The sequence below is a fragment of the Thermobia domestica genome, chromosome 17 (assembly GCF_964235325.1).
Source record: "Thermobia domestica chromosome 17, izTheDome1.hap1.1, whole genome shotgun sequence".
Taxonomy (NCBI): Eukaryota; Metazoa; Arthropoda; class Insecta; order Zygentoma; family Lepismatidae; genus Thermobia; species Thermobia domestica.
This window is the reverse complement of record NC_137470.1, coordinates 162,004,561-162,076,649: the sequence shown is the minus strand read 5'-3', so window position 1 is coordinate 162,076,649 and position 72,089 is coordinate 162,004,561. Positions and strand designations below refer to the sequence as shown.

Here is a 72,089-nt window from a genome sequence, read left to right as displayed (position 1 = left end):
CGCCACTTACACAGTGTGATTCCGCGTATGCACAATTGTACTTCCCGTTCGTTTCAGACCAGTATTTACTCTTCCCTTTGGTTACGCATGCAGAAACCCTCGCATCATCTGACTTTGACCTCGTAATGCGATCGTGTTGCTGCCACAGAGGAAGACATATGCCAACGTGTTTCCTCTCGACGTTTTTCCCATTTTGCGCTTGTTTCAATGGAGACACAACCAACCCGTTTCCATGTTAAATTTTGCAGATGACCCCCGTTGGAGATATTCACGACACGCCACTGGTGTCGCTACTATTTTTATTGCATTCTACACATACGATTTGGTAGTTCTATTGTTTGTTTGACGGCTCTATGTGCACTATTAGCTGAGATAAAGGCCTGTTACGTGTAGTCAGATAAAAGTCTGCAACAACGCCTCTAGCGGCTAAATGGGAAAGTATATGACAAAGTTTGTCCTCTAAAAGTTGCATGACATTTAATGTCCTTTCGAACTATTCTAACAGTTATACAACTTACCATTACAAATTTTGAAATTGCCCTCCGTTGGAGGTATTCACGAGACGCCACTTGTCTCGCTACTATTTTTATTGCATTCTACACATACGATTTGTTAATGCAATTTTTCGTTTGAAGGCTCTACCTGCAGTATTAGCTGCGATATAGGCCTGGCACGTTCTTATTGAATCACCCTATATATATATAATATGCACTATACTCAATTATAGCAAAACGTAGAGGCCTGACATCTGTCTTACATTAGCGATACTATTGGAGAGTGACTGAGAGACAGACACAGTATGTGCTGCGACATTGCAGGCCCGAAAATGCGGTGGAAAGAGCGATGGGGGAGGAAGAGAGACTGTTGTAAAATCCAGCAGGGGAAGTTCAAAGAATTTACCGAACTCAAATGGCAACTTAAAGATGATCCTGGATGAGATAAGGAAGTATTTCGACGTTTGCGTGGTACCTCTACACGCGAAGGTCTTAACCATTTGACGTATAGAAGTAGGCAGGGCCGGGATTGAACAAGCCCTCTCAGGCATGCCTGGGTCTCTTCTATTGGGTTGGACTCTGTCGGCTGCAGACATACCGTGGAATTCGATAGCCTTGTGAGCTTAATCCAAGAATCTGGGTAACGGTGAGCATGGAAGAAATCGATTATAGAAGAAATCGACTATAACTTATCCTTGCAGATTTGTTTCAAGCAAATTACCATTCCACATTGTTCTCTTACCCGAAGGAGGCGGATGATGAAAAAATATGAAAAGAGTTGAGCGAATGAGAATGTTAGACAATGGAAGAACTGCGTGGAAACCCATGGACACTAATTGAAAGACACCTGATCATTTCGGTGTCCAACATGAAAAGTTCCGTGGCCATGTGCGTCACGTGGTAGGTACTAATAAGAAAGAGGATACATGCAGTCACAATGGTGAGTGTCATTGAACGGATCAGAGACTATCAAAACCAGCACTTGCACAGTGTCATGGAATAACATACGGACATGTCTGGGAACAATAGTACAATCTACACTGAAAGTAATCCCTCTCCCTTCATCTCCCCTTTCCACTTCGATGCATGAATATATGACATTATCAGAGAGACATTAGAGCTAGTGGTCTGCGGCCGTTCGGCTTATTTAATGGACCTGTTCCGCTAAGATAAGCACCCGGCCCGTACTTCCACCTTGTTGGATAATTCGTCCACGTGCACGTAGTGTACCGTCAAAATTTGTTCGTTAGCCTTGACTTGCGTTAACTAGGTAACCTTTATTCTGAGAGAGAGATACGCCCACTGCGCTGCCAGAACGAAGTCTTGAGTGCCTACGGTTACCTACAGGTAGAGGTGGTCCTGCTAGCGAGTCACGTAGTCCCATACTCTGCAGGCATGACGTCAGAGCGTTAACGCAGGCTCATCTCCCGCCCATGCTCACCGTTACCCACATTCTTGGGTTAAGCTCAAAAGGCTACCGAATTCCACGGTATGACTGCAGCCGACAGAGTCCAACCCAATACAAGAGACCCAGGCATGCCCGAGAGGGCTTGTTCAATCCCGGCCCTGCCTACTTCTATACGTCATATGGTTAACGCCTTCGCGTGTAGAGGTACCACGCAAACGTCGAAATACTTCCTTATCTCATCCAGGATCATCTTTAAGTCACCATTTGAGTTTGATGATAGCACTTACTTACAGAGTTTCCTCCCTTCTACTAGCATCAGAAACTAGATTCCTGGAATAGGTGCTTTACTCCAGTCACCGTTCAGTTCCCTTGCAGGCAAGAATCTGATATTCTCTACCCGGTAGGATCGTTCGAGCAATACGGGATTTCGTATAATTACGGTAGAGGCACAAGGTACATTACTAATGTAGGCCATCTGCTATAAGCAGGTATGTTTATTTAGGAGCCGTGTGTCCTCAGGTAGGATCGCCCAAGCAATACTTGGCTGCCTACTTTTTGCGTGTACAGGTACCATGTACACGTTGTAGCGAAGCTACGTTCCGAACCCGATGGTGTGGCTCCTTGTTGGCCACCATTTGGGAGGGACTGCCACACCCTCCCTCGGTAAGGCCGTTCAAGCAATACGAAACTTCCTTTAATTATGGTAGAGCTACACCGTATATTACCAAACCAAAGGATGGTGTAGACTGTATTCCTTTAAAGAGAATGGCTATTTGAAGGAAGTGGCTCCGCTGGTAGGGCCGTGAATGCTACTCTCCAACTTAGTCATCGCTACCTCATTTATTCTTGAGGTACAGTGTGCGTTAGAAAAATAAGTATTCCATCCTCCACCCAATAATATGCATAAAACGCTCTTTGAGGACATTACCTATATCATCCTCCTGCTAGGGCGTCGGATAAGCTCCCTGGGCACACCAACTACCCCTCTTTCATACATGTTGGGTTACTACGTGGTCCTATCTCCCGGACCCAAAAGCACGATCTAGATGTCCATTTTGGAAGATGGCCGAAGTCTAATCTCCGCCAGTAGGGGCGGCAGTTTTCACAAAAGCCGATTTTTAGAGAAACCGAAACCAGTTTTCTAAAACATTTATAACTTTTTATAAATTTTTTGTTTTGGTACCAAAACCCGGTTTTTGTTTTAAAACTAGTACGTGGTTCTGGAGAAAATGAAAATGTTTCCATTTTTCGGTTCTTTTGCTAACCGGTTCCGGTTTCATATAAAAACCTGTTTTGTAAACAGTTTTCATTGAAATATTCTTCGGTAATCTGACTCCTCTCTGCAAGGTTTTCAAGCGCTAGCAACGGAGCATAGATACAGATGTTTGAAACATCTTTTAGAGAAGTTATAGCCGTCTATTGTAAAGATCAAACTGTTTTCGCAAGGAATAAACAAACCAAATAATACATTTTAAACTTTTACTTTTGTTAGAAATCATTAAAAAGCTATTAAAACACCTGAAAATTTCTTGAAAATTTGAAACGTAGCTACATAAAAATAGTCTTCCTGAACATTGAAAACATCACAAAGAATATTTTTGTTGAATGTAAACTTTGAAATTTTAACTTAGAATATCTTTGGTACTTTCCATGGATATAACATTAATTCTTTAGGAAACAGATTTAACAATATCTATAATAAACTCCTGACTGTAACATATCCAAAACATTTGGAGAAATTTGTTTAAAATGGAATGGTCATATTTGATTCGATTTTTGAGAAACTAATAAGTATCCTGGCCATGCTTAATATCAGAACTCCCCTTATACTTCGGAGTTTTCTTCAGTAAGGTAGTGCAAGGCATGACTTTCCTAGCATTGGAAGATATCTTAGTACCGATTCTTCGCATTACAAGCTTCCTTGATGAAGAGCTGCGTGATCTTATTTGGGTTGTGTCCATAGTGACAGAAGAAGTGATCTCGCGACTAAGTTGTTGATTTTCACATTGAGATTCCTGAAGATTTGTAACTAAAGCTTCGTCGGAATATCCTTGAAATTTCGTCCTGGAATTTGAAGATTTAGGGCAGTAGGTAGAACAATTATTCATCTCAAATTGTAGGAAATCTTTTAAAACTTCTTCTACATCATCGTCAATTTCACTCAAACACGAATCGGTTATTTCATCCTGGTTTCCCAGGAAAAAATCACGGATTTGCGGACTCAACTCATCTTTGTGGATTTCACCTTGAATAATTGAGTGTTCATCCCGCGGTTGCTTTGCTTCAATTTTTCCATCAAAAAGTGCATCGAAACATAAACCCATTTGATAGTTCAGTAACTTTTCATTTACTTGAGATTTCTTATTTCTCTTATTCTTTGCTTTAACCGCTTTGCAAACAAAATGAAGTTTATTTGATTTTCGACATACTACTTTGGCTTTGGGTTTTATTTCCTCATCACATTCGCTCAACACTTGGTCTTTGTTTTTGTTATCTTCACATGAAGTATTACATGGGGATGCTTTTCTCTTTCGCTTGCTTACTTCTTCCTGCCTTGTTGTGTTTTCTTCTACATTTTCTGTTGAAGATTGTTGTTTTTCAGTCATAAAATCATCAGGACCTAAATACCTTGAATTAGAAAGCAATTTATAACATTCATCTAACGTTAATAGTTTTGTTACGTGGCTGCTTCCTCCTTTCGGTGACGATTCGGAACAATTTTCTTTAACTTTTAATTTCGCCTGTTTACGTTTATTTAATTTCTTGTGTTTCTGAGAAGAGATCTTTTTAACTGTATTACTCCCATTTGTTGAAGTAGCTGCTCTTGGTTTGGATATGTGTTGAGAAGAAAGCTTCTCGGAACGTCTCCGTTGATTTTTGACCTTAGTTCCACCCGGTACAGTTGGCACACAACGAGGTTCGAATTTTGTATTATGTGCAGTGAGTTTATTTGACATCTGACGTAGTTCACGGTGACGAGAAGCATGATATTGATTACGTCTCGTTTTCAGCTTTTTTGTGAAAATACAGTAAGTAGTAAACAATAGTTTTATGTAGTCTGATTCTGTTATCACTCCAATTACATTTTTAGTTGTTTCTGCACTTTTATCTCCGTTGTTCGTCTTACCAAGGGTCGAACTTTTAGTGCTAAGCGAACGAAGTTTAGAAATCTCACGTCCTCTTGGTTTGCCTTTAACTTCTGAAGAAATTGCTCTGGGACTAGTACGTCTCTCGGAGGTCATCGTTCGTTGATTAGATTTCGAGGTCTTATTAGCGAAATTCTGGTGAAATGTTAGTTGCTGAACAGCTGTATTCTTATTGGCAGCTCCAACAACTCCACACGTTGAGAATTTGGACTTTTTTGGAATTATTTTTTGAGTTGAATCCTTGCGCTTAATTAATCCCTTTGAAGATATTCCTCTACAGCTGCGACTGTTAGATGTCAACTTATTTATATGTGGTTTTCTCTCTTCATTTGGTACTTCTTTATCACTTCTTGTATTCGATTTCTGTTTTTGGTTTATCATTTGTTTCCTCGTAGTAGAAACCTTTTGTTGTACTTTTGGCTTTTTATCACTATCCTTTAAGTTCTGATGGAATTCTTTTCTTCCCTGAATCCACGATGTACAGGTCGAGCAGTTACGAGAAGGATCATGTATGTAGATTACATTTCTCTCTGGAATTCTCGAAAGATAAGATACAGAACTAGCATTAACTTTGATAGTTTCCTTTGGGATGACTTCCTTACTTGCCCCTTCGACAGCAGTAGACATTGTGGATGTTGCGTAATATTTTATTAAATTTCCCAGCCTTCTTTTTAAGCGATTAAATCGGCAGACAAACTTGTCATACATTTTCACTAAGTTAACCTCTGACACTCTTTCCATAGTAATGTTTCCGACATAAGATTCTATTGACGAGAGATAGTTCACTAAATATGATCCCTTCTTGTCTTTGGGTGTCATCCTACCAAGAGTTTTCTTAAAAGCAAAAGGTGTTGGTGTGCAATTTCTCCTCCTTAATAACAACTCACAAATGGCTTCTTGCAGATATTGTGTTGTTCTCTCTAGCTCTGTTATTTGTTGTGTATACTTTTCTAGACCTTTCCTTATTTTCTCACTATCATAATGCTTATTAATTGGAGATAACATCTGTCTGAGATCTTTCGTCTTCTTGCCTTTCTGCGAGTGGTTCAAGTTCTTTGTATTACTCGAGGAAGGTTTGTTCAGGTCTGAGGAAGACTTTGTTGAAGGTTTCATTTTAGAACTTCGGAACTTCTCCGCAGAATCTTTATCTACTTTCTGATCTTTCAACTTTGTCTTTCGAAGCATCTTCCAGTTAGTTCACGCTGAAGACTCGTAATCTGTCCCTACGTATGTAGTGCGAAACTAATTTAAATTCCCAAGATTCAATGTCCAGATAAATAATTTACATTTTCTTGAGATTTCATCATATGTAGTATACGCACAAAACCTGAAATAAATATAAAAATGAGTCTGTTAATACATCTTTTGCATTGAAAAAAGCTCCTTTGCTCTTATAATACAAATATAAATAATTTCATATAAAGGCAACCAAGAAAGTTCTGTCGCTTTTTCAACCAACACCTTCGAACATCGATATGTCACCTAAGACGTACCTAGAAGATCAAAAATAGTCCCCATCAGCATCGACGATCTTCTGCCAACGTTCTGGAAGGTCATAGATTCCATCGCGGTAGAACTTGGTGGACCGTGAAACGATGAAGGTGTCAAGTGCATTTTGCATCTCTACTAGGGATTTGAACTGGCGTCTTATAACATGATCGTCCAAGGTATGGGACAGGTGATAATCAGACGGTGCAATGTCCGGGTAGTATGGCGTATGCATCAGTGTTCCCATCAAAGTCGTAGAATGGTGTGCTAGTCATCCTAGCCACATGGACCTTAGCGTTGTCCTATAACAGGAGGACCCGCTTGCGATTCAGAAATACTGGCTCCAGAGTTTTGAGTTTTTCTTGAACACGGCTTAACTACTGACAGCACACAGTTGCATTGATGTTCTGACCAGCTGGTAGAAATTTCCGATCCACGATGCCACGAGCAGTCCAGCAAACACACAGGAAGACGTTCTTCTGTTTAGGCTTTTTGGAATGAGCCATTGGATACTAAGCAATGATGACGGCGCCGTGAAGCTTCGTACAGGACCCACTTCTCATCACATGTCAACAACCTGTCCAGAAATGGTTCCTTCCTCTGATGGGATAGCAAAGAGACATAGGTGTCTTGCGTTGACTCCTGGTTCGGAGTCAAATTATGTGGGACCCATCGACCCAACATGTAGTGCTTTCCAAGTTGATGGAGGTGCTGCCGAATGATTTCTCCATCACACTAAATTGTAGTCCCAGTTCCTCACATGTCTGGCCACTGTACGCCCCAATTGCTGCCTGGAGATCTTCATTTTGTACATGTGTTGTTCTTCCGGTAAGTGGTGCGTCTTCGATTGTTTCGTCACCGTCCTTAAACTGGTTAAACCACCGCTGCACTATCCGCATAGTCACGACACCCGGCATGGTATATCTTTCGCCCCGCTGTAGCTGTGTTTGACCACAGTTTGAACTCGTACAGCATATACGCACTGTTGAGGTCCCATGTTCAATCTGTCCTTACGTAAGTTCACGGTGTAACTGAACCGCCGCAACTAGGTGGTATGTCGGACATACCCACAACAACAACTAACGTTCGCCTTATCTTCATTCGCATCCAACTTAAGGTGTGAGGGCCAATGGAACACAGACCTCCACAAAAAGCGATAGAACTTTCTTAATTACCTTTATACAATGTATATAATGAGTAAGCTATAAGAATTTTCGTAAAATTTAATCGAATCCATGACAAAATAAGCCATTTGCGATTGTCGCCGCGCGTCTTCATGTAACATCGAAGTAGTGATGGTCAGGATTCTTTCTTTATTTAAGAAGCAGCATAGTGTATGCACTCGTGACAATACACTCCCAGGAGTTCTGTCTAGCAACCACGGGCACTGAAATTGATTTCTTTACCCTGAGTGCTCACTGAATTGCGACCACCCCTCCACAGAATAAATTGTGGCAAGCAACCGAGATGATTACATGATCATCCCGACTAGTAGTATTGCAGAGAAAGAACACACTTGAAGCTACATTGTAGACAGCGCACTGCTATAATAGGAGGTGGGCAGAATTTATTCACATTTTAGTAGGTCATGATTGTGGGTACCCGAACAGCAGGTGCATCAATAACCTATACAGCAATACTTGACGGATGCGCCCATTCCTGTGTAGTGAAGGTTTACAAAGAGTTGGAAAAAATGTGGTAACGGTCTCCAAGAGGTGGAACAACAGGGGCTACGTAAAATCAAACTGTGGGCCGAGCGTCATGTCGAACAGATCGCGACAGCCAGATGAACCATCAGTGTTCGGGAATCATGTGACCAATATAATGGTGAAAACACAACACACACATCCCACGCAACTATACAGCGTACACTGGCACGCATGCAGTTCCACAGCAGACGACACAATGGTCAACTGCTTATGATGACTTGTTACCGCCGACTTCGTCGTACTCTGGCACAGGAACATGCTAATTGGAAAAGTGTGATTTTGGTCCAATAAATCATGGTTTGTGCTACTCCTCTCGGACGGGAGTGCACATGTGTGCCCCAACAGCACGATGCTATGGATCGCTCGTGAATGGTGCGTACTGTAAAGGTAGGTGAGAACGGCTTCATGGTTTGAAAATGCTTCTATTTTCGTGGACTGAGGCCGTTGGTGTGTGTGGACCACAACAAGACATCCGTTGTGTACCTTCAGGTGTTAGAGGATCACGTACACCCTACAATGCAGCATTTCTACCCAAACGAAGACGGCATTTTCCACGACCTCAATGCTAGGTGATACCAAGCCAGGATACTACTTCTTTGGCTTAAGGGACATTTCATGGAGTTGCAACATACGAATTGACCCCTTAAGTCACCGGATCTTAATCCTATAGAATTTTTAAGGGATATTGTGGAAAGAGCTCTTCACACCATGATCCCTGCACCAACATCTGTTGACTCCTTGTAAGATGTCATCAGGTATTTATGGTGTCAGATACCTGTGGAAACATATCAGCAACTACCAGAATCCGCGACACGCCGTGTTCAGGCCGTCCTCTGCGCAAAAGGTGGACCAACAAACTATTAGGTAGGTGGTCGCAATTCAGCAAGCACTCAGTGAATTAGGCTATGAGAGAGCTCTGAGGGATTCGGATTCATCTTAGCAGGTTAGCAGAGTTAAATTAGTTACTTCGGGCCTTATGCAGAGTCGTTCAGATGCGTGATTAGTGCAATAATAAAGGGTTCGACTAACATAAGTTGCCTGCAGTAGTCAGGCTTTTAGGGGTAATCAAACGTCAAAACGACTCTGCATAAGGCCTTTCATATCAACATAAGTTTGATTACCCCTATCTTTATACACTATCTCTATTTTTATTTAATATTGGTTGTATTGAAAACTAGTATTTGAAAGTACGATTTACGGACGATTGATTTTACTTTAGAAATATTCCTATATTCTGTGCACCTTTATTTCAATTTGTGCCTGACAGTAGAATACTGAGTAAGAAGCTTCAGTTTTCTTACCAAAGAATGCATTGAGAGTTTTGACTTGAAACCGCGGAGAAATAATCATGGCTTTTTATGTCATTATTTTCCTCTTATGTCATTATTCAGAGTATGAAAACAGTGAAGTACTGGAGAGATTGATATCATAAACATCTGTTAGAGACAGAGTTCGTACACTGATGCTCATCGGTGAAGTCGATAATTAATGGTTTATCCTCGTAGTTCCAGTATCAGTTTCTGCACGGGCACATTTTCTAACTACATCGATTTAAATGAGTCATTTCGTTCATAGCAAAGTAAATCACAAATATGGTCTGAAAATCCGATCTAGTTCTGTAAATCCGATCCGAAAAAATCTAGTTTTTCGAGCCACAGGTTTACCCTGTAGAAGACAGGTAATTAGTGGAAATTTAAGATTATGTACGAATTGGTGGACTAAAAATGAAGGAATATATGAAAATCCCAACAAAATCCATGGATAGGATTTAGTGTATTAGAAACTGATATGGCCTGGAATTGGACGAGACCCTTCTCATACCAGAGATTAACGCTCTACCTCTCCTTTTGATTTAATTCGCCCAAACTGGGACACTTATCTTCACGGTATGCTTATATATTGTAAAACTTTGTCTTATATATGATTCGTATAGAGCAGTTAATAAAAAGAGCGTCCGGAATCGACTCCCACTACCAGTTTTATTATAAAAGTTCCTCTATAAAAGTATTTTTACAAAATACTATACAAATTGATCTCTCTAGAATCAAGGTGAGTTATAGGTGGTCTTTGACCGTAAGGTCGCAGACAGGATCTCCAACAGAGCCCCGTAGCAGGCTAAGAGGAGTGAAATTAAGGAACCAATGCTCCGTAGCAAGCAGAGGCGGGTTAAGTGGCCAACAGAGCCCCGTAGCAGGCTAAGCGGCTGAGGTTAGGATTCCTAGACAGAGCCCCGTAGCAGGCTAAGCCAGGAGATAGGATAGGCGTAGTCCCGCAGCAGACTAGAGGCCTGGGGTTAGGTTACTCCAAGAGTCCCGTAGCAGACTAAAGGAGGGTCACCAGAAAACTGGTGTCGAGTTGCCTTCGTCCATCCATTTTATAGGGTCCTTTGTGTGGCGGTGGCGCTGCTGCTCCGATATCGTCTTCTGCTCCGTGGGAGGAGCCAGAAGCTGTCGTCTGCATGTGATTATAGGTCCCTCTGGTGGGAGATCCTCTTGCCGAACCATGTGGTGGTGTTCGTAAACATTGAAGCGTGGAACTGCTTGTTTACGGCATCACATACGATATTACAATATATACAAGTAATATTAATATTGTACTTTCCCAAAGAGACAGGAACTTAACAGCAGAAAAGTTCATAATACTTAAATAACACCGATCGATGCTCTTTAGTGGGACTTGAGCCTACGATGAACTGCACCTCGTCATCAGAAAACGAACACCCGAAACTACATGGCTAGCACTGAGTCATCTTCTCCATACGAATTTAGTGAAACGTGAACCTTTCAAGATGTAACAAAATTACATACCATGTGTGTCTGTGCATAGACTTTTGGTTTTCGATACACAATAGATTAAAAATCCATTTATTTTATAAAGCATTCCAGAGGGAAATTAATTATAGGAAGTGGTAAGGACTGTACTCTACTGTTTCCACATTCACTTGGCATAAACAGAATATAAAGTTTTGAAACCGTAATCAGCTTGCACAGTTACAAAAATTAGAACTAACGATCACTTGGTTACCAAGAGGCCAGCCAGATTTCAACCGTGAATTTGCCTACATTTTTACTGTTTCATCCAAGTTTTATCATAACGTCAAATTAATGATTTACATTTATTGTTCATTAACATCAGTTTCTGCTCATTTGCTTTGACATTATGTTAATCTACACTAAATGGTTTAATCGGTAAGGCATATACCTACCTCTTGAGCAGCTCTGGTTTAAACATCGCATACAAAAATATTGTATCTACAGGAAAGTATCTCTAGCGCCATGAATCTACCCGGATTCGATTCCCGGCGGGAGCTCATGTGGTTCGGATTCCACGTTAATCAGTAGGTCAACGTCTCATATAGCCTAGCTGCTGAAAGGGACGCTAAACTAAAATCAACTCAACAACTTAACGAAATAAGTGAAAGTCCATTGGCTCGTAGTGCTCAGTGAATATTATAAAGTCATTGCTCTCATCGGAAGTCAAACCTCGGATCATGCATAACAAAGAACCAGAGACTAATCACACGGCTAATGCAGGTAATGTAATTTTTAGTTTATTCGTAATTTCTATTTTGAATAATCAAATGGTATTAATACAAGCATAAACTTACTATTCTGTTTACGATACACCTTACGTCGGTTCTAACCTCTCTGTTCATTAAATTACTGGCTGTTAACTTAGGAAATTATTAAATAATATTAAAACTACTACTTTACGATTAATATATTATAATACATGGCACATACTTTAAATGTAGTTTTTTAAAAAAATAACATAAATACTTCCACTTACCAATCCGAAACGTAGCACTAGCACGATGAAAAAAATATATATATTTGTTACCAAGACAATAATCACATTCTTGTGGTACAATAATTACATTGTTGGTTTGTCAAAATTAAAACTTTAATTTATATTATATACATTGTTGAAAATTAACATATCTCCCGCATTAGTAATTTCGCTAATGTGTAACTCGCTCGATGTTGAATTATTGCGAAGCGACAATTTTCTCTACATCCCAGAGACTATAAACGATACACTTATTTTTTGAAGCCGTTTTAAGGCATATCCGTCTAAGGCAAAGCCGACTCTTTCCATTCGGTATATTTTTCTTTTTTTGAATGCTTTCTAAGATTTGGTATTGTAAAAATCAACAAATAGAAGACTGCCCAGATGCAAGGAAGAAAAAAAGAGGTAATCGTTGATTTACAGATAAATTTTGGCTCGAAAGGAATATTAAAATACAAATAAACAATCGAACAACACACTTCGCCCCAAGGATCTTATAAAATAGACGCTCTGCCTATACAACACAATCGTGAAGCCATAGTCACAGTTCCGCCACTCTGCCCGCTCCGTGCCAATAAGATCGCAATGTTTTGAGCCAACATACATGGCGGAAACGAGACTAGCCAATCAGACTCGGTTGTTGTGCCGATGCTCAATTGTTTTTTGGGCTTCATTGAGGCAATAGGACGAAGATACATATGGACAGATTCTCTATTTTATAACATCCTTGCTTTACCCACATCGCGCACATTTCTTTACGCTTGATCTTTGCAGAGATGTCCATTGTAGCACTAAAATAATTCTCTCAGCCGAATATTTTCTAGCAATTTCGCGTACACGTTTGTTGAAGAAAAATTGTGGCCATACACGTAATTTATATTAAAAAATATATATCTTTAATCAGAAGTATTAATAAATGAAACAGATGTGAATTTGTTTCAGACAAAATTATCGAAAATGACCAATATTAGTGTCGAGTGCATAGATTTCGGGGTCGCTAAGATGAACAGTGACACTTCCGATCCCGTTTACATCCCAATTCAGCCCCGCAACTTGGAGGAGGAGGGAGACATATAAAAATGATTTTAAAAAAGTGACCGATATCAGTATGACACTTCTGATGCCGTTTAAATCCAAATTCAGTCATGCAACATGGTGCAGGAAGAGGGTGAGAAATACAAAAATGATTGATATTAGAGAACGCTTTAGTAATAGTAAAAAGTGACTAACTGACGGAACACATTACTACTTTTATCTTAATTTAACCCATTGATGCAGGTAATTGATGCTAGTTTTTCATAAAATCTTATTTAACCCTTATCCGGGCAAGCGGGGAATCCCAGGCCCAGCCTATTTTTTTTTTTTCGAATTTCTCAATAACCATAAATATTTCGACGACATAAAATTCTGAATTCTTCTATCTTTAGTCGAAGTCATGAACATATCGAGTTGGCAAGGCTAATAGAGTTGGTAAGGCCCCAGTTGCCGTCTACGTTACAAAAATATCTTGCCCAGACAAGGGTTAAGTTGCAGAGAAGATTCACAGATAATGATCCTCTTGTAACAGGTATGATGTGCTCGCGTCCTGAATCAAATTATTTTCTGGACTTAGAGAAACTTCGCCCATTAGTGAAACATTATGGCTGTGATCAGTGGCATATTTATGATTTCCTTTCGGGGGACCTTTACCAACTTTATTCCTGGAAATGTGAAAATTCTGCAAAATATTTCATTTACTTTAAAATAGTAAATCAAATTTCGGGGAAGGTTAAGCCCGGAAGCCCCCATTAAATACGCCACTGTGTGTGATAAAACTAGTGTGGAAGCTAAATTAATAATAGAATAGACAAAACAATAGAAAGCTTTAAAAAATAGAACGATATTACAGTTGATGACATATTCAAATTCGTGGATATCTTTGAGAAATATAAACTTGATTTTACGAAGTGCATGAATTCGATATTATTTCAATTGTTACAACAGCTTCAAATGCGGATATGAATTTCTTATAAACATAATTGACTAACAGAATCGATCATCAGCGTCTTACATGGAACGTCCGTAAAGTGTTGCACGCCGATTTCAACGAAATTTGGCAAGTAGATAATAGACACAAAATAAAATGACCCGTATTTTTTGTTTCTGTGGAAAACGGTTTCAAGGGGCGTAAGTCTCTCTCGAAGTATTTTCAAAAAAGCTCAAAATCTCCAAAAGAACATGATAAATTTGCAGAAAAAGGGATATACACATACTAGATAGAAAATTAAGGATTACGAGTTTTTCTTTTGTATGAGAAAACGATTGCAGGGGGAACAACGGCCCCCATTTAAATATCTCCAAAAATAATGACAAAGGCCCAAATCGACAAAAGGGTACAAGCGATTCCGAGGAAACTATGCATGCAGGTACTAGACTTAAAAGTAAGAAATACGAATTTTTTTCTTTTTTGCAGAAAAACTGTTTGAAGGGGCCTAAGCCCCTCCCGAAATATTTTCAATAAAGCTCGAAATCTCAAAAAGAACATGAGCAATTTGCAGAAAAAGGCGTATACTCATACTAGATATACAAGTAAAATATACGTATTTGCTATTTTCTGCGGAAAAGCTGTTGGAAGGAGAGCCACATCCCCACCAAATTCATCCAAATAGTTTAGAAAGGTCACAATCCACAAATGATCACAAACAATTCGGATGAAAGTATAAATGCATATGCAATGAAGAAATACATATTGCAAGTACTATCCACCACTTTATAACACAGAGCAACAGTTTCTTAAGAACAATATCTTACGCAACAAATGTGTCACAATAATGATATTCTAAAAGAAATGCTCTAAACAAAGTGATCTCTTACACCAACCACAACGAATCACAACAACCTGTCCACAAATGTTACATGTTGGGATGTGATTCGTGGAAAAGGAGAACTCTGCTGGGGTCTGAAATTGTGACGGCTTGTATGTTGTATAGCCAATGTGATACCACGCGTATTTTATGACATCTATGTATCTTGGAGAGGGAAATTGATTATGTGTCAGAGATTGTAGTTTGATTATGTTATCCCGTAGATCAGTGGTGTAACTAAAGGCTTCGGAGCCTTCCCGCAGACAGTGTGGAACGGGGCCCCTTCTCTACGTCCCACTTCACGATTTTAGGGCCCCCTGATGGCTTGAGGCCCCCATGCAATGCGGGGTCTGCGGGGCCCTTATTTACGCCGCTGCCGTAGATGCAAACTAATATCAAACTGTTGTAAGATAACAGTGTCCGAAAAGCGGAGCACAAATGTTTTCCACAAGCGAAAAAGATACACATCTAGTGGTTGCAGCTTCCAAGTTACACCTTGAGGTATTGTAAGTAGCACTTCTGTTCCGGTTCAATGCAGCATAGATTATTTTCACAATGTCCACTCCAAGCGTCCAATAGAATAACTGTTTGAGGCTGTGTTGTAGGAAAATGCACGTGCTCTAGCCAACGACGGTAAAACTCCTTTGTGAGTTTTCCTGTTTTTGAGTCAGCAAGATATACGTTAGGGGGCGAAACACAGTATTGTGCACGCGTGGGCTGAACTCACCAGTTGGCTCCTTCAGAACAATGAGTAATGGTGCCAGCAAAGCACCATCGGCAGAGATAGTCGGTTGTATTGTATAACTGTGTGTTGTCGCACTCACGGATTGGACAACTGTTTCCACTTTCTTCATTCCCTGAGCAGCCAAGGTTCGACCGCCATGCATTTCTAGTTGGAAACCACTTTGATCGGAGTTGTACACATTACCTGGGCCGAATTGGATAATATGGTGTTTTACATTGTCAATAAAGGCATTTACGGTTCTCAATATGTCCTTTTACCTTCAGGCGTATGTGTCGTAGGTATAAATTTCGTCACCTTTCGCGATACGATTTTGTGTGTTATTTTAAACTCCCACAGCCAGGTATTTGATGCCTTAAATAATGGAAGGTGAAATCTACTGCTGGCCTGCAGAGCCCATCGTCGTAGATCAACATCGTGTACTGGAAAGTGTGCCTCACGAGCGTCTTGGAATTGCTAAAGAACGTATTGAGATACCTGCGATATCTTATCCTTCCGTGTTCCCCCACCAATGACTTGCTTTTCCCAGCTTTCTAGCTGCTGCCTTGAGGTTACCTTTCTAAATTTTGCTTGTACGGATCGAAGGGATAGTGTTTTTTTAATACCACTTCTCCAGTACTTGACAGCCTTTTGTTTGTATGAAAAGGTGATAACTGCTTGACCATGTGCCGCCATCGTACTCTTCTGCGTCGTCATACACAGGAGAATATTTTGCGGTAACCTCTTTCCTGTGTCCTTCGCAAATGCTAATGTTAATATTTCTTCTGTGTCCAACGTAACCATACCGTCCATCCAGTATTCCAGCAAGCATTGCAATATGCGTGCTGAATCCCTTTCCTGCGCTGTTATTGTCGACTCTGGTCGATGTATAACTTCAAAAGCAACAAACAATAAATGCAGAATGTTAGTGGAATTCATGGTGGATTTCATTTCTTTAACACGCTGACGGAACAACGAATTTATATCGTACACATATGAGTGTCTGACGCAATGTCTTTAACTTCTTGATTATATATTGTGTACACATGGTAGATACTGCTATCTCATTTTGCACGTGTGGCTTATTATCTTGAAGTATTCATTTGTAGCATTCATGTATCATTATCAAAAGCAAAAAAGTTGTTGCACAAGCCAAGGGCTAGATAAGTATAATTGCGCATCGCCTTGTCAATTATCGGTCATAAGTTTTGTACACACAGATAAAGTTACTATCGCTCGAACTTATCATATGCAGCGATGAGCATGACCACCTCGTAGGCTTACTACTGCAAGACAACATTATACATATTTCATAATACAGTTTGATATCTTCTGCTGCCCAATTATATGCACTCAACCTTTGAAACGGTTCTTCAGAATAGACATTTCTCGCATTGTTTGTTCCGTAAATGACACTTTAACAGTTTCCTGTCTGTGAGACGTAAGATATTCGTATGTCGTTTCAGAAGTTGTTCCTTTTACGTGTAGTTTCTTCATGTGGGTGACATATACATTGGCTTCTAATCGAAAGATATGCGGGTCCCAGAAATATATGTTGGGCATGTGAAATATATGCTGGAAACTTCTGCAAAGTGTTTGTGAGGTTTTGGAGATTTAGAGATTTTTTTTAAATACTTTGGAAGGGGCTTAACCTCCTTCAAAAAGTTTTTCCGCACACAAGAAAAATACGTATTTCTTACCTTCAAGTCTAGTATCTGCATGCATAGTTTTCTCGCAATCGCTTGCACCCTTTTGTCGAATTTGGCCTTTGTCATTAGTTTTGGAGATATTTAAATGGGGGCCGTTGTTCCTTCTGCAACCGTTTTTTTACACAAAAAAAACGTATTCCTTAAATTTCTATCTTGTACGTGTATACGACTTTTTTCTGCAAATTGATCACGTTCTTTTGGAGATTTCGAGCTTTTTTTGAAAATACTTCGGGAGGGGATTAGACCCCATCAAACCGTTTTTCCGCAGAAACGAAAAAATACGGGTAACTTTGTTTTGTGTTTCGTATCTACCTGCAAAATTTCGTTGAAATCGGTGTGCCACCCTTTACGGATGTTCCATGTTAGTTACTTAACTGTTTCGGCTGTTGAACAAGACATCACCAAGACTCTGCATGTAGAAGACATAATCAGCAAGTCCCATGCTGTTTATTTGAATCTATGTACTGCTTTGCACTGACATCACATCTCCACGTAAGTAAATGTCCAATCTTTTTTCTGAAGTTAACCTTTTTATCCAATTTAAATATTTGTATTTTTTTTAATTTTTAGCATATAACTCTATCTACAATTGATTTCGTTGTTATCGTTGTTATCATACATTTTTTTTCGAAATTCGAATTTAGATAGGCTGCAAAAGTTGCATTTCAATTCTCTAAAATAACTTTTAGCCGGGGCGCAAGGGGCCTTAAATTTGAGATTTTGTAAGTCAAATTTCATTTACTGTATAATTATTTGGCAAATCCTCACTGGAATTAGAATGTAATTTATATTGTGGATATGTGGTAAAAGATGCATCCTGTGCCAATAGATAACGACAAGAATTTTTAATTCTCTGAAATTATTTTAGGCGGGACGCAATGGCCCTGAAATTTGGGAATAATAAGAAGAAAAACGATGAACTCAAAGCCTTTTGCTAGTTTGACAAAGAAGCTTTTTGCTATTAAGTAACATCCTTTTTCTGATATCCTATAATGAACTTGTTGGCAGTATTAAGTCACTAGTATAGTCAATAGTTTGATAGGTGGAGATAAGAGGGTAAAGAACGAAATCAGGGAGCGCGCTCGTGCAGATGCTAAAGTCTTGCGCAACTGTTTGGCAGCCTATCGATTGTGATCAGTGTGTTGTATGTACGAGTGCGCGGGACACGTGTCTGGTTCGGGGCTGTGTTGCTGCGTTAGTGATCTGATCAGTTTTGTGCATTTGTAGTTACTGGTGGGTTCATTATCTACTACTGTGTTAGTGCCTATCATCTGGTGGTTTTGTTTTGTGCTCTAAAGAAGAAACATGGCTAAATCAACCAGGAGGAATGTGTCAAGAGCAGAAGAGATGTTTTGTAGAGCCAAGGATCTCAATTTGAGAATGCCTCCAACTTATAAAGACGTTATGGCATGTTATTTATTTACGCGTCAGCAGCTGAAGAGGGGCGGAAGTAAAGAACCAGCAGAGACTATGATTTCCAGAAAGGTAGCAGAAAAGGTTGAGGACATTTGGTAAACGTGCTTCGATTCCTGTTGTTTCGCTCCGCCGTATATCAATAATGATCAATAGTTAACGCAAAAAGCTGAAAAATATTTTTAAGATGGGCAGGACACTCAAAGTGCCTGAATTGGAAGGAGCGTTTTTATCAGACCAAAGGGCAAGTAGAAAAATAGTAATCGTTGGTATTAATGTTACCTGGACAAAGAAACTGAAGAAAAGAGAGGAAAGGAAAGCCAAAAAGCGATCTTACGGTGAAGCATTCAACCAACCCAGTACCAGTTTCATTACACTGGACAACAAATTTTAACTTTTTTCATGCTTCGGAAAAGAAAAGTACATTCTCTTATGCAAATGAGGATGCTAAATACGAAAATAAAAATAAAAATGATGAATTGGTTCGAGTTTAAGTGTAATCGATATAAACGTGTGTTATGTAGTGTTGACACTTAGACCCTTGAATTTTTATTTGGTCTTTCACTTAAGTAACTATTGCTTCAATTCTGTTCATCCGATTATCTTGGTTCATATGTCATTCTCTTCAGAATAAACCAAACTTGCAAATGGTACTATGCGCACGTGTACATGATGTACAAAAAGAGGGAAATTTAAGATAAAATTGGGAATTTCCCGTCCAAAAATCCCTTTTTTCAAATGTAGCACCCCCTGGTACGGCACCGACTAAAGACACCCAAATATAATACATCTTTAAAAGTACTGTAGTTTATAAGTAATACATGTGCCAAGTTTCATTGTAATACTTACAATAGTTGTGACGGAAAAAAATATTTCTCAGTTCTGCTAGACAACACCAAATTTCATATAGGAAAAAGTGAGATAACTATAAAATCAAGTGAATCCGAACAGTATTATTTATTTGAGTATCATGACTTATACGTCATTCTCTTCGGAATAAAACAGACTTTCAAATGTTATCATGATAATGTGTATGTGTGTGTGTGTTGTACGAAAAAAGGGGAAATTGGGGTAAAGTTGGGAATTTTCCATCCAATAACAATCGGCAAGAGCAGAGTTGCTCCAGTAGCCCTGATATCGTTTCTCCATCATTGATATAATTTGGTAGAAATGTTTCACATGTTCATCAATGACTGCTCCGCAATTTTCTGGGAAGAAATCTATGTGGGAGTGCAACATATGCATTTTTAGTGATAGTTTACACCCTATTGTTTGGTAGAAGGTATTAGGCACCTCTACTTCCTTATAGTTCTGAGGCCGCTCGTTTCCCAAATCATTCGTCACCACTTTTCGAAAAGAATCTCATGCAATTCTCTCCTCATTTTCTAATACTGCATCAAATTCAGGATCATTGAGGAGTTAGCGAATTTGAGTGCCAGTAAAGGTTCTTACCTGATTTTAGTTTCAGCGATTTGTGGAAGTTTACGCAAAATATATTTGAAGAATAGTTCTGATGCGTCTATGAATAGCCACCATTCATCGACATTATCGTCTACTCATAAGACCAGTTAGGCCTACATTGTTTCAACGTAATATGTCACTTTCCACTGAAAATACTGTTTAGGAATTCTGACGTGTTCAAAACACGAACACTTTTAGATCTTCAGAATAAGCTCCCCACTTCTTGAGTTTGGATGCCAGCAGTTCTGCGCCATTTTGACAACCCCAGGTAACTTAATTCAGGTTGAGTATCATATGGTGAATAGATAATGATATTTTGGTTTTGTGAAGTTAGGATCGGTGGAAGACAATGAATCTGCAGCAGAATTCGACAATGTGGGTCCACATTGTTCGTCTTTTGCTCTTCATCTGGTGAAACACTGGAGTAAGGTACGGGAAGTTGTGGAACCTTTAGTTCTTCAGAGTGTTGCACAGTGACAAACATTTCAAGGAATATTTGGATAAGTAGCAGTCCACTTTTTTTCTTTTTGGATAGACCTTTAATTGCAAGAACTATGCAAAATAGCAGTTTGAAGTCGGTTCGCAGTCTGTCGGTTCTCTCCATATCATTGGAACACCAATGGCACGCATGGCCTTTTTCCGTGTAGCCAGTCCCGCAAATTTGTAGAACAAGTATTACAACATATATGTGGTGCTCACTTCTTGTCCACATCTCCCACCTTACAGCCAAAGTACAAGTGATAGGCTTTCTTTATGATAGGAGTGAAATTCCACTTTTCGCTTCACTTCGTTAAAAACAACAATTTGCTCTTCACTGCAAACACATTTACGCGACATGTTTCTGCTTAGTATAGTCATAGAACGATAAATAATAATAATAATAATAATAATAATAATAATAATAATAATAATAATAATAACAGTACCCACCTACCCAATATCTCACCACGACTACATCCGAGATGGCAAATTATAACTACAAAAGAACGTTACACAACATGTTTTCTCTGGCAAACTCTTCAATACAAACTAAACCGTGAAGTGGTTGATATTTCTTTGTTAGTGATGAAGTGCGAGCAATATGGTTAGCCAGAGACTACGCAGAATTTATTTCGGGAGGGCTCCTAAGCTTTTCGGGGGTCCAAATACAATTTGAAGCTAAATTATATTAAAATTTGTAAAATTGCACCTGAAATTAGACTAAATTTACACAGAAGTCGGGGTGTCAAGATCCGCAGGTCCCACCCCTGCATGTGTCCCTGAGGATAGCATTTTAAATAACCATCAAACAATGGAAGTTTGTTGAAATAAGTAGACAGCTCCTGTTGCCAAGAACCCTTAATTTGCCCAGCAGAGCACATCGGGTGATATCGTATTTGTTTGAAACCCGAACCCATCTTCAAAAACTAATTTCATATTTGTTATCAACACCCTAAAATTAGTAAGAATTGGTTAGTTTTATCTCCGAAGCATGTTCAGTGTTGACCAGTGTTATCGAGTTTTCAGACTCTTCGTCATCTTCGGAAACAAGAAAGGAAGGCAATAAAGAACACGCTGAAGCTGGAGGATATCCTAATTTTAGTTGGAAGTATCCTTTGAAGAAGACAAGGAAGCAATCACAGATTGGATGCACGCAAATTAGAAAATCGCCCCAACATTAGCAAAAGTGAAGGAAAAAGCTGGGGTGACTGAAAGAAAAATTGCAGCAATTGCTACTGCAGTTTTTTTTAGATTTTAATATTGTGAGTCCAGAGCAGCTGCAAAACATAATTGATAAAAGTGAAATACAAAGAGAGATTGCGAAAAATCGTAAAAGTGTAAGAACTAAAGAGACTGTTAACAAAGTGAAACCTCTTTCCATCTATTTTGATGGGAAGAGAGACCAAACACTCGTGATGTCCGGAAGTCACAGAGATATGAAGATGGAAGAACATTATTATATTCTTGAATAACAGGGTAACAAATTTCTCGGCCATACCTCTTTGACCGGATTAGCATCAGAAAAGAATATTGCTAGTTCCATATGCCGCGAATTACAAGAAAATAACGTGGACCTATCAGATGTGGTAGCTATTGGCTGCGATGGCACTAATAGTAATGTTGGGTCAAAGGAAGAAGTGATTATCCTACTCGAAAATCATTTAGGGAGGTCCTTGCAATGGCGCATATATTTATTGCATTTCATTGAACTGCCACTTCGTCACTTGCTAAAAGAAATCGATGGTGTAATTACTGGTCCGTACACTTTCTCTGGTCCTATTTGTAGGTCATTGGTGAATTATAAAACAAATCCAGTGTGCAGCTTCGAAAAGATTTCTTCAGAACTTATTACATTCCGAAATGTGCGTGATCTCAGTTATGATAAAAGGTACTTGTATGAAATATGCCGATTTGTCATAAGAGAAGACTGTGATAAAAGCCTAGCAGATAAGAAACGTGGAAAACTTGCGCATGCTTGCTGGTAAACAACGGCATGGAGACTTCTGCATCTGTATATATCAACGAAAAATCCTTCAGAGGAGTTCAAGACTCTCACAAAGTTTGTGATAAAAGTATATGCACCAGTGTGGTTCAACATGAAACTGAAGTCCCTTGTCAAATACGGAGGTAAACATTTGTTCTTGACCATAAGACTATCGCAATATTTGCAAGAACCATACAAGACTTCTGTCAATAAAGTAATTTCCAGAAATGCATTTTATGCAAATCCTGAAAACATTCTCATTGCCATGATAGATGACGAGAGATCAGCTACACGAATCCTTTTTGTCGATAAAATACTCCAATCCAGAAAACAACGTAAACCTTCCGAAATTCGTTCCCTCCAAGTGCCAGTGTTAAACTTCGAGGCTAATAATTACACAGAAATGATAAACTGGAATGAGTGTAACGTAACAGAACCGTTAATATTGACTCATGTGCCAGATGACAAATTGCAAGAAATTTGTTATTCAAAAAATACACGTGTCGATTTCTCTGATTTCTCTGAATTTCCATGTTATACGCAAGCAGTGGAAAAAGTAGCAAAAATTGTTAGTGGAACTTCTTCGCCAGTATGTAGGGTACGAGAGAGCGATTTCTTTATTCGTTCCAAAATTGACTCGAGAAAATACATGCCTACTTTTGAAACAAAGTCGCAATATTTTGCAGAAAGACGTGAACGAACCTTATGAAACATTCAATCTAATGTTGGCGGGTGGGTGGGATGGAACTCGACGGCAGTCACCTCCTCGTTGTGAGTTCTGGATTGATGTAGCCTGTAACATAAAATATGGACTTAGGTAGCTTTAGAAATCTCTCTGGACACGACAATGAATCTTAACACCAAATAACAGTCTACTTCAAGCAAAGAGCTGCCTAATAATTACACAAATACACAATAAAGTCTATTTATTTACAAAATCCATCAAACTTAAGGCTCATTGCGTCCCGGCAAAAAATATTTTCGAGAATTGAAATTTTCCTTGGTAAAGTACTATGATATGAAGCACCTTTTGTCTCATATCCAAAATCAAATTTGAAAAAAAAAAAGTCTCTTTTTACTCATTCACAAAATCTAACAAACTTAAGACCCATTGCGCCCCGGTTAAAAATTATTTTAGAGAATTGAAATTTTCCATGGTAAAGTATTACGATATGATGCAACTTTTGTCCCTATCCAAAGTCGAATTTCTAAAAAAAAAAAGTTTTTTTGGTCTCTTTTCACTCCACCCTAGTGAATACGGTTTAAAGCAGCAACGTCACTAGAATTTTCATTTTCGGTGGACGGAACAATTTTACTGAGGCAGCGTGAAGTATATACTTATTTTATCATACTATAATATTTTCAATCACAAGTCACGAAATTAAATTATGAATACACATGATGTCCGCATTTAAGAGCGGGCTAGAATATTTTAGGGTAGGTGCACGCCCCTTACTCAACCCTAACAGAATCCTTTTCTTGAAGAGAGTCCATATATTATTGAAAAATGGCAACTTATGTGTATTTTTGTGAGAAGAAATATCTTTCATAAATTCTCTTTCCTGATCCTGCAAAATAATTGCTAAAAATTTAAGAAATTTTTCGGAATGAATGTCTAAGGAAATGATCTATCCTTCATATTCATGATGTAAGATGTTGTATTTACTGAAACACTCACACACATTTATATATATCCTACTGCGCCTCTGCCTATTCTTGCGCACTTCCTCAGCACCACCAAGACTCAGATTCAGACGACACCACTGCTCGAACCCCGGTCTGCCGTTTGGCAGTTTCGTAGGGTACCAGTATGTTACAAGTCATCGTCCCCATGCCGTAAGCGTCCACGAACCACTGGTGACATGGGCAACAAGCGGACATATCGCCAAGAATTGGCGGCTCCGCAGTGACAATCCGCGGTGGCTCCACTTCCGTTTTGAAAATTATAACCCCAGTGGCAGGGACGCGACGAAACGCCAATCAACCACAAAATTATTCCCCCAAAATATGTTAAATCGCCAATATGCGTGATCTCTTTGAATTAAGGTGAGTCTAAAAATACTATAGGAAAAGAAAAAAGTACCCCGAGATGGGCGAGAACCACCAACTTTACGATTACTAGGCACGTGTTTCTCCGACATCGCCACGGAGGCGATGTAGAAAATCTGGCTTGTAGAGGAGTAAATCGTTGAGATCTTTTTAATTTGGCTAACAAGGGTGCTCCTTTAACCGTATATATTCGACGGTAATCGACTGGGATTAGAAGAAATGCATTCGCCTTGTAATTTTATAACAAAATGACGCTCGTCTATTTACTTTTTTCATAGTTCTCCCACATTCACTTTCTAAAGATCGGCGGAAGTTGCCGTCTAAATTTATACAGTTATACACACTCATTTCAAGATTTTTCACTTTGTGGTGTAGAGGCAGGGGTTATTCTTAACCCCCGGAGCTCACTTTAGGAAAAATTCGTCAAGAAAACATAATATAATAATAATAATAACCGCATGCATATGAATGGCGATAGTTCGTGTTGGTCCCTTCGCTATTCTCCGCGATGAATGGAAGGAGCACGGACCAAAATGAAGTCCTCTCTGCTACGCGGTGGTAACTTCAACATCCTGACTCTAGATATCTGATTGACTCGACGAAACCCTGCCGCCTAGGTACACTAGCGGCAATCCCTCGGCGCGTAACTATACCGCTGACCGACACTTACCGGCAAGTGGGCCACTAGGTGTTGGCGACGTTTACGGCACGAGGGTGTAAAGCCGAAAATTTAAACTGTTAGTTATGGAGGGCACGCATTTGCCAAACATATTTTGCTTTAAAATATCTCGAAACCTAACCAATATTCTTGCACGTATTAATATAATATAAGGAATTACAAAATCACATCTGCTAATTCTCTTCTTCCTAGGCTGAGCAACTTGAGGAACGTTTCCAGACATTTTCCTCGTTGAGGAAGATCTATAAGGGTTGGATTTTTAGTAATGGCAACAACGGTATATCTTGAGAAGTAGAGTACTTACAAGGTTCGAAGTTTTGCATGCCCTCGATGTGATCACCAGCATTGAGAATCTCGCTTTCCCAGCGATGTGGAAGCTGCTGGATGCCGTTGGAGATGTCTAATCTCTGGATAGTGCGGATGGAGCGATTGGCCGCCCGGAGATCATCAACTGTACTGAAGCATGTCCCACGAAGTGGTTCTTTCATATTCGAGAAGAGGTCGTAGTCTCAGGGGCTTAAATATGGAGAACACGGGGGATGATACGCACCTCCCAGCCCAACGATGCAACAAATCAGTGACAGCACATGCTGAATGTGCCCTTGCATTGTCATGTAAAATGATGGGTGGGTTCGTCAGTAAATAGCATTATTTTCGTCTTACAGATGATCGCAGATTGTTTTGCAAAAAATCACAATAGTACTCTGCACTAACTCTGTGTCCTTGGGGGACGGTATGGTTCATGATTGCACCATCCCAGTCGTATGCAATGATGAGCATAGCTTTCACATTGGTTCGGGTATTCCGAACTCTTGTTTTTCTCGGTGACCCAGGATGACACCACTCGTTCGATTGCCATTTCAGCTGCGATTCATACACTCTAGCCCAGGTCTCATTAATAGCAATGATGTGCCGTAAGAAGACCTAACCTTCACGAATACACCGCTCCAAGTGTGTTCAAGCGGCGTCATATCGCTGCCACTTGTGTTGTTGAGTCAGATCATGTGTAACCCACCTTAAGACGATTTTACGCAATGCCAGGTTTTTCTTCAGAATTTTCAGCACAGTCAAATGCGCTAGTCCTGCATCGTTGACCAATTGACGAATAATGGCGTTCCGATCCACTAGCATTGACGCGTTCACGTTCTGCACATCTTCACTTACAGGAGGATGGCCGGAGCGAGGCATCTCTGTGACAGTTTGTCGTCCGTCACTAAAGGATTTGAACCACCTTACTACTGTACAATATGGTAATGCAGTTGCACCGCAAACATCTTGCAATACTTCGTAGCATTGTTTTGCATTCCTATCTCTGGCGCATTCAATTTCCAACCAGCTTCTCCGATCTTGGTTCGTAAACATGACTGTATTCCGTGAGAACTCAGTAGTCCACGAGCACTCACTCAGAATTACCTTTTAACTGCTGACGCTGCGCGCGCATGGAGAAGAGAGCAGGTGAGTTCATGTGCTCTGAGGGAGGGTCGGTATCTAACCTACCGCTGATATGAATTATAATGGATTGCTTTGCTCCCTAGTATATGGATAGCATTGTTGCAATTACTAAAAATCCAACCCTTGTATTTGAACTGTTTTTGAGTTGAAGAAGGAAACGATGAGCAACTGAACTGATGATCACCTTACAGCACCATACAGACCTTAGCATCTGAGTCTTACATGGAGCTCCTTCGTGGTTAAGCGGTTAGCGTGCACACCTTTTGCGTAGGGGACCCTGGTCCGATGCCTGGCGCGAGCCCATGAGGTTCAGATTCCAAGTTAATCAGTAGGTCCATGTCTCATATAGCCTCGCTGCTAAAAGGGACGTTAATCACAAAATCAACTCAACTCAACTGAATCTTACATGAAAGATTTTCAGCTAATTAAAAATGTTTGTGCAACATCAAGTAAGTGGCCGGCGTGGGTCATTGCTTACCATATTGGATTTCTATCAAGGTAGCCGGTGTTCCAATTCTTGCAGGTTCCAAATTCTTAATACCAATTTCAATTTCAATCCATAATCAGTGTGATGTGAAAGATCCTCTCCTGTGGAGAAGTAGACCGATACGATTGATTGATTGAGGTTTAATAGGGACTTCAGAATCGCGGCTATTTGTCCCCGTCACGAAGAAACTAATTCGAGAAAAAGTTGAATTGAAATACGTTCATGGAAAGAAACAGCCAAGTTGCCAGAATTTCATTTCGGAGAGGGACAAGGAGATATAAATCTTTCAAGATTGCTGCTTTAGGAACTTCCTTTATAGTCTATATAGATCTGCATGTTGTGACTGGGAAACACACACACCTAAATTCAGTCATTTCGATTTATTAAGTATCTACCCTAGTAGCAGAGACAACCTGCAAACCGCTTGAATTGCAAGTTGGCCAAGACTGCATCCAGCTTGATTTCAAACCGTGCAAGCATGCTGCAAGCTGGATTCCAGTAACGAAGTTACATGGAGGCAACCTTGTATGTAGTGCTTCATTCAAGTTTGGCGCAAGCGTTTTACAAGTTAAGTCAAGTCAATATCCAATGAAGGACCAGTGATGCTATGACGCTCTGCGAAGGGTCTAAAACGTCGCTTCCAAGTACAACAAAAGGCAAATTGTATGAAAGCATGCGTTTCAAGTGCAAACGTAGAAAGCCCAAAGCTAACACGCGCCAACTGGCCAAAAGATTTCTTGCTACTAGGGTATTAGTAAAGGAAAAAATGAACCTCTTATTTCTGTTTCAAATATAGGCATACAATTATTAAAAATACAATGAAAGGCATACAATGAATAGAGTTCATCAGTCCATTTATAGTAGCAATTTTCTTTGTCCGCTAGCGGCGGTAACATTAATCACTTTCTCAGCATTAGGTAACAGGTGGGAATGCATTAATAGGAGTGCAAGTACTGTAAGTCTTTCCCCACAGATTCTGTTTCGGAGACAGGATTATGATTATTTTCATTCCTGAAAACGATCCCTCCACCGACGCGGTTGGAACAGACAAGCAAGTTAAGATATTGAGTAGATTACTGATTGTTGGAAAGAAGGTTGGATTACAGGGATCGAACACTTCCATAATTTTGACACGTTTATTTAGGTCATGGTACTGTTTCGCACACCACTCTTTAGGCTTGAGGACGCAATCTAAAACAAAATTGGTCATTTAGTTCTGAATTTTTATGAGATCGTTTAGTTTTCATTCCTCGCCATGTCTCGGTAAAAGTAGTTCTAGAGAGCATAACACTTTCTTCTTGTCACAAAACCTCTTTTTCAAAACCGCAAATTAAATTACCTAAGTATGGTACAAAGACTGTTCTTCCGAGGAATTGCTTAGTGGATTTGATATTTTAGTTTGTATATTCGTCATTCTTGGGGGATGAATTTCACTGTCAAGACTTCTGCTAGTTTAGAACAATTTTGGAAAATATAACAAAAAGAATTTCAGATAGAGGAAACCTCGTGGCACTTGAAAACTAAACCGTCATCTTCTTTAAACAATCGACGCTACATTTTAACTTTTCGATCATTTTAATTTATGCCTAATGATGTTGAGTGATTAGGTATAAATTATTATCTTCATTCAACTGAAAATATTACAAATTTAGCATCATCGTGATCCTGAAACCAATTTCCTCTTTCTCTAATTCATATTACTTAAAAACTTCCATCATAAACATGATCTTCATTCGAATTATAGCAAAAATTAACTGTCTCATCCTCCCCATAAACTCACACTTACTCACAGATTTCGGATTTACTTTCCCAAATTTGGCAGGGTAAACGTTATACCTAGAGTAGTTGATTTATTTAGGGTAACCGCACCAAGAAACAAAACTGTGTTTATTTCTAATAAGGTGCGTATTTACGCCAGAGTAACAGCTTAATCTAGTGTGGAGAAGCTTATTCTATGGATATTAAATTCCACTCTACTTCGTAATACTAAATTTGAGAGTAGATTTTATCAGTGTTATTATTTTGTATTTTATTTCCATTCTTCTCCCTTCCCTCAGTTTTATTTTAAACTTTTTCCTTGACCAAAATTTCCTGGGTGACATGTCCCACCCGTCCCTCCTAAGCTACGTCCCTGAATAGAGAGAAAAATTTTGAAACGTAGAATATTTTCTTTAATTTTTCCAGGTCTAATTTATATATATATAATTGAAAATCACTATATTTGTGACTATAAATCTCCTGAACCGCCCCACCGATCTCGATTAAATTTGTAACATGGATGAGACTCAAGACTGGGCTGGTTTTAGGCTATTCACTTTGATGGTAGAACTAAGGGGAGGGGTGTGGGAGGGGGAAAATAAAACTTAATACCACTTGAACCACTCGACCGATCATGATCAGATTTTCAACATAGATTAGGTGTAGACCTCGGATCGTTTTTATGATTTAAATTTGACGGAGCAACGTAGGGGAGGAGAAGGAGGGGGAGATATATACAAATGAATTTATATAAGACTGAAAGTGACTATTTTTGTAACTTAATAACTCTTGAACTATTCGACCGACCTCAATCAAATTTTCAAGATACACGAGGTTTGGATCTGGATACATTTTTGTAATTCCACTTTAACGGTAGATCCTAGGGAAGGGGAGGAGGTCGTATATATAAAATCTAATAAAACCTAATAACTTTTGAACCAACCAATAATCTCGATCAAATTTTCAACATATATGAGGGTCGGACCTTGAGTGTTATCTGTTATTTCACTTTGTCGTGCCAACCTAGGGGAGAGGGAGGGGATATATGTAAAAAAAAGTTAAAATGAAAATGACTGCATTTGTGATTTCATCACTCTTGAAGAACCCGACCAATCTCAATCAAATTTTCAACATACATGAGCATAGGACCAGGGATTGCTTTAAGCTATTCACTTTTGACGACGCAACGTAGAGTTGGGGCAGGGGGGCAGAAAATTTAAAAATGATCAAAAATGACCGATATTAGTGTTGAATCCATAGTTTTCGGGGTCGATTAGAGAAACAGTGACACTTCTGATGCTGTTTCAATCCAAGTTCAGCCCTGATCGTTGGGAAGGGAAGGGTAAACGTAGGAGAGGAGATAAACATTTTAAAATGATCGAAAATGACTAATATTATTGTCGAATCCCTAGTTTTAGGAATAGCTGAGATTAACAGTGATATTCTGATGCCGTGTGCCGCAGCATGGAGGAAGGGAGGGGAGCTATATATAATAATAATTATAATCGAAAATGACCAATATTATGTCTAATCCATAGTTCTCGGGATCATTCAGATTAACAGTAACATTTCCGATCCTTTTTAAATCCAAAATCAGCCCCGCCACTTACGTTAGGGGGAGAAAGACATATATATATAAAATAATCGAAAATGACCAGTGTCGAATTTATAGTTTTCTGGGTCACTTAGATGAACAGTAATACTTACGATCCCGTTTAAATTCAAATTCAACCCCGCAACTTGGGAGAGGGGGAGGAAGAGATAGTTAAACATGGTCGAAAATTACCGATATTAGTGCTGAATCCACATTTTTGGGATGGCTGAGATAACGGTGACACTGCCGATGTCATGGCCCGCAACATGGAGGAGGGGAATATATAATGATCGAAAATGACCAATATTAGTGTCGAATCAATGGTTTATGGGGTCGCCGAAATGATCAATGATCTTTCCGATGCTGCTTAAATCGATGCCATTAAAAACGAAAGAAGCATATTTCATGGGTACTAAACACATGACATACGGAGTTGTGCATTTAAATTTTCATTTCAATCCGGCGAAGCGGGTAATATATGCTAGTGAAATAATAAATTATACCAACGTATTATATTATTGATATATGGTAGTAATCGGACAACACGCTCCAAATAATAGGGGCGAGTTTCATGTGCATTTCTTCGAGCAATAATACCACAACGAAAGCCTGATTAAGTGCTCGAGAAGTTCACCGACTGTCGTCATGTGGTTGAAATGTTAGGTGTAAGATGGGGTGCATCTTTCCAGGAATTTGTGATACCAGCAAAAACACTACCTAATGCAGTTATAGCTGTCAGGAGGAAATTGCTTTTACTGCTGACCGTACATGGAACACGCAATAACTCTATTTCTTCACAAATAAATTAACATAAAAGTTACCACATTGATTCCCCAAGAGATATTGAATGAAGTTAATTTTGGCTACCTTAATACAAATCCCTCAGTTACACCAAGCTGTCTAATTTTATTTAGGTCTAATTGTGAAGGGTACTCACTTTATGAGAAACTTCACTAATGTGGTTCGATTGGACCGTCAGCTCTGTGATTATTGGCTGAAATTCAAGTTTTTATTAGCGGTGGACACAAAACCTGGGTTTAGAAATACGAAACCGGTTTTTGAAAACTTTCAAGAGAAAGTTTTTAAATACCCTTTTCGATTTACTCTGAACAATCGGTTTCTATTTTGAAACCTGATCGTTTTTCTATCAAACCGGTTTTTGGGAAAACCGAAATGTCTATTTTTGGTTTTCGGTTCTTCCACAAAATAATATCCGGTTTTCATATTTAAAAAACAGGTTTCACAAATTCTTAGTTTTTGTCGAAATAAACTTCAACGAAGCACAGTCAACGGAATTGAATTCCACTCCTCCGTGTAAACTCTCCAAAAACAAGCAAGAGCGTGCAACTGCAGATGTTGGAAACACCTTCTCAGCAAGCCAGAGCCATATCTGGTATCAAGATCCAACTAACTTCACAAAGAAAAAACAAAACAAATAATACATTTTAAATTTTAATTTTGTATAGGATCATTGTAAGTTATTTATATAGATGAACATTTCTTCAAAATTTGAAGCATACAAACGAAAATTTTTGTTGAATGTAAAATTTAGAAATTTTAACATATAATAGGACGTATTCGATACTTTTCATGCAATATAATATTTTACTTTTTAGAAAATAGAATTTATAATTTCTATAATAGACTTCTGATTGTAACATATCCAAAAGATTTGGAGGAAATTATTCATAAAAGAATGCCAGTATTTGATTTTTTTGGAAAGTTAATCAGTATCTTGTACATTCTTGATGTGAAAACAACCCTTACGCTTCGGAGTTTTCTTCGGTAAAGTAACATCAGACTTGACTTTCTTAGCATTGAAAAATACTTTGTTATTTCTTCCTTGCATTACAAGTTTCCCTGATGAAGTGCTGCGTAATCTAATCCGGGCTGTGTTCCTAGCAACAGAAGAACAGACCTTACGATTCAGTTGTTGATTTCCACATTGAGATTCCTGAAGATATGTGATTAAAGCTTCGTCGGTACTCCCTTCAAATTTGATCCTGGAGTTTGAAGATTTAAAGCAGTAGGTAGAACAACTACCCATCTCGAATCGTCGCAATTCTTGAAAAACTTCTTCGAAATATTCCTCAAATTCACTGAAACGCAAATCAGTTCTTTCATTTTGGTCTTCTAGGATAAAATCACGGATTGGGGGTCTCAACTCATCTTTTTCAGTTTCATCTTCACTAAATGAATGTTTATCCTGCAGTTGCTTTACTTCAATTTTTCCTTCGAAAAGCGCATCCAAATACTGACTAATTAGATATTTCAATATTTTGTCCTCATTTACTTGAGTTTTCTTATTTCTCTTGTTCTTCTTCGCTTTACTGGTTTTGAGCTTTGGTCTTTTGGTCTTTTGTTTTATTTCCTCACCGCATCCATCCAACTCTTGGATTTTGTTTTTGTTATCTTCACATGAAATATTACATGGCGATACTTCCCTCTTTCGCTTCCTTGATGATTCCTCCGTTGCTGTAATTTCGTTTTCATTTACTGCTGTAGATTGTTGTTTTTCAATCACAAAATCATCAGGACCTAAATACCTTGAATTAGAAAGCAATTTATAACATTCTTCTAGCGTTAATAGGTTTGTTACGTGGCTGCTTCCTCCTTTCGGTGACGATTCGGAACCATTTTCTTTAACTTTTAATTTCGCTTGTTTACGTTTATTTAATTTGTTGTGTTTCTGAGAAGAGATCTTTTTAACTGTATTACTCCCATTTGTTGAAGTAGCTGCTCTTGGTTTGGATTTTTGACGAGAAGAAAGCTTCTCGGAACGTCTCTGTTGACTTTTGACCTTAGTTCCACTCGGTACAGTTGGCACACAACGAGGTTTGAATTTTGTATTATGTTGAGTGAGTTTATTTGACATCTGACGTAGTTCACGGTGACGAGAAGCATAATCATGATTACGTCTCGTTTTCAGCTTTTTTGTGAAAATACAGTAAGTAGTAAACAATAGTTTTATGTAGTCTGATTCTGTTATCACTCCGATTACATTTTTACTTGTTTCTGCACTTTTATTTTCGTTTTTCGTCTTACCAAGGGTCGAACTTTTAGCGCTAAGCGAACGAAGTTTAGAAATCTCACGTCCTCTTGGTTTGCCGTTAACTTCTGAAGAAATTGCTCTGGGACTAGTACGTCTCTCGGAGTACATCGTTCGTCGATTAAATTTTGAGGTGTTATCAGAGAAATTCCGATGAAGTGTTAGTTGCTGAACAGATGTGTTCTTCTTGGCAGCTCCAACGACTCCACACGTTGAGAATTTGGACTTTTTTGGAATTATTTTTCGAGGGGAATCCTTGCACTTCATTAATCTCTTTGAAGACATTCCTCTGCAGCTGCGATTTTTAGATGTCAAATTATTTATATGTGGTTTTCTCGCTTCACTTGGTAATTCTTTAACACTTCTTGTATTCGGTTTCTGTTTTTGGTTCATCATTTGTTTCCTCGTAGTAGAACTCTTTTCTTGGACTTTTGGCTTTTTACCACCATCCTTTAAGTTCTGATGGAATTCTTTTCTTCCCTGAATCCACGATGTACAGGTCGAGCAGTTACGAGAAGGATCATGTATGTAGATTACATTTCTCTCTGGAATTCTCGAAAGATAGGAAAGAGAACTAGCATTAGCTTTGATAGTTTCCTTCGGGATGTCTTCCTTACTTGCTCCTTCGAAAGCAGTAGACATTGTGGATGTTGCGTAATATGTTATTAAATTTCCCAGCCTTCTTTTTAAGCGATTAAATCGGCAGACAAACTTGTCATACATTTTCACTAAGTCAACTGCTGATTCTCTTTCCATAGTGTTGTTTCCAAAATAAGATTCTATTGACGAGATAAAGTTCAAAAAAATTAACCCCATTTGGTTTCTAGATTTTATCTTACCAACAGGTTTCTTAAAAGCAAAAGGTGTTGGTGTGGAGTTTCTCTTACTTAATAACAACTCACAAATGGCTTCTTGCAGATATTGTGTTGTTTTCTCTAGCTCTGTTATTTGTTGTGTATACTTTTCTAGACCTTTCCTTATTTTCTCACTATCATAATGCTTAATAATTGATGGAGATAACATCTGTCTGAGATCTGTCGACTTTTTACCTTTCTGCGAGTGGTTCAAGTTCTTTGTATTAGTCGAGGAAGGTTTGTTCAAGTTTGAGGAAGGCTTTGTTGAAGGTTTCATCTTAGAACTTCGGAACTTCTCCGCAGAAACTTTATCTACTTTCTGATCTTTCAACTTTGTCTTTCGAAGCATCTTATAGTGACTTCACGCTGAAAGACTCGTTATCTGTCCTTACGTATGTAGTGTACCAATATTTAAATTTCCAATATTCAATGTTCAGATAAATAGTTTACATTTTCTTAGGATTTCATCATATGTAATATACACACAGAACCTGAAACAAATATAAAAGTGTGTCTTTTATTAGAACATTTGCATTGAAAATTCTCCTTTTCTTTTATAATACCAATATAAATAGCCTTATACAATATACATAGAGAGTAAAACATAAGGATTTTCGTAAACTTCAATCGAATTCATAATGGAATAAGCTCTTTGCGGTTTTCCCGTATCTCTTCATGTAACATCAAAGTAGTGACGGTCAGAAGTATTTATTTAAATAATACAGTAGCAGCATAATATGTGCATTCGTGACAATACACTTTTAGCAGCTTTGTGTCTAGTAATCACGGGTACTGATGTCGATTTTTATATTTATTAGGTTATAAAACAGCTCTGAGGGATTCGAATTCAACTTAGAGGGTTGGTAGAGTGAAATAAGTTACTTCATACAAATATCAATTATTGGTTTGATTAGCCTTTTGAACATACACTATGTTTCATTTAATTTTATATTTGTTATATTCAAAACTCGTATTTTAAAGGACAACTTGCGGGCGATTGACGTCACTTTTAAAATCGTATCTTCTGTGCACCTTCCTTTTGATATGAGTCTGAGAGTGGAGTACTGATTTTTTTTTTTTTTTTTTTTTTACCGAAGGATGCGCTGAGAGTTCCGATTTGGAACCACAGGATAATAATCATGCACTTTTGCCATTAAGATTTATTATTATTATTATTATTATTATTATTATTATTATTATTATTATTATTATTATTATTATTATTATTATTATTATTTCAGAGTATCATAAGTGTGAAATACTGGGGAGATCGATAGAGTAACATAAAAATCTCTTATAGATTGAGTTCGTACGCTCATGCTTCTTGACGCTTATTTTTCCCAGGATTATGTTGGGAGCATGTCTGTTAAATATGCACTATAGAGGATCTCTTGCGCACACATTGCACATTACATTACATTTACATTTCTGGATGGCATATGTGTGAATTCCATTAGGCTGATATAAGCCTTCATTTCAGACTTTCTCGTGTTCAAGTTGAGTAGTTTTGGAGTTTCACGTCCCTTTCACCAGCGAAACTATATGAGACTGGACCTACTAATTAACGTGGAATCCGAACCACATGAACTCCCGCCGGGAATCGAACCCAGATCTCCCACTCCAAAGGCGCATACGCTAACTGTTTAGCCACAAAAGAGCTCTTTCTCATATTCGAAATTATACGTGTTGCAATATAGATTTTCCACATTTTTGGGCAGCCATAGCTGAAAACTAATCACTTTTCCGTATAGGCTCATATGAACTTTGTTCCTTATCTGAGTGTCAGGAATCGCTTCCCAAACGCTTTAGGTATTATGTTGAAACATCTGATACAATGTGTTATTTGTTGTAGGAACACAAGCTGGTTTTTTACATCAGCTCTGTGATATCTGATGTTTTTGCTTTTCGAAAAATTACACCCACCTAGAATAATTATGAATCCAGCTTTAAAATTAAAATAAAATTTCTAGTTTTCAGAGTCTTCTCCCATTATGCCTTATGCAAGACAGATAATTAATGGAAATTTAAGATTATGTACAAATTAGTGGCGTAAGATTGTAGAAGAATATATGAAAACCCCAAGAAAATCCACGGATAGTATACCAGAAACTAGTATAAACTATATTGATTTAATTTGATTTAACACCTTTTGATTTAATTCTCCCCAACTTGTCTTGACGGCCAGCTAATAAATATTTATTTTTCAATATTGTACTTCCTCCAACAAGACAGGGTCTTAAGCACAGAAATTTTCAGAATACCTTAAAAAAAAAAAAAAAAAAAAACTTCAGAATACATAAATCTTTTAGTGAGACTTGAGCCCACGATTAATTGCACTTCGTTATCCGAAACCGAACGCCCGAGGCTACAGGTCTACCCCTGAGCCCCCCTCTCCATACGAATTTAGTGAAACGTGAACCTTTAACAGTGAATAAAATTATGTCTCATGATGTGTGTCTGAGCATGGGATTTTGGCTTTGATACACTATAGATTATAAATCCATTTATTTTATAAAGTATTCCAGAGGGAAATAATTAATTATAGGAAGCGCGAATGACTGTACTGTACTGGTTCGATGTTCATTTAATATAAACAAAAAAGTCAACTCTTGAAACGTATCACTTGGTTAAAAGCAGGCCAGATTTCGACTGTGAGTTTGTTTCCGCTTTTCATTGTTTTATCCAATTTTATCATATCGTCAAATTAATAACTTACATTTATTATTCACTAGCTGAATATACCCATTCTTCGCATGGGGTCAGATAAAATATCTATGTAAACAAACTGAACACCAAAAAAATTGTTCTACTGCTTATATATATCCCGATAAACGCCCCCCGAGAACCCCTGGTTCGAATTTAAGAAAAACGCCTTAGGTCCCCAGATGGGGGCTGTATTTGGAAGTCAATGCCTATGGAAGTATCACTATTCATCTCACCGACCGCGAAAACTATGGATTTGACACTAATATCGGTATTTTGGATTATTTTTACATGTCTCAGTATCCCCCCCGATGACCTCCGTCCCTCAGCCGAATGGCCTTGAATGAATTCGGAGTTTCACCATTGAACTCAGCGACCGCGAAAACTGTGAATTCAACACTAATATCTGTCATTTTCTACTACTTTTACATGTCCCGGTAAATGCCCCCTGAGAACCCCCTGGTTCAAATTTAAAAAAAAACGCTTCGCCTTGGCCTGGACCAAGGTACCCGTGACCAAAATTTGTTAACTCTCAGCTCACATCCCAGGTCGGTCCAGGTAAACGCCCCCTGAGACCCCCTGGTTTGAAATTTGAAAAAAAAAAAAAAAACGCTTCGTCTTGATCTGGGGACGCTACCAAGGTACACCTGACATTGGTAATTCTCGGTCCACTCGTCTGGTCCCCAGGCCGCACACGGACAGACAGACAAACAAACACACAAATAATCTCTTTATTTTATTTATATTAGATAGATGAATAAATCCATTCTTCGCATGGGGGCTATATTGGGAAGTCAACGCCTGTGGGAGTATCACAATTCATTTCAGCGACCGCGAAAACTATGGATTTGACACTAACACCGGTCATTTTGGGCTATTTTTTTACATGTCTCATTATGCCCCCGATGAACCCCGGCCCGCGTATGGTATCTGAATTTGTAAGTCATTGCTAATGGAAGTGTCACCATTGATCTCAGCGACCGCGAAAACTATGGATTGGTCACTAATATCGGTCATTTTGGATTACTTTTACATGTCTCAGCACCCCATCCCCCGCTGATCCCGGCCCGCAGCCGAGTAGCTGAATTTGAAAGTTAATGTAATCGGAGTTTCACCATTGATCTCAGCGACCGCGAAAACCATGAATTCAACACTAATATCGGTCATTTTTTACTACTTTTACATGTCCCGGTAAACGCCCCCTGGTTCTAATTTTGACAAAAACGCTTCGCCTTGGCCTGGGGCCTGACCCTAGGTATCCGTGATCAATATTTGATAACTCTCGGTCAACTTGTCTGGTCCCCAGGCCGATCCCGGTAAACGCCCCCTCCTGAGACCTCCAGGCCCGAAATTTAAAAAAAAACGCTTCGTCTTGATCTGGAGACTAGACTAAGGTACCCCTAACCAAAATTTGGTAACTCTCGGTTCACTCGTCTGGTCCCCAGGCCGCATACAGCAGACAGGCAAACACACAAACAAACTCTTTATTTTATTTATACTACTTGAATATACCCATGCTTCGCACGGGGGCTGTATTTGGAAGTCAACGCCTGTGGGAGTATCACCATTGATCTCAGCGACCGCGAAATCATAGGATTTAATACTAATTTCGGTCATTTTGGGCTATTTTTTTTACATGTCTAGGTATCCCCCCTGCTCTCTCTCGGCCCGCATTCAATTGTAACTAAATTTGCAAGTCATCGCTAATGGAAGTGTCACCATTGATTTCAGCGAACGCGAAAAGTATGGATTTGACACTAATATCGGTCATTTTGTATTACATTTAAATATCTCGGTATCTCACCCCCACGCTGACCCCCGACCCAGAGCCGAATAGCGTGAATTTGGAAGTTAATGCGATCGGAGTTTCACCATTGATTTCAGATACCGCGAAAACTATGAATTCGACACTAATATCGGTTATTTCCTACTACTTTTACATGTCTCGGTAAACGCCTCCCTGAGACCCTCCAGTTTCGAATTTTGACAAAGCCGTTTAACTCTTGTCTGGAGCCTGGACCAAGGTATTCGTGGCTAAAATTTGGTAACTCTCGGTCAATTTGTCTGGTTCCCAAGCCTGTTCCGGTAAATGCTTCCCTGAGAACCCCCTGGTTCGAAATTTGAAAAACGGGCTTCGTCTTGATCTGGATCTTGGGCCAAGGTACCCCTGACCTAAATTTCGTAACTCTCGGTCCACTCGTCTGGTCCCCAGGCCGCACACAGACAGACAGACAAACAAACACACAAACAAACTCTATTTTATTTATTTATGAAATGAAATGAAATCTTTGTTTTACGTCCCACGGTTATGCCGATTAGGCTAAAGGAGACGGTGACGATGACTAATGAATGAAATGGTGGAATGAAGAAAGTGGGAGGAAACGGGAGAACCCCGAGAAAACCCACGCACACGGTGTTTGTCCACCACAAAGTTATTTCATTTATATTAGATTAAAATTACTACTTTACTTGCTTTGACGTTAGATTCATCATCATCATCATCATAGGTATTCTGCCTTTATTGGCAGGTCACTTGCCGCAGCTGAGAAGCTTCCATGCTCCACGGTCCTCCGCTAACTTCTTCGCGTATGATCTTTCTGTTTTTAAATCATCCATTAATTGTAGTCTCCTTCACCCCATCCCTCTCTTTCTTGACACCATACCCTCTAGGACGTCCCTCATGATACAATCTCTTCTTAGGCAATGTCCCAACCAGTTTCTCTTCCTCTTCCTAATAATATCTAAAAGTGTTCTTTTCTCACCCACCATTTCTAACACTCTCTCATTCGTTTTGCGCTCGACCCAACTAATTCTTTCCATTCTTCTCCACACCCACATTTCGAAGGCTTCCAGTCGATTTTCATCAGCTTTACGTAATGTCCACGTTTCCGCCCCATACAGTATAACACTCCACACGAAGCATTTTATGAGTCTTTTTCTCAACTCTTTCTTCAAGGTCCCACAAAACAGACTTTTCTTCCTCCTAAAGGCTTCTCTCGCCATTCCTATCCTTGCTTTTATTTCACGTTCGCACTTCATGTTATTGCTAAGAATACTACCCAGATATCGAAAACTATTCACTTGTTCTATTTTCTCCCCTCCTACTTTTATATTTGACACAGACCCCTTCGTTCCAATCACCATAGCTTTTGTCTTTCTAACATTTATTTTTATCCCATATTCTTCAAAGCCCTTTCTCATTTTTTCTAACATTTTCTTGATTTTCTTTTCAGATTCTGCAACAAGCGCCATATCATCTGCAAATCGTTAGATTAAGCTACAATAAATCGATAGATGAGTGAGCCGCTGTGGTTTAATCTGTAAGGCACTTACCTACCTTTTCCAGAGCTTGGGTTTAATTCCAATAGGAGAGGAAATTTACCTTGTTCTACCCTGTTTCCAAAGCAGATCAAAATTTATACAATCAGTGCGTGGTGCTATGTATGACAACGCTTGTGTGTGTTGAAACCCAAAAAGAATGTAGGCTCATTTTCACTCAGTGCATGGTAATCATATGATGTCCTAAATTGAGGATATCATTACTTTTGCCATTTTTAAGGGAAATCCATTAGCATGCTACGACTACAAAGAGAGAGGGAGAGAGAGCAATCCAATTGTAAGTACATCTCTGATTGAGGTTCACAACATTTTACGTTGAAGAGTTAATCTCGATATCTTAAGACTTTAAAACAAACTTCCTATTACAGTCATTTTCAAATGGAGGATATTTCTACCCTCAGAGAAAACCACACAGACATACTGGACGATCAGGAAACCGGCGTAAGAAAGAAAAGGGAAAAATTTAGGGAAATGTCTGTGTGCGTGTAATGGTATCATCAACGAGTGGTACACATTTAAAAACATCTAATTCATCATTAATATTCTGATTTGTTTGCCACCACAGTTTTTCACAATGTCGTGTTTCTCTGTCTACTGCTCTGTTTTACAGAGAGTGGAACAAGCAGACGACGACAGGATACCTCTAAAAACGAGAAAAATTGAGATCACTATCTTGCTAGTATCTCTCGATTGTATATCGCGTACAAAAATATCATATCGGCTGTAAAGTATCTATAGTGTCTCTATATCGACCCTAAACTATAACATTTTGTAATGGACAAAATCGTGCCTGTGAGCTTTATTGTGGTTCTCAAATTTTCTCCCATATTCTCATTTCGCCTTACCTTTTGTAATCATTCGTCTGCTAGAGCATACAGGGCATAACGTGGGACCTAAAGAAGTAGACATTCCATATGATCATTTCAAAAATAATACAGACAATGAGAAAAGAACAGGAAGAAAGTTTATCTGGAGCTACACTTGAAGGATCCATCCTTGCATTTGCCTGGAAAAGTAAGAAAAAATCCAAGGAAGAACTCGGTCGAATTCACTACCACTCGAATCTCGGACGTCCCTATTGCAAGGCATTGAATGTCCTTTCGAGAGATTGAAATTAATTTACCATTCTCAGTCAGAATAATCGTATAAACGAAATGACCTTCCTCAGTAGTTTGCTTGGTATGTAAACTAAATAAATGAAAGTGTGTTGGCTCGTAGTGCTCAGTAAATATTGTAAAGTCATTGCTCTCATCGGAAGTTAAACTCAGGATTTTGTATAACAAAGAACCAGAGACAAGTCATACGGCTAATGTCCGTAGTTTAATTCTATTGTATTCCTAATTTCTGTTTATAATAATCAATTGATATTAATACAAACATTAAACTACTACTCTGTTTAGGTTACAACTTACCTGAGCTCTATACAATGCATGAGCATACAGGCTATTGACTTACGAAATTATTAAATAATACTAAAACTACAACTTTACGATTAGTATATTATTATATATAGCACATACGTATTTTAAATATATTTTCCAAAAAATAATATATAAATACTTGTACTTACCAAATCAAAACCTGACATCAGCACGATGAAAACAAAAATTTATTTGTTACCAAGACAATAATTATTGTGGTACAATAGTTACATTGTTGGATTGTCGAAATTAATACTTTAATTTATGCTATATAGGTACATTGTTGGAATTTTACATACTACCCACACTGAAATACGAAATAAAAGTTATGCAAAATTTTCTTTCTGATTTATTTATTTGATATTTATGTCAGGAAGTCTGCTAATATTAATTCAATCGATGTTGAACTATTCCAAAGCAACCATTGTCTGTCCATCCCAATAACTGTAAAGGTCACACTTATTTTTTGAAGCCATTTTAACTCATATGTAAAGTCGAGTGTTTTCATTCGGCACAATTTCCCATTGCTTGGGATTCTTGAATAAGATATCGTGAAATTCAACAGAAAACTCCTTAGAAAAGTTATAGATGTCTATATTAATATAGTAAGTTTCACGTTTTCAGGTATTTTCATTAAATTACATACATCTGTCGCTGTAACGCAAGAATCATTATGGGCAGTCCAATAATTATTTAGGTTATTAGAACGGTTTAGCTTACTGTAAAACCACATACACTTTGAAATTGCCGGCAGAAATTAAGGTAGAATCACATGGGAGGCTTTGATCCTGGCCATCCTCAATTTATGCCATTAAATAGAACTACAAGGATCACCCAAAGTGTAGGATTTCGTAGGATGTAGCAAGATACTATTTACCACAGTTCTATGAACAGCAAGAAGAAACAATCACCAATAGCGTTATTAGGTAAGAATCTAAATGGAAAAAAACAATGAAGGCACAGAAAACAATCCGCATCTAAGAAAGAGAAATGAATCAAATAGCTCTACTACTAATAGTGATCAAATTTGAATCTGAGAGGAGAAATAGTTAGTACCTCTGAACTTATGAAAAAGTGGACTCATTCAGCGATGAAAAATTTCCTTCACCGGGACAATGCTCTGTGACACACTTTTTGGTACTTCCATGGATAAAGTTGTAGAATTATACTAAAAATTGCTAACTTATCCTCCATATCAATACATTTGGTTCTGTCCGATATTTTTCTCTTCAATGACCTGGAGACCTGGCTTGGAAGAGATTCACCTTTGATGAGAAGATTGTGTTCGAGACAAAATCATATTTTGCAGCATTTGTCAAATCTTTTTCCTTTCGAGCGCCGTTAGAAGAGAAAAAAGTCATAAAAAAATCAAATTCGAGATTTGTACGGATTTACAAGCTTCATAGCCCCTATATACCCAAATGTGATCACTCTTCTAGACGTAACCGTTTACCAAATTTAAAGCTTATGTTTCGTATAAGATTACGTAGGGGCGTTTTTCATTTTTTCTTCCCACCCCAAAATTAAAGGTAGTTTAGTGAAGGGTGAATGTTGGAAATTGTAATTTTCTTGGAAACGGCTCTAATGATTTTGTTTTAAGTTTCATATATCAAGATTTTATTAACATTTTCATATTGTGGTATAAGTCATTTCTCTGGCAAAAATCCAATGGTAGTAGTTTACTCCAAGGTGTGAATTCTTCTAGAGCGATCGTATATATAAAAAGAACCGACTCAAGCGATTTTATTCGTATTTGATAAATGAGTCTTTCTTTAGTAAACTAATAATATGATATAACTCATTTGTTACAAGAATACTCAGAATTTATAATTTAGTATTGAGGGTGTTTCTCCAGGCCATTTTCTCAAAAGAAAGTCAGATATTTTTGTCCATATTTTATAATGAAATATATCATTATTAACTTCATAATATTTCATAAATCAAATTATTGTAAAGAAATACAAGGAGTAGTTTACATTTGGAGTGAGTATTTTTTCTGGTGATTTTCTCAAAAACGACTGAAGCGAATTTGTTCTAACTAACTCTATGGCCTATACAACCCGGAGTTTGAAGTTTGAATGCCGGATTCACAAAAACTATCCACTGACTTCTATTCTTAGCCAACTGGATCCACTTTCTACTTTGTATTCCTATTTCTTTAAGACCCAACTTAATATTATCCCTCCATCTGCGCCTAGGTATTCCTAATGATAGTTTTTCGATTGGATTTCCAATTAAAACTTTTAAAGAATTCCTAGTTTCTTCCATTTTGGCAACATGATCTGTCCACTTGAGCATCCTAGACTTGATGATTCTAACAATGTGTGGTGTACGGTGCATATTATGCAGTTCCTCGTTATAAAGTAAATGCCGTTTCCCACTCTCGTTCCTCTTGAGTCCAAGTATACCTCTCAGAAATTTATTCTCACACACTTTCAGTCTGCGTTCTTCCCTCAGAGTAAGCGACCATGTTTCGCAACCATACAGGACAACATGCATTATTATTGTTTTATATATGTATTTTAAACTTCACTTTCGTCGACGGCATTCGGCAAATGATTTTTTGAACTGTGCAATAAGACGAATTTCCTCGATTCAGTTATATTTCATTTCTTTGAGGATGTGGTTTTTGTCTGTTAATATTAATCGTAGTGTAAAGACCTGATAAAAGCATGAGGGAGTGCGAAAACTGTATTGTAAAGGAGAGACAAATTCAAAGTACAAAAGGAGCTGCAATTGGAAACTTTTAAAGGAAAAGCATTATTCAAAATAATGAATTATGGGTAGCAGTAGAGACGTTGGTAAAGGTAGGAAAGAAACTTAAATTTAAGAAACAATCTCACCGTGGATTAGTTGTCCATCGTCGAGGTACTTCTCTCAGGTTGATCTTGAAGAATAGTGTCGAGGATTTGTAGAACGAGGAACGTTGCGATTCTCATCAATTGGTCTCGTTATAAATTTCAATCAAAAGGACCTCGATCATGCTTTTTAAATTGCTTTTAATCTGACTGTTCCTCTGATGTCATAGACATGTAGACAGAAGACTAACCGTGTGAAATTACGTCATACAGAGGTAGTCAATTACCCAAAATCGAAAGAGACAAAGTCCTATCACAATCTGCCAATGACCCAACAAAAACAGACCAAGCTTAGGAACCAAGCTGCTGGCGTTGCTGGATGTTACCCTTCTCAACTCAGGAACAGCTATTCACAGACGTCAAAATTCTCGTTTACGACGACCAATACTTGTTTGTAGACGTGAAGAGTGACAGGCGAACGATCGAATAGAACATTGTCTGGATGTTGACCTATGACTGCGAGGGCCAGTAAGATGCAAATTCATTGAGAAAGCGCCTTACCACACCACAATTACATTTTAAAGCAGGATGAGCGAGACTTTGTAAAAGTTGACGAAGCATAGCGAAAGGTAAAGGAAGGGGCGAAAGGTTAGAAAACTGCTACTACAGTTTATTACAAAAGTTTATTACAATTACAAGGATTTCCTTGTAGATAGCAAACATTGAATAAGAAGACGACTTTTTTTTTTCTCGAAGTTACAATGTTGATGGCTGCAAATGACATCAAGGGCGAATGGTCGTTGTTACTGTATATGCAGGCCTTGAGCTTCAATATCAAAGATGTACGATTTTGTTGGGCGCACGGTGATACCCAAATGCTTCACAAACGATTATTAAAGATTGACGGGTCCTTTAACCTAATCTCGTTACACTAAATATTTGAAAGTGTTGACTTTTTCGAAACTATTATATGATATTTTAACGCATCCATAGTTTGTAGTATTACGATCCTGGCGAACTTCCATGTACGAAGTGCTAACCAAAATATCCGAGAATATTTTTTACCGGGCAAACCAGTACCAGTACGACATTCTGCCGCTAGATTTCTCGAGATACATGTATTAGCTACTGCACCACAAACTTACGTCATTTTTGGCACATTCAGTTGTGAGTACGTTTTTCACTGCTTCTGCGATTTATCAAATGACTGACGTTACGGAGCAATGAATTTGTATCAAGTCCTGTGTCAAATTGAAGAAAACTGCAGTCAAAACCCACCGCATGCTGAAAGAGGCATTTGATGAAAATACACTGTGTCAAGCAAGAACATTTGAGTGGTTCAAGCATTTCAAAGAAGCCCGCAAATCTGTGGAAGATGACAAACATTCTTGTCTACCATCAACATGCACAACACCGGAAATGATCATGAAATTGCGTGATGTGATTCGCGAAGAAAAAAAGGCAGACAATGCAAGATATTTGTAACAGACTCCGACTGTCGTACGGTAGGTATCTACGAATTCTGTCCGATAGACTGAACATGAGACGAATTGCAGCCAAGTTTGGCCCTCGCCTTCTCAGCATCGTCCAAAAAAAAAAAAAAACTCAGTATTCAGACGTGCACTTAGCTGGAACAAAGAGTTCGAGAGTGTCCACACTTCCTATCCAGAGTTATCATAAGTGATGAATCTGGCCTATGGTTATGACCGGGAAACGAAGCAGCAACAATCACATTGGAAGATACATCTTCTCCAAGGCCGGGAAGAGCTTGACAAGTGCTCAGCAACATCAAGTCGATGCTGAACATCTTTTTCGACATTCAAGGAATTGTGCATAAGGTGTTTGTTCCGTCTGATCAGAATGTGAACGGGAAGTTTTACTGCGGGGTTTTGAAGAGACTGAGGGAAGGTGTTAGGTGCAAACGGCCAGAGCTGTGGGAAACGAAAGACTGGTTGCTGCACCATGATAACGCACCCGCGCACACCATGCTCGTTGTGAGGGAATTCCTGGCCAAAAACAGCATGACAAAGTTCCCCGTTCTCCCTACTCCTCTGTCCTAGCCCCGTGCGACTTCTACCTGTTCCTGAAGATGAAACTCGCGACGTTTTGACTCCAATGAAGACATCCAAGTGGAATCGCAACGGGTCCTGAACACCCTTCACCCTGCTGACTTCCAGAAGTGCTTCCAAAAGAGGGAACAACGCTAGAATCGTTGATTATATCAGAGCCCTGCAAACCCAGGTCCGAAGACGACCCAGCCCGGCTGGACCTGTATTCTGTGCCAGGTCTGACTCGGCCCGATTATCGACCCGGGCGGAGAACGAGCAGGGCTGTAAACGGCCGGGCAGAGACCGAGCAGGGCGTAACCGGCCTGAGAACAACTAAGTCTGATAAGTCAATTCGATGCTTCAATATTCAATGGAAAATGGGAGATGTGTCGTCATAACATTGCAATGTCTATTTGTCCTTCTTGAATGGGAAAATCGTGTGAAATGTTACCCAAGGTTTGCTTTCTACATCCCTATTCTATCTATCTATTTCTTATTGGTTCTTGCTCTGATCATAATATAATAATATATAATGTTTATTAAATAATACAGCTCATGAACGTAAAAATTTTATACTACACTCATTAGTGCGTTACGAGTAACAGAGAAGATAGATAAAACTGTTACACCGTATGTAGTACTTTTAATACAACTGCTAATACCACTATTACTACGGTGTATTACGACTACGAATACTAGTGCTACTTTTAGTATTACTGCCACTGCTATTACTCTTACTACTACTCATACTACTATAGTAATATGAAAGCGAATACTACAACTGCTATTACTAGTAATACTAAAACAAATTAAATGAAATTAACTTTTACGTCCCACGATTATTCCGGCTAATCTAAAAAAGGCGGTGATAAGTAGAAATGAATGAAAATGGTGGAGTGAAGAAAGTGGAAGGAAACGGGAGAACCCACGCACACGGTGTGTGCACACCACAAAGCTCACTTGGCACGAGCTGGGATCGTACCAATGATCCCATGCACTAGAGGTGAATGCTCTACCACTGAACCACCGCGGCCTTATACTAAAACAGTACAACTACTAATATTACTACTACTACGAAGCATCTGTTCAAATTCTACGTAGACCGGCCATAATAACTAGGATTTCTCATATTTCTTTTTTTTTATTTATTTATTTTTGGTAATTAGAAGGTAAATTCTGTTCCACCGGACATGTCAATTCTGACGCAAAGTCATAGCAGGTTAGCAGTATTAACAGTGGTCATAAGTAGTAATAGTAGATGTAGTAGGAGTAGTAGTAGTAATAGTAGTAGTAGTAGTAGTAGTAGCAGCAGCAGTAATAGAAGTAGTAGTAGTTAAAGTGGTAGTGGTAGTAACATAAGTGGTGGTAGTATAATAGTAGTAGTAGTAGTAGTTTGCAGTCTTGTATAAAGAGTTCTTTTTCCAAACAAATTACGATTGACGTAAGCTGGCAGTATAGCACCCGATCCATCTTTTGCAGTGTCCGATCCGTTCTGGCCCGCCTCAGCCCAGTCCGAAATACTTAAAACGGGCCGGGCAAATTCCGGCCGGGTCTGGCAATACATGCCGGAGGGGACTACTTTGAAGGTGATGGAGGACATTAGAACGTAATTATAGTTCTCTGACTTTTACAATGACATTCTCGGATATTTTGGGTAGCACCTCGTATTTAATTTTCTCTGGATTTACTTCTAAATCTATGTCCCAGTAAATGTTTATCAAGACCTCTGCATATCTTTCGATTATTCTTCTATCATCCTCCATCAGATTCACATCATCAGCATATGATATAATCTGATGAATACCATTTAGTTCCAGGCTCTGGTTGTTATCTTGGAATTTCCTTATAGTGAACTAACCACAGAAGAAAGTTGAATAATAACACTAGTTAACAAAGGTTTTGTTACATAAAAGGAAATACCTGTTCTTAAAGGAACTTTTAGCGCTGAATTCGAATATGCACTCGGTTTTTCTCCATCACGTACGATTTTCCCGTAACAGAGGGATTTTCGGGAAAATCCCTCAAAAATTTCCCTTTTCGTTTATTTTACACCCCAAGATCTTGTCCCCTTGCATATACTAACATAGAAATTATACCTAAGTATACTTTGATTCATATTTAACAAACCCTCCAAGTTTCGTAATAATCGCTTTATTCTTTCTAGAGAAATAAATATGCATTCTCTAAATATGCAAGAAATGTTGCATTCTCTAACAAGACCCCAACAATAGTCCCCCATCATTGAAGGATCTCATCGTCCCTGGTACCTTTTCTCCATTGCCATTATATCTTGGTGGAATCTTTCCCCCTGTTCGTCGCTGAGAGCACCTAGGTTAGCAGGAAAGAAGCTGAGGTGGGAGTGCAAAAAGTGGATTTTTAAAGACATCCTACAACCCAACTCTTTGTATTTCTGTATCATGTCCTGTACGATTTCTGTGTAACTCTCAGCTTTTTTATTGCCCAGAAAGTTGCGCACAACACACTTAAATGCTGTCCAGGCAGCTAGCTCAGCACTGTTTAACTTGCTGTCAAAGCTATCATCAAGCATTAATTTCCTAATTTGGGGACCAATAAACACTCCCGCTGAAATCTTAGCATCACTCAGGTTAGGGAACTTATCTCGCAAATACTTGAAACCTTCACTAGATGTGTCCATGGCTTTGACAAAGTTTTTCATAAGTCCTAACTTGATATGAAGTGGCGGTAGTAATATCTTATTAGGACCTACCAAAGGAGCGTATTTGACGTTGCATTCTCCAGGTACGTAATTCACTCTAGGTTCCCATTCCTTCACTTCATAATGTTTGTCATCAGCTCGGCTATCCCATAAACATAAAAAACATTGGTACTTCGTGTAACCGCACTGCAGTCCTAATAAAATACCAACTACCTTGAGATCACAACATATTTGCCAACAATGGTCCTTGTAATTTATAAGATTTAGCAAAGTTGACATTGTGTCATAGGATTCCTTAATCTTCACTGAGTGCGCAAGTGGTATAGAAGGTTTTTTATTTCCATTATGTAAAAGGACAGCTTTAAGGCTGACCTTTGACGCGTCGATAAATAACCTCCATTCTTCTGGAACGTGAGGAATTCCTAGCTCCGCCATCAACCCATTTATATCCGTACATACGCCCACATTATCTTGCATTGAGAAATAGCTTGAAAATTGAACATGCCTTTTCCTGTACACTGATATGTTCGTTTCTGCATCCAATAAGTTCCACTGCTGGAGCCTTGATCCCAGATATTCCGCCTCTTGTTTTGTCAGGTGCAAATCACGGACTAGGTCATTAAGTTCACATTGCCGGATGAAATGTGGCTCGCGAACACAGTCAGGGATGAACGTTGGATCCTTGGATGTACATGTTGATGTCGATGGTTCATCAAGGTCATGATCATCATCAGAGTCTTTTGGCCATATCTCTTCCCAGTTGGTAGGGGGCTCGGGAAGTGGAAGTTCATCCCCGTGCGGAATAGGTCTAATTGCGGATTTAACGTTGGGATAACTTATTGTGTATTTGCTTTTTTTAGAATGTCCCTTAACTACTGTGAGACAAAAATAACAATCATCCAGATGGTTGGTGGGTTCTCTCCACACCATTGGTACAGCAAATTTCATGAACCTCCGTTTCCCTTTGGCCCATGCAAGTAAAATGACGTAGCACGACGCACAAATTATGTTGGGTGCCCAAGTTTTGTCCTGATCTCCCACACGACATCCGAAATATATATAATATGCTAGTTTCACCGATGGCGTAATGGATCTACACTGTCCTTTAACTACAGACTGGTCACACACATAACAAAAACTATTTGGTGAGTTAACACACGAACGCCGTCCTCTTGACGCCATTGTACTGATCACAAACTAAACTTCTGGTCTTAGTTGGGTATAATGCCGTTAAGATCAAACATGAAAGCACTCTTAGCAGCAAAGATAACTTTGAAAGTGAAGTAGTGTTAAACCACACGTCAATATAAAAATGTACAAAACTCCCTCACCAGGTGTCAAGAACACAAGAAAGAAAGAAATGCGCGGGGGGAGGGGGAAACGATACCGTAGTGGAAAATTCAGACTGCATTAGTTCATTGTTGTCAACAATGAGTCTGTATTCCATTCTTTCTTTCTTTTGCATTCTGTTACATTTGAAAACAAATATTGATAACCATTTCATGAACAAAACGAAAAAACTTGGAGAATTGTATATATATGTATTAAGATATACATATACTGTACGTTTAAAAAAAATATACACGTTGGAAGTATTTAAATACATTCTATCTTTATACACGTTTCTAATTTACAGAGAGTAATACAAGTGTGTTGTTGACTATTGTAAATATTCATTTTTATGTCTGTATTTGTAGTAATAAAGCAAATCGTTTTTACCCCAACTCAGGAGATCTGAAAGCATTACTACCAGGTGCAATAAACAGTGCACACAGTATACATACAAATATATTTATTTCTCTAGAAAGAACAAAGCGATTTTTACGAAACTTTTAGGGTTTATTAAATATAAATCAAGGTATACTTAGGTATAATTTCTATGTTACTATATGTAAGGGGACAGGAGCTAGGGGAATAAAATATCTGAAAAGGGAAATTTTTGAGGGAATTTCCCGAAAATCCCTCTGTTACGGGAAAACTGTACGTGATGGAGAGAAACCGAGTGCATATTCGAATTCAGCGCAAAAAAGTTCCTTTAAGATCAGGTGATTTTTCTCATGTAACAAACAAAAAGTTTAAATTTGTTAACTAGTGTAATTGAAGGAACACATCTTATTTCAGGCCACTCTCGACATGAAAGCTCGTGGACAGAAATTTTCCTTGGGATTCATTCAAACACATATTAATTAATCTAACTAACTTTTTTGGTATTCCAAATTTTGTAATAATGTCCTATGCAATGTTTCTTTCCTAACGGAGTCGTATTAGTTTTCGAAATCAATAAATAATTGATGTTCCAGGGTATTGTATTTCCATTTCTTTTCGAGTATTTGTCCAATGGTAAATACCTAATCGACAGTTGATCGAATTCGCCTAAATCCGCGCTGATAATGTCCAAGGATTTCAACTGTATATGGGGTCAATCTTGTCAATAGAATGTTTGAGAGGATTTTATAGGATGTTGATGACAGAAGAGAAATTCCTTGATGAAAAATGAAATGAAATCTTTAAGTTTTACGTCCCACGATTATGTCGGCTAGACTAAAGGTGATGCTGATGATAAGAAATGGATAAAATGATGGAATTAAGAAAGTGGGAAGAAACGGGAGAACGTCGAGTAAACCCAACCACACGGTGTTAGTCCACCACAAAGTTCACTGACACCAGGAATTTGGATCTAACCAGGGACCACATGCATCAGAGGTGAACGCTCTATCATTGAGCCACCGCGGCCCAAATTCCTTAATAAGTATTACAATTAGTTTTATCGACTTTCTTGTGAATTGGAACAATGATTGATACTTGCCACTTTTATTGCAATTCTTCCTTGTTCCATATAAGGAAAATGTGTCTGTGTATTTTGTTCTGAAATTTTTCCCCTCCAGCCAAAATTGACTCAGTCGGAAGTTTGTCTACACTTGGAGATTTGTGTTTCATTAATTTTTATATAACGATTTATATTTCAGTTCGGTTAGGCTCTGAAATATACGATTCTTTTGTGTGTATTTCCCTTTCTCTATGGAAATGGCCCTCAAAAAATGTTCGTCCCATTGCGGACGAGTGAGGCATACACCATACCACTATGGTTATATGCTTCATGCATTCGGTAAGGATTCATGGCTGCCGAAAGCCGAACCCAGAGAAAAACCACACACACACGGTGTTTGTCCACCAGAAAGTTCACTTGGCGCGAGCTGGGATCGAACCAAGATACCTATGCGCCAGAGGTGATCGCTCCACCGCTGAGTCACCGGGGCCCCTATTCCGAGTGTGTTTAGCAAAATTGGTAAAAGGAAAGAGGCAAAAAATCTAATATAAATAAAATAAGGAGTTTGTTTGTCTGTGTGTCTGTCTACGTGCGGCTTGGAGACCAGATGAGTGGACCAAGAGTTACAAAATTTTGGCCACATGTATCTTGGTCCAGGACCCAGACCAAGACGAAGCGTTTTTTTTAATTCGAACCAGAGGGTTTCTGGGGGGGAGTTTACCGGAACATGTAAAAGCAGTAGAAAATTACCGATATTAGTGTCGAATTCATAGTTTTCGTGGTCGCTGAGATCAATGGTGAAACTTCGTTTGCAAATTAACTTCCAAATTCACCCCATTCGGCTTCGGGCTGGAGGTTATAAAAATAATCCAAAATGACCGATATTAGTGTCAAATTCATAGTTTACTTGGTCACTGAGATCAGTGGTGACACTTTCATTAGCGATGACTTTTAAATTCAGCTACCATTTTATGTGGGGCAGGGGTCATCTGCGGGGGAGGGTTACCCAGACATGTAAAAATAATCCAAAATGATCGATATTAGGGTCAAATCTTGAATGGTGATACTCCCACAGGCATTGACTTCAAAATACAGCCCCCATCGGCTGGGGGCCAGAGGAGTCTTTTTTCTTTTAATTCGAACCAGGATGACTCAGGGAGCGTTTACGTGGATATGTAAAAGTAGTGGAAAATGGCCGATATTTTTTCTTTTGTTGTTCAGTTTGTTTACATAGATATTTTATCTGACCCGTGCGAAGAATGGGTATTTCAGCTAGTATTAGAATAATTATGATTTAATTATCAAAATGTAAATTATTAAAATAAAAGATGATAACAACGCATAGGTACTAAAAGGAGCTTACTGGATTGATTGTTTTCACAATTCTAAGATTGCATCCTATAATTAAATAGATTATATTCATTGCTAAAGTTCAAATTAGGTAATTTTTTTTCTTTTCACTATGGAAGTGTAATTTCAAAATTATTTCCACCCTAAAGGTTCGCTATACACCAAGAACACGTTAGAAATCTCCAATGGACCCTTGAGGCTGTGAGCACCTATGTAGTCGAGGCTTATGCCCCATTTTATTTAGTGAAGTGTAGAACTTACCATGCTACAGCTCCAAATGCATTAAGCATTCATTCAGAGTACTCTGCGAGATAGAATATAAAAATAAAACTTATAGTGTTTCTGTAAGTTTTATTTTTAATGTCCACCTAACACAGGTTGGTTCGTGTTTTCATTTTATTTACCTAATAAAAAATTAGCTAAATCACTCTTCTTCTCTTGTAAATTTTGCTAATTGTTAGTAATTCTGGACTCTTTCTGCAGCAGTTAATCCCAACTTTAATCAAGTTTCGCCGAAGTATGCCCTCTACGAAACTAGACTCAATAATTACGTTTAAAAACAAAAATTATTTCAACAATTATAGCCTGGTTCATTCTAAGCTCTTATTATGTTAGTGCCTTCTTAGTACGAGCTTAAACTTTAAACACATATTAAACTTGCACTCTAAAATCCATAGGTATATACTCATATATGTCTTGTCTCGATGCCACTATGCTCTATTAATTTTAACAGTACTTATCTGTACGTTTTCTTCCTTGTACACATTCGCCTGTCTTAATAACTTTAAAAGAAAAATGTTTTCATTTATCCCTGCAAGCACAACAAGTTATTTTGTTTTTATGACTAGCAGTATTGCCAACTACGTGAATACTGTCGCTAAACACAGTGTAAGAAGACACTAGAAATATTAATTTTAGTGGAAATAATGCTAGTTTAGTCACTAGACAACATTTAAAAGATGCCAAATTTCTTTTCTAACAATGATAAATGAACAAATTGTTTTTGATAAAATTTCCTTACAAATTTCTAGATCAAGTAACAAAGTGCTACATTGGTAACACTGAGAACAAGAGAAAAACAACAATCGCTCCACGCTTCCACGTGAGTGTATAAAGTTTTAACAGGGGCGCGGTAGAGCGTTCACCTCCGGTGCTTGGTGTCCGTGGTTCGATCCCACCTCGCGCCGTGTGGACTTTGTGGTGGACAAACGCCGTGCTTGTGGGTTTTCTCGGGGCTCTCCCGTTTCCTCCTACTTTCTTCATTCCACCATTTCACTCATTATCACCGTCTCCTTTAGCCTAACCGGCATAACCGTGGGACGTTAAACTTAAAAATTTCATTTCATTTTTTCATTTTTCAAAGTTTTAACATACAAGTATTAGGAATTAATTCGTGCGGGTGGACAAGAGATGGCGCAACGAACGGAGCGTCCCACAGTTCCGTGTATCCACACATGTGTTGCAAACCCCTGTCATCGCGTATCGTTCGTAGTATAGGGCAGTGAATTAAAGCGTCAACAACACCAGTTTGTAGTTAAGTGAACATGGCGCAATTTGTGCCTGATAAAGTGTTTTTGCGGGGTGTCCTGCTGCATTACTTTAACATGCAGAAAAGTGCAACTGAAAGTCATCGTATTTTCGTAGAAGTGTATGGTGACCATGCTCTAGCTGAGCGAACGTGTCAGAAGTGGTTTGCACGGTTTAGAAGTGGTGATTTCGACTTGGCAGACCAAGAGCGAGCTGGACAGCCAAAAAATTTCAAGACGAAGAATTGACAGCATTGCTCGAGCAGGATTCGTGTCAAACGCAGGAACAACTTGCAGCAGCATTAGGCGTTGATCAAACAACAGTCTCCAAACGCTTGAAAGCCATGGGAATGATTCAAAAGATGTCACATTGGGTTCCACATGAATTGAAAGACAGAGACGTTGAAAGACGAAAAAACATTTGCGAATTGCTGCTTCAACGACAGAGCAGAAAGGGGTTTCTGCATCGAATTATTACGGGTGATGAGAAGTGGATCCATTACGAGAACCCTAAACGAAAAAAGGCCTGGGTGAAACCAGGTGAACCAGGTCCATCACAACCAAAACGAGATATTCACTGTGCAAAGGTTATGCTGTGCATATGGTGGGATATGAAAGGTGTGGTGTACTATGAGCTGCTGCAACCGGGTGAAACTATGAATGGAGAACGTTATCGACGACAATTAATGCGTTTGAAGCAAGCTCTGGCCAGAACACGACCAGAATGGGAGAACAGACATGATAAACTTATTGTTCAACATGATAACGCTCGCCCACATGTCGCAAAACCGGTCAAAACCTATTTAGAAAATGTCGGATGGGAAGTTTTACCCCACCCGCCGTATTCACCAGACGTTGCTCCTTCGGACTACTACTTGTTCGATTGCATGAACAACGATTTGATTGGACAGCGGTTTACTTCTTCAGAAGATATCGAAACATGGGTCTCTGACTGGATCGCTTCCAAGGATGAGGACTTCTTTCGCCACGGAATCCGTACATTGCCTGACAGATGGGCGAAAGTGGTGGCTAGCGATGGACAATATTTTTCTTAAGGTATTTATGTATGTTGTGTTTGTACTACAGCTTCAATGTGTGCGTACCAACCGCACGAATTAATTCCTAGACCAAATACATAAACTCAAACATTGCCCCAATGATCAAAATCCGTCAAAACTAATGAAAACAAGGCAGTAGATCATTTTGACATGCTATAGTTGCTCAAATTTTTAAATTCACGGCGGACATAATGTAAAAACAAAAATCGACATATTTCCTTATGTTAACCATTAGAAGGCAATTCATTTGTACACTTTAAAGTATGTCCAAATTTGAATACATGTATTTTTGAGTCGTTTTGACTCGTTTCGGGCTCTGTGTGTAGTTATGGAGGGGGAACGGAAAGATATTTTTTTTTTAAGAATTAGATTTCCTCCTTTGCATTATACCACTTTCATTATAACCATCCTTTTCTCTGCTTCATCATTTTTTAGCCGTGGAATGATAAATACCCTCTGTGATTTCCTATACGAGTTTCATTCACTTTATTTATCTCCAACAGTTTTAATATTAGTGGTATTGGACGTTTTATCTGATTCAGGCACCATGAATTTGGCAACCATTGTAAAACCGGTAACCCATACGAAAAATATTTTGCCACAATGCTATTTAGTGTTTAAAGGTCTACCGAACAAAGTGTCTCACGACCCATGTTTCTATTTAAAATTTCGAAGTTGGGCCCTGGGCCCCCATGAAAAGCGTCCCTGGAGGGCACCGAGACAACATCATTCAACGTGCCCCATGCTGTTTCCTGATTCACTTTTTGTTCTGTTTATTTATCTCCAACCGTTTTCATATTAGTGGTATTGGACGTTTTATCTGATAGAGGCAATATGTCTTGGCAGCCATTTTGAAAACGGTGACCGATATGAAAAATCTTTTGCCACAGTGCGCTTTAGTTTTTAAAGATTTATCGAACGAGATATCACTCGCCCCATGTTTCTATTAAACTTTTGAAGTTGGGTCCTGGGCCCCCATGAAGGGTGGCCCAGAGGGGCACCTCGACAATACCATTCGACGTGCCTCATAGCACTTCCTATTCAGGTTATTGTTTGGTTTATATATCTTCAACCATTTTCGAGATATTTTCGTGGAAAGATTAAAATGGGCCACCCTGTATATATATATACAAGGTGTTCGTGATAAATTTGACAATTGGTTTGACTCCATATAAATATGGCGCGGTGGCTCAGTGGTAGAGCGTTCACCTCCGGTGCTTGGGGTCCCTAGTTCGATCCCAGCTCGCGCCGTGTGGACTTTGTGGTGGACAAACACCGTGCTCGTGGGTTTTCTCGGGGTTCTCCCGTTTCCTCCCACTTTCCTCATTCCACCATTTCACTCATCTCTCATCCTCACCGTCTCCTTTAGCCTAACCGGCATAATCGTGGGACGTAAAACTTAAAAGATTTTCCATATAAATATGCGTTCACGAAAGGCGTTGCTTGCGTTCTCACATATTTCTTCTCTTTGGTTTCAGATACAGCTGTGAAGTACAGAACTGCAATGAACCCGTGGAGGCCACCAGAATATTGGAAAAGAGTTGCGTGCATCATGATGATTCGCGCCGGACACCCAAATTATGCAATCACGACAGCCGCTAAGTGCCCCTTAAACACTGTGAAAGCGATAGTAAGTGAAATTCAGAAGTGCAACGGGGAGAACGAAGCCGTGGCTGCGATGGCTGATTGCCGCCGCACACAGGAATTCATGCAACGATTTCAGGAGAATGTGAAGGACGATCCAGTTATCGGGCTCTAGCGCGAAAAATGTGTGTTGTCCCGTCAACCATGGAGGTGGCTTTGAACAAGGACCTTGAGAGCAAGACTCTGCTCCCTGTCATACTGCTGGGGAGACCCTGAAGTTGTTGTTTGACAATTTTTTACGGCTTTACCGGTCCCGACATCTGGCTCCCAAACTCCCCTGATTGCAATCCTATGGATTATTATGTGTAGGGTGTGGTTAAGCAACTAACCAACCGGACTGCCTGCACCACGAAGACCCAGCTGGTCGACCGGATTCAAGAGGCATTTGCAGCTCTCCCTCGGGATACCGTAAAGAATGCCTGCTCCAGATTTCGGAGCCGCCTCGAGGCTGTTGCGGACGCGAACGGTGTTTTTTTGTGTGTGTGTGTGTGTGTTTTTTTTTTTGCTTTGTCTGATTCTCTTTATTCTGTACACTTTCCATGAAATTAATACAATTTGGTTTGGAGAAGCTATTCCCTGTTTATTACTTCTACCCAGAAGTGTCAAATTTATCCCAAACACCCTGTATCTCTTTCTCTCTCTCTTCTATCTATCTATCCATCTATCTATCTATCCATCTATCTATCTATCCATCTATCTATCTATCTACCTATCTATCTATCTATATATCTATCTATCTATATTACCCGCTTCGCTGGGTTCAAAATGAAAATTTAAATGCACAACTCCGTATCTCATGTGTGTAGTACCCGTGAAATATGTTGTTTTCGTTTTAAATGGCATCGATTTAAACAGCATCGGAAAGATCATTGGTCATCTCGGCGACACAGAAAACCATGGATTCGACACCCATATATATATATATATATATATATATATATATATATATATATATATATATATATATATATATATATATATATATATATATATATATATATATATATACCCCCATGTTGCGGGCCATGGCATCGGAAGTGTCACTGTTCATCTCATCGACCCCCAAAAATGTGAATTCAGCACTAATATCGGCCATTTTCGATCATTTTTAAATATCCCTTCCTCCCCTCCCCTAAGCTGCAGGGTGGAATTTGTAAAAAATGAAATGAAATCTTTAAGTTTAACGTCCCACGATTATGTCGGTTAGGCTAAAGGAGACGGTGATAATGAGAAATGAGTGAAATGGTGGAATGAAGAAAGTGGGAGGAAACGGGAGAACCCCGAGAAAACCTAGGAGTACGGTGTTTGTCCACCACAAAGTCCACACGGCGTGAGCTGGGATCGAACCAGGGACCCCAGGCACCGAAGGTGAACGCTCTGTCACAGAGCCACCGCGCCCCCTCAGGGTGGAATTACAATTTAAACGGTATCGAAAGTATCACTGTTCGTCTAAGCGACCCAGAAAACTATAAATTCGACACTGATAGTGGCCATTTTCGAACATTTTTATATATCTCTTTCTCCCCCCCCCCAAGTAGCTGGGCTGATTTTGGATTTAAACCGGATCGGAAGTGTCACTGTTCATCTTAATGATCACGAAAACTATGGATTAGACACTAATATTGGTCATTTTCAATTATTATTATATATAATTCCCTCTCCCTTTCCTCCGTGCTGAGGCACACGGGATCAGAATTGTCACTGTTAATCTCAGTTGCTCCTAAAACTATGGATTCGACACTAATGTTAGTCATTTTCGATCATTCTTAAGTGTTTATCCCTCTTCCCTACGTTGTACCCTCCCCCTCCCCAACTATCAGGCTGAACTTGGATTGAAACAGCATCAGAAGTGTCACTGTTTCTCTCATCGACCCCGAAAACTATGGATTCAACACTAATATCGGTCATTTTGATCATTTTAAAATTTCTCTCCCCCTCTCCTACGTTGCGTTGTCAAAGTGAATAGCCTAAACTAAACCCTGCCCCAAAACTCATATATGTTGAAAATTTGATTGACATCGGTCGGGTGATTCAAGAGTGATGAAAGTCATAAAGGCAGTTATTTCAATGTTAATTTTTTAACACATATCTCCCCCTCCCCTAGGTTAGCTCACCAAATTGAAATGATAAAAACACCAAAGGCCCGACCCTCATATATGTTGAAAATTTGATCGAGATTAGTTGGGTGGTTCAAAAGTTATTACGTTTGATTAGTTTTTATTTATACTACCCCTCCACTAGGATCTACGTTAAAGTGAAATTACGAAAATGTTTCCAGATCTAATTCTTATGTATCTTGAAAATTTGATTGAGATCGGTCGGATAATTCAAGAGTTATTCAGTTACAAAAAAGTCACATTAATCTTATATAAATTGATTTTTATATATCTTCCCCTCCTTCTCCTCCCCTACACTGCTCCGTCAAACTTAAATCACGAAAACGATCCCAGGCCTAAACCTCATTTATGTTGAAGATTTGATCAATATCGGTAGAGTGGTTCAAGAGTTATTAAATTTTATTTATTTTTCTATACTCCCTCCCCTTCCCCCTCACTTCTACAATCAAAGTGAATAGCCTAAAACCAGCCCAGAGTCGGACCTCATATATGTTACAAATGTCATTGAGATCGGTTTGGAGGTTCAGGAGATTTAGAGTCACAAACATAGTGATTTTCAATTTTACATATGTAGATATATATATATATATTCTTTGCAGCAGCCAAAATTTGTCTGTATATCAACGAGTTCCCCTGTCTCTTTCCTTACATCTGGGCGCTTTTTTATTGCATCTGACAATACTAAACATCATTCAAGACTCTAAAGAGAAAGGAAATTATGCCAAATGAAAACTCGGCTCTGTACATATCCGTTAACACGCTTCAAAAAAATAAGTGTATCGTTTATAATCAATGGAACGGAAATAAAATGGTTGCTTTGAAATAATTCAACATTGAGAAATTTAACAGTAGCTAACTTCCTGACGAAAGTAAAATAAAATAAATCACAAATAGAATTTTCCATATATTTTTTTTTTCATCTCAGTGCGAGCAATATGTAAAATTCCAACAATGTATATTATATAAATTAAAGTTTTGATTTTGACAAACCAACAATGTAATTATTGTATCACAAGAATATAATTATTCTCTTGGTAACAAATACATTTTTGTTTTCGTCGTGCTGCTGTTAGGTTTTGATATGGTAAGTGCCAGTATTTATATGTTAAACTTTTTGAAAATTAGTTAAAAGTATGCAGCCTGTGTTATAAGATATTAATCGTAAAGTAGTAGTTTTAATATTATATAATAATTTCCTAAGTCAACAGCCAGTATGCTTATTTAATGTATAGAGCCAAATAATATGTTAGAACCCACGTAAGGTAGGGTTGCCATATTTCAAAAATTAAAATCCGGGACGCTACTAAATTACGAGAATCTTTGAAATTCTTAAAATGAAAAGAAGGGTTAGATACTTATTTACATTCTAAAGTTAGATAGAGCTTTTCTTGTATTACGTATTCACATTTTTAGTCATTTTAGTAGACCTTATCCGCCCTAGTTAAGCAAACATAAGCAAATTATTTACCCCGTCCACTGCTAAGCAAAGTTGTTTTTTTTTAATTTCACAGGATCTGTTATGTTTCGTAGCTTTCAGAGTCTGTTTTAGCTCATTCAAGGTTTGATTATGTTACATATTGTTGTCTGACTGTCTTTGTTTAAAATGTTGAATTTTACTTTCGAGTGAAAAAGCTTAAATGTTTTAAGAGGACGAGTTTTATTAATTAAAACAATATATTATTCTTCTTGAATGGTCAGCAAAAAATTACCAAAAATATCGGTCAGGAATTATTGATTAAAATATTTCAGAAGCAAAATGCAAATGGAAACAGAGTGCTAAAGTTAACAATAAAACTGATTAGTAAAATCTTTCGTCCCTGGCCCAAAAGAAAGAAATGCTTCGTTTAATGTCAAAGTAGTTAAATCGTACACACAATTAAATCCATGTTTGATGTATTCAAGTTTTTTTTTTCAACTTTTGAATTTCCATACTCAGAATTTGAAGAAAATTATTATGTACCTAATCACGTGAGAAAAGCAAACTATAATATTCCTTCCTTTCTCCTCCCGTGAAATCAGGGATATTTAATCATCCCGGGAAATATTTTCGGGACGCCGGGACGCAGATCTTGATTCCGCGATAGTCCCGGATTTTCCGGGACGAATGGCAAACATAAAATAAGGTAAATGATAAACAGAATAATATTTTATGCTTTCTAAACAGAAAATACGAAGAAAATAAAATTCTACCACCCGTATTAGTCGTGCGATTAGTCTCTGGTTGTTTGTTATACACGATCCCCATCCGTGGTTTGATTTTCAATGAAAGCAATGACTTTACAATATTCTCTGAGCAATACGAGGCAATGGAATTTCATTTATTTCGTTAATATACCAAATAAACTGACTGGCGGAAGATCATTTCATTTATACGATTATTCTAACTGAGAATGGTAAATTATTTTCAATAACTCAAAAGCACACTCAATGCTTTGCAATAGGAACGTCCGAGATTCGAGCGGCAGTTGTCTCGGCCGATTTCTTTCCTGAAATTTTCCTCTTTGTCTATTTTTGAAATTATCAGATGTAATGTCTACTTCTATAGGTCCCACGTTATGCCCTGTATGCTACAGAAAACGAATGATTATAAAAGAAAAGGTCAAATGAGAAAATGGGAGAAAACTGGAGAACCACAATAAAGATCAAAGATACAATGTTATCCACCCCAAACTAATATACCTTATCATCGATCCAGGGACACTAGAGATACTTTCATGTACATACGAAATTTTTGTACACGATATACAATCAAGAGATACTAGCAAGATAGTAATCTCAATTTCACTCGTGATTATAGTTATCCTGTCATTGTTTGCTTGTTCCACTCTCCCTAAAATAAAGGAATAGACGGAGAAACGTGGCATTGATAAAAACGGTGTTAATAGGCAAATCAGAATATTGATGATGAATTAGATGTTTCTAAAAGTGTACCAGTCGTTGATGCTCTATTGCACGCACACACTCAATATTTCTCCAAATCTTTTTCTTTTCATTTCTACACCCGTTTCTAGGCCTTCTCGTTTATATGTGTTACTTCTCTGAGGATAGAATTATCATCCATTTGAAAATAATTGTCCTAGCGAGTTTCTTTCAAAGTCTTCCCATATTGAGGTTTATTGTTCAATATAAAACGCTGTGAATCTCACTCTAGCATGCACGTACAATTGGAGTGCTCTCTCTCTCTCTTTGAAGTCATAACTTGCCAATGAATTTCCCTTAAAAAGACATAAGAGATGGTATCCTCAATTTGAGCTACCTTGTGATTACCATGGACTCAGTGAAAGTGAGGCTACATTTTTTTCTGGACTTCAACATATATTAGCGTTGATATACTAAACACCACGCATTGGTTGGATAAACTTCTGATCTGTTTGGAACCAGGGTAGAACAAGAGAAATTTCCTATCCCCCAGGAATTAAACCCGAGCTGTGGGAAAAGTAGGTTGGTGCCTTACCGATTAAACCACGGCGATTCCCTCTTCTATTAATATATTACAGATTAATTTAATGTGAAAGCAAGTAAGCTAAAACTAATTTTAAAGAATAATAAATGTAAATTAATAATTTGACCATATGACAAATTTGGATGAAAAAGTGAAAAACTTAAGCAAATTCACGGTCGAAATCTGGCCTCTTGGGAACCAAGCGACCTTGGATTCTAATTTTCGTAACTGTGCAAGCTGATTTCGGTTTCAAAACTTATTTATGTTTGTACCAAGTGAATGTCGAAACAGTGCAATACAGTCCTCCCTACTTCCTATAATTATTTCCCCCTGGACTGTTTCATAAAACTAGTGGATTTATAATCTATAGTGTATCAAAAACCAAAACCTCATGCACAGACACTCATGCTATACTTTTATTATACCATTAAAAGTTCACGTTTCACTGGATTCGTGTGGAGAAGGTTTCTCAGTGGTAGCCCTGTGCTCTCGGACGTTCAGTTTCGGATGACGAGATGCAGTCGATCATGGGCTCAAGTCTCATCAAAGAGCATCGGGGTTTCTTTAAGTATTCTGAAAGTTTCTGCTGCTAAGTCCCTGTCTCGTTGGAGGAAGTATAATATTGAAAAATAAATATTTATTAGGCGACCGTCAAGATAAATGTTCCAGTTGAGGCGAATTAAATTAAAAGAAAGAGTAAAGCGTTAATCTCGAGTGTGAGGTGTCTCTGGCCTAATTCCAGTTCATAAGAGTTTCTGGTATACTACATCATATCCACAGATTTTCATTTGATTTTCATATGTTCATCCACATTCCTAAATCGTTAATTCATACATAGTCTTAAATTTTCAGTATTTTTCTCTCTTCTCCAGGGTAAAACCGTGACTCGAAAAACTAGATTCTTTTCGTTTGGATTTTCAGACCATGACAATTTGTGATCCGCTCTGCCGTGAACGAAATGATTTATTTAAATCAGTGTAGTAAGAAAATGTGGCCGTGTAGAAACCATTATTGCAACGTTAAGGATAGAAGTTTCTTTAATTATCGACTTCGTCGATGATCATGAGTCTAGGGACTCGATCTCTAAGAGATTTGTCTGATAGTCTATCGATCTCTTCAGTACTTCACTGCTCTGATACTCTGGAATAAAAGAACGCAATGACATAAAAAAATACGTACATAATTATTTCCCCGCGCTTCTAAATCGGATCTCTTAACGCATCCTTCAGTAAAAAAAAAAAAAAAAAAAAAAAAAAAGATTCATACTCAGTACTCTATTGTCAGACTCAGATCAAACAAAGGTGCACAGAAAATTGACGTCAATCGTCCGCAAGTTCCCTTTAAGACAAGAGTTTTGAAAACGAAAATGAAATCTTTAAGTTTAACGTCCCACGGTTATGCTAAAGGAGACGGTGATAATGAGAAATGAGTGAAATGAAGTAAGTGGGAGGAAACGGGAGAACCCTGAGAAAACCCACGAGCACGGTGTTTGTCCACCGCAAAGTCCAAACGGCGCGAGCTGGGATCGAACCAGGGACCCCAAGCTCCGGAGGTGAACGCTCTACCACTGAGCCACCGCGCCCCCCACAAGAGTTTTAAATACAACAAACATGAAAGGAACATAGTGAATGTGCATGGGACAAATCAAACTAATAATTGATGTTTGTATGAAGTAACAAATTTCACTCTACCAACCCACGAATCCCTCAGAACACTTTCATAACCTAATAAATAGAACAATCGATTTCAGTACCCGTGGTTGCTAGACAGAAAGCTGCTGAGAGTGTATTTTTACGACTGTATATATTATGCTGCTACTAAATTATTTAAATAAAGAGTCCAGGTCTCCACTACTTGGATGTTACATGAAAGCGTATAGCAAAATCGCAGATGGTTCATTCTGTCACGAATTCGATTGAATTTTACGAAAATCCTTATGGCTTAATCTCTATGAGTGGTATTCAGAATCATTCTGACGTGAGATTAGCATCAAATTAAGGGCTTGACTACTGCATGATACATATATTAGTCGGACTATTTAGTACGGAGCTAGTCACGCGTCAGAACGACTCTAAATACGACCCTATATATATTGTATGAGACTATTTATATTTGTGTTATAAAAGTAAAGCAGCTTTTTTCAATCCAAATGTTCTATTGACAGACTCACGTTTATCTTTATTTCAGGTTCTGTACTTATATTACAAATGATGAAATCTTAAGAAGATGTAAAATATTTGTCTGATCATTGAATCTTGGAAATTTAAATTATTGATGCACTATACGTTATGAATTTTTCGTAAGCACAGACAACGAGTCTCTCAGCGGGAACTAACTGAAAGATGCTTCGAAAGACAAAGTTGAAAGATCAGAAAGTAGATAAAGATTCTGCGGAGAAGTTCCGAAGTTCTAAGATGAAACCTTCAACAAAGTCTTCCTCAAACCTGAACAAACCTTCCTCGAGTAATACAAAGAACTTGAACCACTCACAGAAAGGCAAGAAGACGGGAGATCACAGACAGATGTTATCTCCATCAATTAATAAGCATTATGATAGTGAGAAAATAAGGAAAGGTCTAGAAAAGTATACACAACAAATAACAGAGCTAGAGAAAACATCACAATATCTACAAGAAGCCATTTGTGAGTTGTTATTAAGTAAGAGAAACTGCACACCAACACCTTTTGCTTTTGAAGAACCTGTTGATAAGATGAAATCAAGAAACAAGATTGGATTGAATTTAATGAACTATCTCTCGTTAATAGAATCTTATTTTGAAAACAACCCTACGGAAAGAGAATCAGCAATTAACTTAGTTAAAATGTATGAAAAGTTTGTCTGCCAAGTTAATCGCTTTAAAAGCAGGTTGCAGAATTTGATAAAATATTACTCAGCATCTACAATGGCCACTGGTGTCGAAGACCAACCAAAGGAAACTATCAATGCTAGTGCTAGTTCTCTATCTTGTCTTTCAAGAACTCCAGAGAGAAATGTAATCTACATACATGATCCTTCTTATGACTGCTCGACCTGTACATCGTGGATTCAGGGAGGAAAAGAATTCCTTCAGAACTTAAAGGATGTTGGTAAAAAACCAAAAGTACAACAAAAGAGTTCTACTACGCGGAAACAAAAGATAAACCAGACACGAAGTGTGAAAGAAGTATCAAGTCAAGCGAGTAAAGTACATATAAATAAGTTGACATCTTTGAATAATCTCAGCTGTAAAGGAATGTCTTCAAAGAAATTAATTAAGCACAAGGATTCCACTCGAAATATAATTCCAAATCAGTCCAAGTCCTCAACGTCTCCAGTTGTTCGAGCTACAAACAAGAATGCAGCTCTTCAGAAACTAACAGGTAACCAGACTTCCGCTAATACTACCTCGGAATCTAATCAACGAACGAAGTGCTTCGAGAGACCTACTAATCCCAGAGCAATTTCTTCAGAAATTAAAGGCGACTCAAGAGAACGTGAGACTTCTAAGCTTCATTCGCATAGCACCAAACGTTCGACCAGTCATAACACGAACAGCGGACATAAAAGTGCAGAAACAAGTAAAAATGTAATTGGAGCCATAACAGAATCAGATTACATAAAACTATTGTTTACTAGTAACTGGAATTCCAGAAAACAGCTGAAAACTAGATGTAAACATGAGCGTGGATCTAGTAACCATAAACCATGTCAGATGTCAGATAAACTCACTCAACATAATACAAAATTTGAACCTCATTGTGTTTCAGCTGTGACGAGTGGAACTAAGGTCAAAAGTCAACGTGGACGTTCCGAGACGCTTTCTTCTCATCAAAAAGCAAAACCAAAGGCATCTACTTCAACAAAAGGGAGAAATAAAGTTAAAAAGTCATCATCTCAAAACCATAACAAATTAAACAAACAAAAACAGGGAAAATTGAAGATTAAAAAAACTGATTCAGAATCGTCACCGAAAGAAGGAAACAGTCGCGTAACAAAATTATTAACGTTAAGTGAATGTTATGAATTGCTACGCAATTCAAGGTATTTAGGCCCTGAGGATTTTATGATTGATAAACAACAATCTACAGCAGTAAATGGAAGCAAAAATATAGCAACGGAGGAATCATTAAGGAAGCGAAAGAGAGAAGTATCACCATGCAGTATTTCATGTGAAGATAACAAAAACAAAAAACAAGAGTTGAGCAAATGTGATGAGGAAATAAAACCGATCACCAAAAGACCAAAGCTCAAAATCAGTAAAGCTAAGAAGAACAAGAGAAATAAGAAAACTCAGGTGAATGAGGGAAAGCTACTGAAATATCAGATGAGCTTGTATGTCGATGCACTTTTTGATGGAAAAATTGAACTAAAGCAACCGCGGAATAAACACTCATTTATTCAGGATGAAACTGGCGAAGATAAGTTGAGTCTCCCAATCAGTGAACTTTTCGTTAAAGACTGGGATGAAGGAATTGATTCGAGTTTCAGTGATATTGAAAATGATTTAGAAGTTTCAAAAGATTTCATACAATTTAAAATGAGTTATTGTTCTACCTACCTCCCCAAATCTTCAAACTCCAGGATCAAATTTCAAGAATATACTGACGAAGTTCTAGATACGAATCTTCAGGAAGCTCAGTGTCAAAATCACAAGCTTAATCGCAAGATTACTTCTTCTGTTAGTATGGACACAGCCAGGGTAAGATCATGCAGCAGAGAACGCAGTACCAAGGCATCTTTCAATGCTAGGAAAGTCATGTCTGACGTTTCTTTACTCAAAACTCCGAAGTGTAAGTTGTGTTCTGACATTGAGGATGGCCAAAATTCTTATTAGCTTTCCAAAAATCGAATAAAATATTGCCATTCCTTGATGAATAAATTCCCGCAAATCTTATGGATATGTTATAATTAGAAGTTTATTATACATATTGATAATTGTATTTTGTGAAAGAATTAAGGTTAAAATGTTTTGGAAATATTGAAGACATCCTCTTTTAAGACTTAAAATTTCAAATTTTGCATTCAACAAAAATTTTCATTGCTATGTTTTCAATCTGTAGGAAAACCTTTTGTATTTATCTTTCAAATTTTCCAGAAATTTTCAAGTGTATTAGTAACTATTTGATGACATCATACAAAATTAAAGTTTAAAATGTATTATTTGTTTTGTTTATTCCTTGTGAAGACAGTTTGATCTTGACGTCAGATACAGCTCTGGCATCTTTAAAGATGTTTCAAGCATCTGGGTCTCTGCATCCTTGTTGGAGTTTGGAAATCTTGCAGGGAGGAATAACATTGAATTCAGCAGACTATGCCTTAACCGAAGTATATTTCAATAGAAACTAGATATTGACAAAACACATTTTTATAAAAATTGGAAAGAAACTTGTAGAAAATCCAAAAAAACACAAAGAAGAAAATTTGATCTTCTTCTAGACCCCTTACAGATTTTAAAACCGAAACCGGTAGTCGGTAGCAAATTTAACCGTTTTTAAAGAATTAATATAGAAGTTTTCGAAAACTGTTTTCGGTTTTCAATTTTTCTCGGAACATGATAAGGCGCGTAAAATAGTGTGTGCAAGAACGTGAGAGCCATCTTCAACACTTACTGTAAAGCACTTTCTTCCTTTTTTTTCAAGCCAGTACGGGTCGCCATCTACAAGTGAGTAATTATCTTCATCGTATTTTTTGCAAAAAAAAAAGTACTTTATTGATAAATGACATTGCCCAAGATGTACGAGGATGAGTCACACCTGTAGTAGTATTTTTGCTCGAATATTGTAGCCAGAATGCAATATTTAACTTTAAAAAAAAATTCTTTTCTAAATACGAATACAAATAACCTTTACAAGAGTCAACGCTGGTAAACAACAAGCAATTTTTGTCCCATCTGAAAAATATTGAATCGTACTAAACACGGGCGTCTCTGGTGGGGGTTTGAGGGGGACGCGTGCCCCCAATATTTTGAAATACAAAATATTCAATATCTTATTCTAATTTAATTTATTTACTAACGACAGAACAACATATAAATAACAATAATTATATTATTTTGGAATACAATATTCAGGCTGTGAAACGATTATAACATAGTTCTTGGTATACCTCAGGGGATCCGTGAAGGTAAGCAGAAATGGAATCGAACTGGTTGGGCTAGGTAGTAGCATTTAAATCACTTTCTTTGATGTCCCCCCAAATTTTACATGCCAGAGACGCAAGTGGTACTAGACATTTGCATTAAGAATTACTGTAACTATTTTTTTTTCTTTTCTGTTCCTCGCAATTGATTACAAACAATTTTCATTTTTTTAAACTACACTTCTGGTGCTTTAAACAATTACTATAATTTAACGTACGATTTGTCTCAAAGGTTTTAGTCTCAAAATATCTCCATAGACAACACTAACTTGTGTCACAAAAGGCATATCTCTATCATTCTTATTTCAAAAAATTTACTTGATAAATCTTGTGTTGCATTTCTTTTCGCACATTTGACACCTGGCTGAAAACGACTTACAATTTCGTGACGCCCTTTATCGGTACTGCTGGAATTCAATATGGTGTTGGACCACCCTTAGCCTTCATGGCAGCTTCCTCTCTCGCAGGCATACTTTCAATCAGGTGTTGGGGGGTTTCTTCGGGAATGGCAGCCCATTCTTCACGGAGCGCTGAACTGAGGAGAGGTATCGATGTAGGTCGGTGAGGCCTGGCACGAAGTCGGCGTTCCAAAACATCCCAAAAGTCTTCTATAGGATTCAAGTCTTGACTCTGTGCAGGCCAGTCATTACAGGGAAGTTATGGTCGTGTAACCACACCGCCACAGGCCGCGCAGTATGAACAGGTGCTCGATTGTGTTGAAAGATGCAACCGCCATCGCGAATTGCTCTTCTACAGTGGGAAGCAAGAAGGTGCTTAAAACATCAATGTAGACCTGCGCTGTAAGAGTGCCACGCAAAACAACATAGGGTGCAAGTCCCCTCCAAGAAAAACACGACTACACCTTAACACCACCACTTCCGAATTTTACTCTTGGCACTACACACGCTGACAGATGACGTTTACCGGGCATTCGCCATACCCACACCCTGCCATCGAATCGCAACATTGTGTACAGTGATTCGTCACACCACACAATGTTTTCCCACTGTTCAATCATCCCATGTTTACGCTCCTTACACCAAGTGAGGCGTCGTTTGGCATTTACCTGCGTGATGTGTGGCTTATGAGGAGCCGCTCGACCATGAAATCCAAGTTTTCTCACCTCACGCCTAACTGTCATAGTACTTGGAGTGGATCCTGATGCAGTTTGGAATTCCTGTGTGGTGGTCTGGATAGATGTCTGCCTATTACACTTTACGACCCTCTTCAACTGTCGGCGGTCTCTGTTAGTCAACAGACGAGGTCGGCCTGTACGCTTCTGTGCTATACGTGCCCTTCACGTTTCTACTTCACTATCACATCAGACACAGTGGACCTAGAGATGTTTAGGAGTGTGGAAATCTGGCGTAGAGACTTCTGACACAAGTGACACCCAATCACCTGACCACGTTCGAAGTCCGTGAGTTCCGCGGAGCGCCCCATTCTGCTTTCTCACGATGTCTAATGACTACTGAGGTCGCTGATAATGAGTACCTGGCAGTAGGTGGCAGCATGATGCACCTATTATGAAAAACGTACGTTTTTTGGGGTGTCCGGATACTTTTGATCACATAGTATATATATATAAAGACGGATGATTAAGATAAGGGAATGATGATTGAGGATTTGGTGGAATGATATTGTGGGAGGAAACAAGAATACCTTGACAAAACCAACGAATACGATGTCGTTCACCACAGATGTACGTAGCCGGGAATACAACCAGGGACCGCCCGCACGAAAAGTAAACGCCCTGCCCCTGAGCCACCGTGCCCCCCGAGAGAGTGAAAGGGAAACAACATACATTTCGGTTGATTAACTCATGGTCAATTAACTAAGTTTGGTTAATATCATTAGTCCCCTTATATTAAAAAGAAAGAGAGGCAATTTAGCGGTAAGCAAATGAAAGTTTTCCACAAGGATTGATTGCATCCAGAATTATCATAATACGAAGCTCAAACGCATCCATCTCTTCAATTATACAACCACTCTCATCCACTGTGACCTACTCTGACTCACCAAAATCTCATCATCAACTCTTACACATAATCCACGGCCTCTTTTACTGACTAAAGAGTTTACACTTGTAATAAAACGAGACTGTGAAGTTGTCACTAATCGGAGTTTGAATTTTTACGGTCAATCGCTCAAGCATCACTCTGTTACAAGAAGGGTGGATCTGACCTTTACGATATAAAATGGTAAAGTGTTTGTCAATGAGGAAATTGAAGCACTTGGAGGTGTGGGGAAATTAGTGTGTGCCTAAAATATACTTGTACCAAGAGAGTATTCTTGCGAGTGTTAATTTCTTACTACATTCCAAAAGAAACTTCTATTCGCAGAAAAATACTTCTGTACAACAGGGGTGCCCACAAAGGGGGGCTATGACGCAAACTCTGTCATTGAAATATTTGGGGGGTTAAAAATCTATATAAATATGTTTGAGGGGGTGTAAAAATTAATCGAAAAGTTTTTTTTCATGGAAGAACACATACGGATAGACAATTGAAGGGG

At 38.5% G+C, this 72,089-nt stretch overlaps 1 protein-coding gene across 1 annotated transcript; it reads right to left on the bottom strand.

Moving 5' to 3' along the window:
- Nucleotides 1-26,330: 26,330 nt before the first annotated feature.
- Nucleotides 26,331-26,735, bottom strand: LOC145674228 (protein GVQW3-like). Its single transcript, XM_081744062.1, has one exon. The coding sequence runs from the start codon at nucleotides 26,733-26,735 to the stop codon at nucleotides 26,331-26,333; it is 405 nt and encodes a 134-aa protein (XP_081600188.1).
- Nucleotides 26,736-72,089: the final 45,354 nt, after the last annotated feature.

Excerpts from the sequence above, each read along its gene's own strand:
- LOC145674228 (XM_081744062.1), bottom strand. The coding sequence starts at position 26,735 with ATGTTTACGAACCAAGATCGGAGAAGCTGGTTGGAAATTGAATGCGCC.